Source organism: Lynx rufus, unplaced genomic scaffold (assembly GCF_022079265.1).
Source record: "Lynx rufus isolate CCGP_SWC_20201006 ecotype Redwood Valley unplaced genomic scaffold, mLynRuf1.p SCAF_24, whole genome shotgun sequence".
NCBI classification, from domain to species: Eukaryota; Metazoa; Chordata; class Mammalia; order Carnivora; family Felidae; genus Lynx; species Lynx rufus.
In genome coordinates, this window is record NW_025814839.1 from 18,060,045 (window position 1) to 18,130,369 (window position 70,325).

Genomic DNA, 70,325 nt, shown 5'->3' on the forward strand with positions numbered 1-70,325 from the left:
AGACAAACCAGACCTAAAATGAGGAAACTGCTGATGCACCCTTGGGGAAAAAAGTGTCAGAGAATGAATGCCGTCCCTGGTTTGTAGCCCTCACTAGTATGGGATGTTTGGGTGAATGTGACAGTGGTTAAGAATCCAGGTCATGAAGGCATATCCGCAGTTTCAAATCTTGGCACTACCACGCTTTTGCGTTATCTTGGACCTACGACGAACTCATTCACTCAACTAGTCGGAAGCAGAGCGCGCACTAGTTGGGGGCCGTTGCTTTAGGTTCTGGGCAAAGAGTAAACAGGGCACCTAAGACTCTGCCCTTGCAGCATCAGTTTCCCGGTTTTGGAGGACAGCGTGAGGGTGTTGGTGACCCTTCCTAACAAACACCGGTCTCAAGGCCGCTTGCTTGCGCGCAGTCCAGGAGCTACTTCCGCCGGGAGCCGGCGGCTGGCCGGGGCCTCAGCGCTTCGCTTCCGGCCTCCGCGCCTCGCTTCCGGCAGACCGCTCTTTCCTTCCGTTTCTCTATGGTGCCTGGGAAGCCCTCTCTCCGCCGCCGGAAGTGGCTCACTGGCCGCGACAGGTTCGGGGCTGCACGCGGTGAGGACTGGAGCGGGACAGAGGGGCGGGGCGCTCCGGGACCTAGGTGCGGACTTCCCGGAGGGCGTCCCCAGGCTGGAGTCCGACCCGAGTTCTCCGTGTTCACTCTTCGGGGTCCCCCGCCGCTCGGCGCCGCGCGCTCAGTCTCTTCAGGTGAAAATGTTGGCAGCAGCAGCTTCGGGCCCCACTATGCAGCTCTAGGTGACGACGACGTTGTCGATGTCTATGGTGGTGGTGATAACAACTCACATTTATTGGGTGCTTACGTGTGCCTGGGTCTCTTTACTGTGTAGCCAAGTCAGGATTTCTCACATTTCAGCCTTTCGCGTCCCACCTTTTTGGGTTTTGCCCAATTTACCTTTAAGACTGTTTGCTAAGGTTTTTAATCGAGTCACTTTTTACTTCGCAAAGGTAAATTGGTTTTAGGAGAAAATTTCGATGGTCTCCCATAAACGGAGACTTGGCAGTATGCAGAAAGTAATGATAAAAATTAATATAATTAACATGAAAACAGACTAATTCTGGCTAGATTGCATTGTCTAAAGCTCTGAGACAGAATCCTTTTGCTAAGAAAGGAACATTGATGTTCACAGATGCTAAAGACAAATTAGGAAAATGAGATGTTCTCCTTGAAGCAATCGGAAGTTTCTAAAAAGAATTGAAAAGGGATTGACCTCCTTAGATGTTCAACATTATTTCAGATCATCCATGTGCCATTTACAGTCCCACTGCTAGGTCATCTTCATCACCTTTCCCAGAGGAATGCCTCCTGTGTCAATGTCCACAACAACCCCTGAGGTAGGGACTGTTATTCTCATTTCCTCTGAGGAAACAGGCCCAGAGAACAGTGAAGTGACTTGTCTCAGGACTCCTAGCCGTTAAATAGAGTGGAGACTCCAACTCAGAGCTTCTCTGACTCACTACCATCAGCCATTGGCTCCTTCAGTAAATGCTGGTGGCAGATTTTTGGGGCCAAGGGAGATGGTGCTGCCCACCTCAAGGGGCTGTGGTGACAACCAGGAGAGGTAGCAGAGGGGGAGGATGCTTTGTGACCCTAGAGCCCCACAAAATGTAGATTCTATTCTTTTAAATTTTAGGGTCAACCAAAGAGTTGATGGCATTGCCAGCTGAGATGGTAGCGAGACACATTGGTGTTACAAGAATGTAGTTAAGAGCACTGATGTGGCGTCAGATGGAACCAACTTTAGCAAACTAGCCGTGTAACCTTGGGCAGCTCATTCGGCTTTCCGAGCCTCGGTGTTGTCGTCTATAAAATGGTACTTGTTCTTACCTGAAAAGTTTGTTATAAGGATCAAATGAGTATTTATCTGTAAAGTGCTTAGATCAGGTCCAGCACACGGTGATCAGTCGATAGTATTGGGAACAGGTATATATGCTAAGCTTCGGAGTTTAGTCAGTGATGTGGTTATGGCGCCTTTAATTTTTTTTTTTAACGTTTATTTATTTTTGAGACACAGAGAGACAGAGCATGAATGGGGGAGGGTCAGAGAGAGAGGGAGACACAGAATGTGAAACAGGCTCCAGGCTCCGAGCTGTCAGCACAGAGCCCGACGTGGGGCTCGAACTCACAGACCGTGAGATCGTGACCTGAGCCGAAGTCGGACGTTCAACCGACTGAGCCACCCAGGCACCCCATTTATGGCGCCTTTAAAGGAGGTGAAGATGAATTCATTTTGGATAGGCTGAGGACCGATTCCCCTTTTTACACAGGATTAAACTGAAGCTTTGGAGGGTTGAGTGACCCTTTTTTTTGAGTTACCAAGGTTGTTAGTGGCCAGCACTACTAGTTAGACTTAAGTATTCTGACTCCAGGAAAATCTCCAATTCCAACTCTGGAAAATTGCAAAAGTTTTCTCCTTTTAACAGGTCTCTATCTCCTCTTGACCTTACCAAACAACCATGTCATCAGAATCAAGCAAGAAACGGAAGCCCAAAGTGATCCGAAGTGATGGAGCTCCATCTGAAGGCAAGCGTAACCGTTCTGACACAGAACAGGTGAGATCAGCCAGTGCTGCCATGCTGCTGAGAAATTACAGCTTGTGGCGAATCACCTGGCTGTGGGTTTGCAGCAGCTGAGGGTCACAGTGATGGCCTCCCAGGTGGCCTCTGCTTGACCAGGTGCCTGGAATTCCCCTGGTTCTACAAAACCTGAGTATTCACATTTGGTTTAGCTGCAGCATTCCAAGAACCAACCAGCCTATATCAGACATGAATAGTGCCTGAACAGACAATGCATTCTAGTATGGTGTGTGTCTCCCAAGTTTCCAGAGTCAGAAGAAGCCAGTATCTGCAGCATACCACCAGAAACTGGAGATGTGGCATTCCTGGTCAGCTACTGAGAAAGTACCAGAACAACATCTCCGCAGAATCTCTTCTGTGGCCTAAGAGCTCATGCTGTCAGCAGGTTCTTCCTTTTATTATTTCCCTGTCTTTAAATCTCTCAAGCTAATTTTTCTTAAAGATTATTTATTTATCTTGAGAGAGGGAGAGCACATGCCCACGTGTGTGAGTGGGGGAGAGGCAGAGAGAGAGGGGTAGGAGAGAAAATCCCAAGCAGGCTTTGCACTGTTAGCTCGGGGCTCAATCCCATGAACCAAGAGATCACGACCTGAGCCGAAATCAAGAGTTGGACGCTTAACTGACTGAGCCACCCGGGTGCTCCTGTCAAGCTAATTTGTGACCTAATTGTTTTGATTGGTTGGTTACTTTTTTTTTTTAACTGGATTAGAGAAGCATAGGAGCTTGAATTTAAGTAGAAAACGATCTTTTTCTCAGATTTAGGAAATCTAGAGTAAGAAAAAACCTTATCCATTGTGTAGGCATTAATTCTTCTTTATTGAGATGTAATTGACATATAACATTAATTTAAAGTGTATAATGATTTGAAATCTGTGTATGTTGTAAAATGATCACTACAAAAGTCTACTTAACCGTATGTAGTTACAGTTTTTTTTTTCTTGTGGTAACTTTTAAGACCTATTGTCTTAGCAACTTTCAAATATGCAATATAGTATCATTAGCTAACTCTCTTCAAGAGATGTGTTCCATTTACTCCAAAGGCTGGGTGACCAATTAAGATATTTTAGTCTCTGCTAAAGCTTGATTTGACCATCTAAACACCCATCAGTAGGAATTTGGTTAAATGCATTCTGGTTCATCTAAACAGTGGATTCTCACACAGCCATTTTGATGGATATTTAATTTATTGGGATGAGAAACTGCACTAAATAGCATGGACAGTGTGATTCCATTTTGTTTAAAAATAAAATTTGTGTTTATCCACAGTATTAAAAATAGTTGTTTCAGTTTGGAGGTGAGATTACAGGCAACTTTTCATTTTGTTTTTGATACTGCTCACTATATTCTGAGTCTCTGACACCAAGGATGCATTACTTTATAATTAGAAAAAAAGAGGGATTCTTTTCCATTTTGAGAAGAAGGAAAACATTTGATTTGAGGACCAAATTTTTTTTTCTTAAGATTTTATTTTTAAGTAATCTCCACACCCAACATGGGGGCTCGAACTCACAACTCTGATATCAAGAGTCTCATGCTCTACCAACTGAGCCAGCCAGGCGCACCTTGAGGACCAGATTTTTTTAGAGACATGATTTGGGGTTTCATTGTTACTGATTTCAGCCAAGTGTCCCTGGTCCCAACAGGGAGACTTTTATTCCCCACCCAAGGCATGTATCCGTGCTTCCACAGGAAGGTAAATACTACAGCGAGGAGGCTGAGGTGGACCTGCGGGACCCTGGCAGAGACTATGAGCTGTACAAGTACACGTGCCAGGAGTTGCAGAGGCTCATGGCTGAGATCCAGGACCTGAAGAGCCGAGGAGGCAAGGATGTGGTAAGGAGTAGCAGTGGTTTGGGGCAGACATGAACATGGTGGGTTTGCACGGATGGACTTGTTTTGCACCCACCAGAGCCCTTCCTGATCTTGGTCTTCTGGCCTAACCATGATCAGGTAGTTGGAGTCTGCGGGCTCCAGAGATGGTGCTTATTAATTTATTGAAACATTTCATCGCTCCCCAATCATCAATTAGAGTAACAAAAGTACAGGATAATTAATTTTTCTCCTAAGTGTAATTTGACAGTTCATCCAATTAATACTTATTACATGTCAGGCATTTTGTAGGTGTTGGGAAATGATGATATGTGTAAATTCCTTTGCTGTTGTAAGGATGGATAGGTACAGGTATGTTATAGAGACCAAAAATGAAATTGTTAGTATTAAATGAATGAACCAGACTTTGAGGCAAAGAAACTAAACAGTGTAACTAAAAACAAAACCCATGTATTGCCAAGAATCTCACTTATTTGTGCTTATCCTGGCCCAATATTGTTATGATTATTACATCATATTTTACTGTTGCCAAGCTTTATAGCTATAATTCTGGTATGTTCATTTAAGTTATTCTGTAAGGTTATTCATAGAGATCAAATTGTATGGCGGGATGCTGCTATTGTTAGGATCTCTGTAGACAATATGTAGGAACAGATATTAATTGGTTTTATTTTTTAATGTTTATTAAAGTTTATTTATTTTGAGAGAGAGAGTGGGGGAGGGCAAAGAGTGACAGGGAGAGAGAGAATCCCAAGCAGGCTGTACTCTGTCAGCAAAGAGCCCAACATGGGGCGTGAGATCATGATCTGAGCCAAGATCAAGAGACACTTAACTGACTAAGCCACCCAGGTGCCCTGGGACAGATATTAATTGTGCATTGGCTATACTTGCTCCATTTTCCATCGACAGTTCTCATCATTCTGAGCTCCTTCCAGTATCTGTTTTTGGCCCTGGGTGGGGATGGGTCAGCAGTGAGGGGCTGAAGGAAACTGAGCCATCACCTGTTGTCAAGGTCTTCACCAGTTTTCTTTGCCTGCAGGCAGTTGAGATAGAAGATCGGAGGATCCAGAGCTGTGTGCATTTCATGACTCTAAAGAAGCTTAATCGATTAGCCCATATCAGGTTGAAGAAAGGAAGAGATCAGACCCATGAGGTAGGAATTGAGAGGTTTAATCCTCCTCCTCCCTCTTCCCCATCCACTTCTTAATCCCCTTTACCTCTTCCCTGAGTTTGCTGCTGCTCTGTTTGACCTGACTTTCCCCACTTACCTCTGACCTTGTCCTCCTTTCAGGCCAAGCAGAAAGTAGATGCCTATCACCTGCAGCTCCAGAACCTGTTGTATGAGGTGATGCACCTGCAGAAAGAGATCACCAAATGTCTGGAGTTTAAGTGAGTTTTGGAGAACAAACTTTGTCAAAATTGCCTACTGGTAACTACTTTCTCCTGCATAGCTCAGGGTTAGCTAGTCTCCTTAAAAAGAAATCAGATGAACTTAGAGACTGCAGGATCTGGGACAAAAGTGAATAGATCACTTTGGGAGAATTGGAAAGCAGTGTTTTCAAGCTGCACAAAGAACCTTAGAAGCTTGTCTGACTTTTTCAAGTTTTGAGCTCTGTACCTGGCCAAAACCAGTTGTCCATCTCCAGCAGCGGCCTTTATGTTACCAGTTTGATTCCTGGGCACCTTGCATGGGAGCAACTCCCTTCCAGTCAAATTCTTTTAACCTTTTGGCCCACTTTTCCTCTCTAAAGTTCCAGCCATTCATTTTTGCAACTGGATTTTATTCTTTGGAACCTGAACTTCTTGCCACTTAGTTGCTCTCAGGTAAACAAACTATAGTTTGTCAGTGTCCATTTTAAAATGTAATGCCTCTTGGCAAATCCAAGTTGAGAGATGAGAAGGAGGAAAGAGTAGACAGAGGAAGAAAAGAGAATGTATTCTTGTTTGGTCAGACCTATTTGTGCAAACTGAAAAGAGGCAGGTTTTATTGTAATAAACTTGTGATGAGAGGGGCGCATCAGTCATTGGGTCTGGTGTATTTCTGATAGTTATGCTAATTTTTTAAAGTTATTTTTAAGGAGAGAGAGCTCACAAGCGAGCAGGGGAGAGGCAGAGAGAGGGAGAGACAGAATCCCAAGCAGGCTCTGTGCTGTCAGTGCAGAGCCCAACATGGAGCTCGAACTCACAAACCATGAGATCATGACCTGAGCTGAGACCAAGAGTTGGACACTTAACCTGCTAAGCCACCCAGGCACCCCAATAATTACACTGATTTTTGAGAGACATATTTATTTGCTTTATACATTCATCATGTAATGATAGTTAAATACTAATAGAGGCAAAATTCACATCAGGTTTTTCTCTGAGTTAATAGTATTGAGTCATTGTCAGTTTTGACTATGTACTATGCATAGATCAGATATTATTGGGGGAACCAGGGGAAGGTAAACTCTCAGTACTGTTTTTGAAACTTCTTATGTATCTTAAACTGCTTACAAATAAAAGATACTAAAAACAGAAGAATGGGATGCCCCAAGCTGTAACTGTCACTCAGATGAAAGCTGACAAATTCAGAATACAATAGAACTCTAGTCTCTGGAGAAGCAGGTGACCACCATTGGCCCTGGTCAGATAAGCCTGGGTTCAAATCCCAGCTCTGCCATTCACTAGCTATGTGACTTTAGGTAAGCTGCTCATCTGTAGGAATCTCCATCTCATTTGAAACATGGAGATAGAAATCCCCATTTGATGGAGATGTCCTGAGAATTAGGTGAGGCTGTCATACAGTGGGTGTTTAATACCTGGTAGCTGCCATTATTACCATCATCTGTCCATGACCTGTGCACTATGTTAATGCAGGAAAGAGTATGAGATTTCTTTAGTATATGTGAATCACTAAACATAACAATTGAAGCCTCTAGATCGTTTTCACACCTGGTTATGCCATCCTGAATCTTCCCCATCCCTTGTTTATGTGATTAATGTTTTAAACTTAAGTGCAGACCCTTAGGTTTTTTTCTGTTAAACGTAATTTATTGGTTTCAACCTGTCAATGTAGGCCTAGACTGTAGTGTTTTTATTGACTTTTTCAGCTCTTAGCTGTCTTGCTAAGCTTGGAGATAATCTGTAAATTTGATAAGCATCCCTTCCAAGTCTTTAATTCATGGATAAAAAGGTTGAGCACCATGGATAAGGATCCTGTGGTATGTAATCATCTACTTCTCTTCAAAGTGAGGTATTTACTAACGAGCATTTGCTGAGAAGACTTGATGGATTCCAGGTTCCTGGGTAGTTGTAGACCAGGGCTAAATGGGCATCTATGGAGGGAACTGTGGGCTTGCTTATTCCATGGTTTGGAGTCTTGAGAACAGCAACTTAACATCTAGTATTTGCCTGCAGGTCGAAGCATGAAGAAATTGATCTGGTCAGTTTAGAGGAGTTTTATAAGGAGGCTCCTCCAGATATTAGCAAGGCTGAAGTCACCATGGGAGACCCTCACCAGCAAACCCTGGCACGTCTGGACTGGGAGCTGGAGCAGCGAAAAAGGTTGTGTTTCTCCCTTCCTGACCTTGTTAACCTGTGCAGCACAGACCTTTACCCATGGGGACAACGCTTTGTCATGACCTACAGTCAGACAGTGCAGTTCTGTGGAACCAGCAGAATGATTTCTTAAGACCAAATCTCGTTTTGTGATTCATTCACATCTGATAATTCAGACTTGACCAACTGCATCATAGGTGGGGTTGGAATTAATTAAGGCTGTTAATAGAAAATTGGAGTACCATTTTCTTTGAAATTTTAATACCTGAGACCTAAATATCTTTTGTACTGTTAAGTCCAATTTTGTTTTTTGCTTGTTCCTCCTGCCTCTAAGACTACCCCTATGGTACTTTAAAATTGTGCAAACATTATTTTAGAAGGTTATACAATATCTTGTATGTAGACAAATTATAATTTATATAGTTTTTTCTTTATTGGGTTAGACTTTTATCATTTTTTGCTATCATAAATTATGCTTTCAGGAACCCCTTTCTTTACACATAAAAATTTCCCATACTAATAAAGGTCTTTTACTTATTAAAAAGAACATTTCTACTGTGTAACTTAATCTAGGTATTTTTAAGAATATAGCATTTTTTTTTTCATACTGGATTTTTCGTGGCTGCATCCTTTTCATTATGGTGACTTTCTTCCTCTGTATTTGTACAAGAATTCTAGGGCGTTTGGTTGACACAGCTCTGTTTTCCATTGGAGAAGTAGGTGTTTTATTTCCTTTTTTTTTTTTCTTTTCTGTTATAGAATGTATTCAATTTATGTTAATGAATTTAGTAAGCACTAAGTTTGACTCTTATGGAATCGGTGCCAGATTTTAGCAGATCGGGCTGGCCCATCACTCCTCTGTCCAGTACACTGCTTGCCTTGGGCATAGGTTAAACCATGAGTGTTGTATTCCTGTGGTCCATAATCCATCCCTACCCTGCCCCATTCAGTCCAGTCTGTGGACCTCATTTGGGTCCTATAGTTGCTAGATCCACATGTTTGTGAAAGTTTGGGGTCTAGACCCTAGAGGCAAAAAATGGAGCAGGAAATGACACAGGGATATCCCCTAGTGGTTAATGGGCAGAGCCTCTGGAGCCAGACAGGCATGGATTCAAAGCCCAGCTTTGTACTTACTCTTAGCTGAGTGACCTTGGGTAAATTCCCTACCTCCTTGAGCCTTTGTTTCCTTCTTTGGGGAAAAGAAGAGTCCCTATCTTCCAGGATTTTTATAAGATTAAATGCAATAATGCTTATAGTTCTCCAAGTGCCTGGCACATAGTAAGTACTAGGTAAACATTAGTTAATCATGACTGCTGTCATTAGGTGGCTTGTGACAGTGAGTAGATGTATCGGAAGATCTCTGAGCAGCTTCAAGTGACAGTGGTCTGTCCTCTCCCCATAGGCTGGCAGAGAAGTACCGAGAGTGCCTGTCCAACAAGGAGAAGATCCTCAAGGAGATTGAGGTGAAGAAGGAATACCTGAGCAGCCTCCAGCCTCGTCTCAATAGCATTATGCAGGTGAGGCTCTCCCCCACATACTCCCCTACCTTGGCCTTTTGCTTTGCCTTCAACACCCAGCAAGACCTTGCTGACCTGAGGCCTCCAGCAGCCACATCTCCCTTTGGGTTTTGCCAGGTCTGTTACCCTAACAGATGTCAGAGCCCATTGCAAGGATGGTCTTGTCTCTAGTTTCTACCCAACCAGTGCAGTAAGGTTGTGTCCTGGGTGGAAGAGATGCTGCCAGGTGAGCTCAGGAACATGTACACACATTTATGTGAGATGTTTTCTTTTCACCCAGAGCTTCCTCCAGGTAAAATACTTTTGCAAACTCTAGGTTTAATTTACCCCAGAATAGTTTCCATCAGCCTCACAGTTTCCAGGCATGCTTAGATGTGGATGTCTGTTAGACTCCCTGACTGCACCTTGGGGGTAGATGTTTAGCAGAGGTACTCTCTCTGAAAAGAACTTTACTCCTATTTGAAAGCCATCAGGTACCTTAGGAGGATAAGTCCCCACTTTAGATTGTAATGTAAAATGTAATGTCTGTCTTTTTTTTTTTTTTTTTAATGTTATTTATTTTTGAGAGAGAGCACAGTGGGAGAGGAGCAGAGAGAGAGGGAGACACAGTATCAAAAGCAGGCTCCAGGCTCTGAGCTGTCAGCACAGAGCCCAATGCGGGGCTCGAACTCACGAGCCATGAGATCATGACCTGAGCCGAAGTTGGATGCTTAACTGACTGAGCTGCCCAGACGCCCCTGTTATGTCTTTCTATATAGGTGACCTGATTTTTGTTTGATGTGTGAAGCAGATTGCTCTAAATCCTTATAGTTTTTTTTAACTCTTTTTTTCTTAACTCTTTTTTAAGTAAACTCTGCCCAACGTGGGGCTTGAATTCACAACCCCAAGATTAAGAGTTGCATGCTCTACAACTGAGTCAGTCAGGTGCCCCTGGGAGTTTTTGCTTTATAAACTAAAACACGACTGTTTAAAAAAAAATTTTTGGGGCGCCTGGGTGGCGCAGTCGGTTAAGCGGCTGACTTCAGCCAGGTCACGATCTCGCGGTCCGTGAGTTCGAGCCCCGCGTCAGGCTCTGGGCGGATGGCTCGGAGCCTGGAGCCTGTTTCCGATTCTGTGTCTCCCTCTCTCTCTGCCCCTCCCCCGTTCATGCTCTGTCTCTCTCTGTCCCAAAAATAAATAAACGTTGAAAAAAAAAAAAATTAAAAAAAAAATAAAAAAAATAAAAAAAATAAAAAAAAAATTTTTTTTAATGTTTATTTTTTGAGAGAGCACAAGTAGGGAAGGAGCAGAAAGAGAGGGAGACACAGAATCCAAAGCAGGCTCCAGGCTCTGAGCTGTCAGCTCAGAGTCCAGTGTGGGGCTCAGACCCACTAACTGTGAGATCGTGACCTCAGCTGAAGTCAGATGCTTAACCAACTGAGCCACCCCAGCGCCCCTAAAACGCAACTGTTTAAAACAGCGTACATATATTACATTTAAAAACATAATTTTTACGGGGCGCCTGGGTGGCTCAGTCAGTTAAGCGTCCGACTTCGGCTCAGGTCATGATCTCACAGTTTGTGAGTTTGAGTCCTGCATCGGGCTCTGTGCTGACAGCTCAGAGCCCGGAGCCTGCTTCTGATTTTGTGTCTCCCTCTCTCTCTGCCCCTCCCCTGCTCATGCTCTGTCTCTGTCTCTCAAAAATAAATAAATGTAAAAAAAAAAAATTGTTTTTTAAACACAATTTTTACAAAAGAAAAGCATACAGTTCCTAAGTGTATAGCTCAGTGAATATTCTCTAGTGAACACATCTATGTAACCTGCACGCAAATCAAGAAAAAGAACATTACCAATTTTCCAAAAGATATTTTATTCCCCCTCTCAGTTACTATTTCCTCTCACCCTTCAGTAACTATTATCTTGATACCTAATGTCATAGGTTAGTTTGGCCTGTTTTTGAGTTTATACAAACAGAATTGTATATATACTCTTGTGTCTGACTTCTTTTGCTTAACATTATGTTTGTGAGATTCATCTGTACTGTTGTGAGCACCAGGAGTTCATTTATTTTCATTAATACTTAGTATTTGATTGTGGGTACTTCCAGTTTGGGGCTATTATGAATAATAATGTTATAAGCATTCTTTGTCGTTTGGTGTCTTATGTACATATTTCTGTTGAATATATACCCAGGAATGACATTGCTGGGTCGTAGAGTATGCTAGGCATATATTTAGCTTGGCAGACACTGAAACAGTTTCCTAATGTGATTGCACTGATGTACAAAATTCCCCCCAGCACCATGTGAAAGTTCTAACTGCTCCACATCCTCACCAGTGCTTGGTATTGTCAGCCTTCTTGATTTTAGCCATTCTGAAGGGTATTGCCTTTCTCTGGGGACCAGTGATGTTGAGCACAACCCCTTTTTATACTTCTTTGCTTTTGGATTACCTCATTTGCAAAAGGCTTATTCTAGTCTCCTGTTCATTTTTCTATTGGATTGCTTGGACTTCTTTATATATTCTGGAGATGAGTCTTTTGCATATATTTTTCCCATTTTATGACTCTTTTTCACTCTCATAATGGTATCTTTTAATGAGCAGATGTTCTTAAATTTTATATGATCTAATCAGTGTTTTCCTCTATGGTTAGGATGTCCTGTTTAAAAATCTCTCTCTCTGTCCCAGGGTCATGGAGATATTCTCGCATTTTCTTATAGAAGCTCTATTGTTTATCTTTCACACTTAGAATCTAGGATACCTGGAAGGGAACATTGTACATAGTGTGATATAGGGTCAGTTTCATTTTTTTTTTCATGTGGGTATTCAGCTGGGTCATTTATTGAAAAGGCCATGCTTTCCCCACTGTTCTCCAGTGCCACTTTTGTCATAAATCAAATGTCCATGTAGGTTTGTGTGTCCTCTATTTGTCTTTCCATGCACCAGTATCACACTGGCTTATTTACGGTAGCTTTGTCAGAAGCCTTGATGCCCAGGGGCGCCTGGGTGGCTCAGTCAGTTAAGCAGCCGACTTTGGCTCAGGTCATGATCTCACAATTTGTGGGTTCAAGTCCCTCATCGGGCTTTGTGCTGACAGCTCAGAGCCTGGAGCCTGCTTTGCATTCTGTGTCTCCCTCTCTTTCTCTGCCCCTCCCCCACTCATGCTCTGTCTCTGTCCTTCAAAAATAAATGTTAAAAGAACTTATTAAGAAAAAAAATAGTTTAAGAGAAGTCTGATGCCCAGTAGTGTGTGCTCTAGCTTAATTTTTCAGGATTGTCTTGGTTGTTCTTGGCCCTTTGCATTTAACATGTAAATTTTAGAATCAGCTAGTCTATTTTCACCTGCTGGAATATAGACTGGGGTTGCATTGAATCTGTAGATCAGTTTGGAGTGAACTGATTTCAGGGCAGTGTTGAGTCTTCCAGGCCATTAACGTGGCCTTTCATTTCTCAAGCCTTTGTGTAGAGGCTTACACGCCTTTTACTTACTTATTCTTAGGTAGTTTAAGTCTTCTTGATGCTCTTGGAAATGCTTCTTTTTTTTTTTTTTTTTCATTTTCATACTGTTTGTTGCTTGTGTAAATTGATTTTTTTGTATTGACCTCTTATCTACCTATTCTGTTAACTTATCATGTATTTTTTTTTTAATTTTTTTTTTTTCAACGTTTTTATTTATTTTTGGGACAGAGAGAGACAGAGCATGAACGGGGGAGGGGCAGAGAGAGAGGGAGACACAGAATCGGAAACAGGCTCCAGGCTCTGAGCCATCAGCCCAGAGCCTGACGCGGGGCTCGAACTCACGGACCGCGAGATCGTGACCTGAGCTGAAGTCGGACGCTTAACCGACTGCGCCACCCAGGCGCCCCATCATGTATTTTTAATAGATAAAAAAAAACTATAGTAACTCAGCAGCCACCTCTTCACATGTGGACTGCCTACAAAGGGAAAATAAAAATCCTTCTTTTGTTGCATGCAGGCTTCCCTCCCAGTGCAAGAGTACCTATTCATGCCGTTCGACCAGGCTCACAAGCAGTACGAGACAGCTAGACATCTGCCACCGCCTCTCTATGTCCTCTTTGTCCAGGCCACTGCGTATGGGCAGGCCTGTGGTGAGTATGGGGGCTGGGTGAGGAAGAGGGGCTGTGGGAGCAACAGCCGTGGCCGATTGAGTCATTTGGAAGCCCTGCCTGCTGAGGAAAGCTCCCTGGTCCTGCTCAGAAGTTCCCAGGTGACAGACGCTGCCTCCCCTCTGCACCGCCCAGCATGGCTGCTCTGACCAGCTGGCCTGAGGCTAGACTAACCTGGTGGGCATTTCAGAATGGATGGCTTTGAATCTTCAATGAGCCTGGCTGGTCGGCTAGTGGGTGTAGTGCCCTGGCAGCCTGCCTGCCTGGGCTCCCAGACACTCACCCCATCAAGGCATGCTTGGCAGGTGGATCAGCACTTCTTCTTCCGCTTCAGAGAGAGGACTTGGTGAACACAGGTCCCAGGCAGCTTTCTCAGACTTTCATGACGCCCAAACAGGCTGCATGTCGTTAAAGTGAATTACCAAGTGGGAAGATGTGTCTGCTTTAAGCTTATGGGCAACCCTTTCCTCCATAGAGTTTTGAAAAGGTTTTGGAGACCTTACCTTTTGCCCTACTGCAGCTTTCACCCAGCACCTAAACTTTTCTTCTTCACCCCACCGCATCAAACAGACCTGTACAGCATCAGTGCATGCCTATCCTCCCAGCCATGGGCACCGACACATTACTGTCTCTCTTCTTGTGTCTTCCTGGTCCTCCTGGTCCTCTCCTTCCCTTTTGTTCTCCTTCTTGTTTCCATCATCAGCTCATATGAAATCCTCCCAGCCCCCTAGACAGGGTGAGTAATTTTCTTTTCTTTTGTGTTTAAACCCAACCTGTTTCCTTTCCCATTTTACTATAGAATTTCAGAATTAAGCTACCCAAAAGAACAGTTTGGCATTTGCCAGTGGTTGATGGGGGCATCTAGCTTGTTTGGGTGAGGTATGTTGGTTCATGCAGGGCTGTCAGAGAGCAGTGGCCGATCACCTGGAAGTATTATCTCAGCGGCCTTGCCAGGTAGAGGAAGTTTGTCATTCCTCTTTGGTGCAGTTGGGCAAGCCATTTCAGTCTCCTATGACTGTCTGTGACCCGTATACTGTTTTGGTTTTTTTTTTTAAATGTTTGTTTATTTTTGACAGAGCGCCCATGCGCATGAGTTGGGGAGGGACAGAGAGAGAGGGAGACACAGAATCTGAAACAGGCTCCAGGCTCTGAGCTGTCAGCACAGAGCCCAATGCGGGGCTCGAACTCACGGACAGTGAGATCATAACCTGAGCCAAAGTTGGACACTCAACCAACTGAGCCACCCAGGTGTCCCCCTTATACCGTTTTGAATGGAGCAAGAGAGGTGGTGGCCTGTCTGACCTCCCAGTAGACCTACAAAGTTCCACAAAGGCAGGCCAGGTGTCACCTGGGGAAAGTGTCAGTCCTGGTGCATGGAACAGCCCTCTTATCTTCCTGTTTAAGACACCAAGCTCAAGTTGAATAGACCTAGTCTTGAATCCTAGCTTAGCTACTTCCTGGCTAATGTGTCTAACTTCTCCGAGCCTTGATTTTCTCATCTCGTGGCTATAGTAATAGTATGGTTCTCATAAAGTTGTTGTGAAGGTTAAACATTAATTTGAAAAACATAATGTTATGAGTACAATTACAAGCATCAGCTCATTTGGTCTTTGCCACCCAACCAGGCAGTTACCATTTGTCAAGACAGGATTTCTTTCATAGATGCAGAAAGTGGGGCTCAGAGCAGTGAAATAACTTTCTAGGTGTTTAGGAATTAGTGGGGCAGGGACTCAGATCTGGGACTAAACTGCAGGGTCCAAGCTCCTGTGCACTGTCCTGCCTCCCAGTTAAATGTGACAGTACCAGCCAGCTGCTTGGTGTAGTACAGAATAGAGAGTAAGCAAGCACTGAGATGAGAACCGTTGTTTCTGAGATGTGAACAGTTAGGGCATCTGGATGAGAACCTTTAAGACAGTTGGCAGAGGAGTATCCCGTGGCTTTAGGCGCTAGGGTGGGATTACGCGTTGGTGTAAGCCTGAAAAGGGAAGCGTTCACCATAGTGTCAGGTGGTGCTTGTCTAAAATTTGCACTTTGGATTCTTTGTTTTCAGTAAATGATGGAAAAAAGCTTTAAGTTTCCCACCTTGTTCCTCCTCATGTGGAGAAAGGGCTTTTGCCTTTCCACCCCCAATCAGTTAGGAGTTGTGACAAAGGCAGAAGAAATGCAGCCCCAGAGTTAGCCTGTTGTGTAGCTTAGCTCCTTCCCTCAGCAGCTGTCCTACAAAGTTTTTTCTTGCTCACAGATAAGACGTTGTCTGTGGCGATCGAAGGCAGTGTGGATGAAGCCAAGGCTCTATTTAAGCCTCCTGAAGACTCCCAAGGTAATGTGGTCGGGATCCTTCCCCACGTCTTCCATAGCTGGGTCCAGGGGCACCAGGTCAACACCTCAGGACAGTGCTGGTCCTTTGGAAATTATCTGTACTCGTTCTGAGTAGCAGGGAGCTTGACTTTAATGTCTTAATGCTCAAGGGTAGACGGGGTAAAGCATTGGTTGTGGATTTTGGTCCTGCCACTCACTAGCTCACTGATCCTGGGAGAGTTCTTTAACATTTCTTTCTTTTTTTTTTTTTAATGTTTATTTATTTTTGAGACAGAGACAGAGCACCAGCAGGGGAGGGGCAGAGAGAGGGAGACACACAATCTGAAGCAGGCTCCAGGCTCTGAGCTATCAGCACAGAGCCCGACATGGGGCCCAAACCCATGAACTGTGAGATCATGACCTGAGCCAAAGTCAGACACTTAACCAACTGAGCCACCCAGGAGCCCCCACTTTAGCCTTTCTGAGCCTCAGTTTACTTACTTGTCAAAACAGGATAGTAATACCTCATATAAAATTATTGTGTCGATTAAATGAGGTCATACATGCAAAGTTCTTAGCATCATTCTTGGCACATAGCAACCCCTCAAGTTGTATGAACTGCTACTGCTGTTGCTATTTATATTACTGTTACTACCACCACTACCAACAATGGGGGTGTGGCTTGTGGTCCATAGGATTGCATTAAAAAGCACCTTCAAAAATAGAGGCAGTTGGATTATGAGGCATTCCTCCTTTTTTTCTCGCATCACCATGTTTTCTATACTGAATCAGCAGCAGCAAATTAGTTTATCGTGTATTCTAAAGAAACCCATTTACAAATGACAGAGTCTCAGCCCCTTTAAGCCCCATGGGTTGAGGCACTTTAGGAGCATTGGGAAGCTCCTTACCTCCAGATGCTTTCTCTCTGTGGTTGCAGATGATGAGAGCGACTCCGATGCTGAAGAGGAGCAGACCACGGTGAGAGCCATTTGCCCTCCTGAGTGTGTCAAGCAGCTGCACTGGGGCCTGCTAGTTGGCAGGTGCCATCTTCCCTAGAAGCAGAAGAAAGAGGTGGGAAAGAAAGAGCTGCTGGGGTCTGGCAGCTGGATAGCTGAAGCAGCAGGTTCCAGCCAGCGGGGCTGAGGCCCTGGCCAGTAGGGAGAAGGAAGGGGCAAATTCGTATGACCAGTGCTCATCTGATTTGATCTTTCCTTTGTCCAGAAACGCCGGCGACCCACACTGGGAGTTCAGTTGGATGACAAGCGCAAGGAGATGCTGAAAAGGCACCCGCTATCTGTCATGCTGGACCTGAAGTGCAAAGGTCTGGTTCCCTTTGTTCTGGAGGATCCATAGCATTTGAGGCTTTTGCTAGCTGCAGGTGCACAAGGTTCAGCAAGGCAAAGTCCTGTTTGACCAAGAAAAGATTCTGGTTTCATATTTCTTTGTTTTTCATCATTGTTTTGCATGGAGTTTGATTTTTTTTCTCTAAGTCATAAGCATAACAACAGAGATGAAACTAGACACATAAGGGATGCTTGATAAAATTATACCAATTTCTGAATTGACTAAGATACACAGAACAAGTCACAAGAGTGTGCAGGATTCGAGTACTATGACTAGTGTGCTTAATCTCATACACATAAGTAGAAGTTTGTGTTCTGCAGAGAATGATTTGAAACTGGTTTTGTATGGATAAAGCAATATACACAGTATAAGAGCTAACTGTCACATGTAAGTTTCCCTTTCACCTGAGACTCCAGTCCTCGGTCTTACCTCCAAGGTCTTACCTCTTGGTGACAGATTTCTTACATATTTTCTAGAACTGTTCTATGTATTTAGAAGCTTTTATGCAAGTGTATATTTATCCCCTTCTCCTTTTAGTTTTTACACAAATGGAAACATACTCTACACACTTCACCTTTTTTTTAAAACTTGTTATTTTGAGATAATTTTAGACTCAGAAGAGTTGCCGTAATAATAGACTTCTCATGCTCTTCACTCAACTTCCCATAATGTCAGCGTCTTACTTAAGCATAGTACAGTGATCAAAACCAATGTTAATTTTATTGGTACAATTAACTAAACCACAGAATTTATGCAGATTTCCTTGTTTTTTCCACTAATGTCCTTTGTCCATTTTAGGATCCAGTCCAGGATCTCACATGACATTTAGTTGCCATGCCTCTTAGTCTCCTGCAGCCAGGACAGTCTTCTCCTCCTCAGTCTCGCTTATCTTTCATGATCTTGACATCTTTGAAGACCAGGTTTATTTACTATGTGGAAAAACTCAATTTGGCTTTGTCTGTGTTTTCTCCTTATCAGACTGAGCTTATGGGTTTGAGGGAGGAATACCATAGACATGGGTTCATCATCCCATCATATCAGGGGTACATGGTGTCACTGGTACTCACCTGGATCCACTTGGTGATCACTTGATTGCTCCCTTTCGATATTTTACTTTTTAGAAACAGCTAAGGAGCTAAGCCCACACTCAAGGGGAGGGAAATGAATCTCCCCCTCTTGGAGAGAGGAGTTGCAAAGAATTTGTAGACATTTTTTATTCAATATAAAATTGCCATTGAGTTTCTGTTTTTACAGTAAAAGCTCTTAAAAGCCTCATTTTTACAGTTCCATAATACTGTAGACTCTGCTCTCATGTTCAACTTGTACATGGTCTTCTTTTCATCCTCCCCCTCCAGATGACAGTGTGCTTCACCTGACCTTCTACTACCTCATGAACCTCAACATCATGACGGTAAAGGCCAAAGTGACAACCGCCACGGAGCTGATCACCCCCATCAGTGCAGGGTACTGGGCAGGCGCTGTGGAGAGTGGGGCATGGGGGTGGGTGTGAGGAGAGCCTCTCTGCGGGCTGCTTTTGGTTCCTCGCGCACACTGGCTCTGAGGAGGTGCACTGCTCCGTTGACTTCTGTTGTCATGTCCACGTCTGGAAGTCCTGGCACCTCACTGGTATTTAGAAAGCACTTGCTGACTGAAGTTGGTTCTCTTACTACACAGCAGATGATAAAATGACTACAATGTATGGAAAATTGAGTAGGCAGGGCAGAGCAGCAGCTTGTTCTGACAAGTGGAAAGGTGTGAATGTAGAAATGGAATTTGGCAGACATGATGAGGTTGACAAATTTAGGCCTTCATTTACTCTTTCCCAAGGTGCTGGGACTTTTGCTTCATAGCCCAGCTCAATCCCAGGTTGTCCTTACCTGGCAGCAGGAAGAGGTTTTGAGGAGGGTGAGTGGAGGCACGGTAATGATGGCCACAGGTTCGGCATCCCCAGGAAGCGCCTGGCTGTGGCAGTCTTGTTCCACAGCTAGGAGTGGGAAGAAAGGAAAAGGGCCAAGAGGGCCTGAAATAGCCTCACAGGAGCACTACCCTGGCCTGGTACTCCTGCACACTTGAGTCTTTGGGTTGGCTATACAGAGACCACTGAGGGAGACACACAAGTCTGGTGCCTGGTGGGGTGGGGCTCTTCTCATGGCTGCCTGGTGTCCCTGTGTTCTCTACCCTACACTTACAGTCCATGCCCCCTTCAGGCCACAGCCTTGGTCCCTGGACTCAAGAGTTATTTGATCACACTAGGGCACTCTGGATGAAATTGACCCTATTCTCACCTGACCCCAGCAGAGGGAGCCCAGGGCTTGCTTCTTCAGAGTGCCCGGTTACACTGCCTGGCCAGAGCTCTCAGTCTAGCAGCTTGCGGGCCCTGGCCATGGTGGAGTTCCTTGTCACCAGCATTCTGCCAGCTCACCTCTCAGATGCCAAACCTACTAAGAAGAGGGCTGCCAGCTGGCCTCAGTGCATACTTAACTCCAGCTTCTCCCTAAGCTTTGCACATGCAAGTACTGGGGACAGTACTGCTGAGTGGATACCAGCTGGGCTCAGAGCTCCAGTGTTTCCCGGGTCTGCCACTTATACCTGTGTGTGCACCTTTAGCCAAGTTTCCTGGCTTCTGAGGCTGGTTCCTCACTCTGGTCATGAATTGTAATATACACTTCCAGGGTGTTTATGAAGGATCAGGTCTAGTGCTTAGCATAGGTGAAGCACTTGGTAATGACAGCTGGTAATGTCACACTTGGTAATGTGTTTATCATCATGAATTTGCTTAACTCTTCACAATAACTTTACAAGGGGAGGAAACTACGACTATCATCGATAGATGGTCCGTGGCCCCAAAAGAGGGAGGGGATGCAAAAGGAAGCACCACCCTGAAACCAGGATTGTATCTTTATGGGCCTTCAGGTGTTGTCTAGCTCATCCCCCTATTTTTCAGATGGAGAAACTGAGGTCCAGGAGGCATCTGACCAGTTGTGGAAGCTCTGGGCCTAGAGTTCCAAACTGCCAGCTCAGAGGCCTTTGCTTAAGTACAGGCTGCTTTGGCCCCTGGAGATACCAGGCTGGTGTATGGTTCTATTTATTCATCTACTATAACACAAGGATACTTTTTTTTCTCCCTGATGTAATCACAGTCTCACACTAATTCCTTAATATCATTCAATATCCATTCAGAGTTCAAATTTCACTGATTTTCTCTTAGTGTTTTTTGTTAGTTGTTTTTATAGTTTGGGTTTTGAATCTGGATCTTTATAAGGTCTACATGTTGCAATTGGGTGAAGCTTCTCTCAAGCATCTTTTCATCTGAATGTCCCTGCCATCTGTTTGTCAAAGAGAATGGGTTGTTTGTAGGTTTCCCCAGTCTGGATTTTGATGATTGCATCTTTGCATTAGAATTTAGTGAGTTACTGCCTTCCTGGGTATTTCATGTTAATTATAGTTAGGTTTAGAGGCTTGGTGAGATTCCACTTTGATTTTTTTGCAGGAGGGATGAGGGAGCAGGATGGTATAAATGTTGAGTGCTTCCATCAGGAGGCACAGGCTGTCTCTATTTTTGTGGCGTTAGCAGCACTGATGACTGTTGCCAGGATCTATTAATTCGTTAGGAAATTGATGTTCTTCATACAAACATTTTAACATTTAACCAGCCGTGCTGAATTTTCTTCAAGAAATTATTTTACAGAATTATCTCCATTAGGACATTTTGACTCACTACTAATCAGTTTTTCATTAAGTCATTAAACTATTTTTAATGATTTTCCACTTTTACTTACCAAATTCTTAATCCCTTTTTACCTATTATTATTTTACAACAAAGATTTGACTGAGTAGTTTTTTGTTTTGGTGTTGTGTTTTTATGACTGTATATAATCTCTCCTTTTATGTCCATTATCTTCACCAAATTCGGTTGTCCTGAACCACATATTACAGATGCAAATTTTCAAGATTTGATTCTTTCATTAGGTTTTGTTAATTAGAAACCGTTATTGTGGAGTTTTAGCTGTTCTGTTTATTTTTGTTGACTCCTGATTCATTCTATTTATTAGTAATAGTCACTAAATAATATTGGCCAAACGACTGACAATTCTTATTTCTAGCCAGTTCTCCATGAAAGGCAGTGAGGTGGGGCAGAGAGACTCTGGGAGAGACAGGAAACCAGGAAGAGTCAAAGCTGCCACCGCCCCACTGCTAAATTCTTAAAGTCATGCCTGGGCTCTGAGCAGTAAGATTAGCCCATTCTGCCTGAGTTGCTCCTGATGCCAGACCTGGAAAGATGAAGGAGAACCCCTGCTGGTTGAGAGAAAGACTGAGCCTTGTCCTTTGTGATCAGATTACTCCATTATCCTCTTCCTCTCCCCTCTCCATCCCTTCTCCACTTGTCAGCGTTTAATTACAGGCTGTGCCCTAACCATTCCAGATGGGTGGCGGTGATGCTGTCTCTCTGCTTCTAGCCCTGGGTCACCTTGTGTCCAGCGCATGTGATAATGTCTTTTCCTCGGAACATAAAGGGGACCTTTTCTGTGAGTGGCATGAGATTTGGTCAAAGTGAGATAGACACACCATTAAAGCTGTTTACTTGCTCTTTGGGGGTAGAAAGGAATCTCTTCTGCTGTTAGGAAAATTGTGATTATTTTATCTCCAGTGTCACAGAGCTTTGCTCCCCTGAAGGTAAGGCCTTGGTCACCATATACCTCTCTTAAAGGGATAGGGTTTTCAAAAAATTTAGTGTGTAGGAGTACTACTGTCTTGGATCAGACAGTGCAAATCCCTACTCCAGCACTTATTAGTAGTGTGATCTTAGACAAGCCATATCTTTCAAAGCCTGAATTTCTTCTCTGTAAAATGGAAATGGTCATACCTCATAGAGTGTGAGATCTGGTGACCTCAAGTATAAAGAGTTATGGTCTGTCCTCCCTCCACTGTCCTGGCCCACAGGAAGCATTCAGTAAATGGGTGGCATTACTATCCCCAGATGCCCAAGTCTGCCTCAAGGCAAGGCATTGGCCAGTGTTTTCACTGCGGTCTTATCCCTTTTCCAGTGACTTGCTGTCTCCTGACTCAGTCCTGAGCTGTTTGTATCCAGGGGATCATGGAAAGAAGACTCCGAATCCAGCCAATCAGTATCAGTTTGATAAAGTTGGGTGAGTCAGCAGTGTTTCCTCCTTTCCCAGTCTCTTTGCTTTGGAGTTTCTCTGGCAGCACAAGCCCAGCATTAAAGACCTGTTAGGGTCAGAGGCCTATCAGGGGGCAAGGGAGACCCTGGAGCTTGAGGGAGTGCTATGTCAAAAGAAGGGAACACAAGGGGCAAATGAAGGTCATGGAATAGTGAGGAAGGGTGGAAGGATCAAACTTGGAGGACATGATAAGAACACATGAGAGGATAACATGGTTTAACATTCAATTCTCTGAGGATTAAAAACCTGAAAAATATTTTATAAATTGGTGGACTGGTGAAGAAATCAAAGGCATTGACTTTATATTGAGACTTGAGACTTGCTTATGAGCTGGGCGGGGAGAGAAAAGGGAACATGGGAGAGGTGAAATTCACAGTAGGAAGGTGATGAAGTTTAGAGACTTTGCTGGCAGCCGGACTGTGAGTGTGGCCTAGCCTGTGAGACCATCCATTTCAGGGACATGGGAGGAAGGCTGTGTCCTGGGACCACTGCAGAAAGGACTTATAAAATCATTTTATGCTGTGTTCTTTTCTGCAGCATCCTGACTTTGAGAGACTACGTACTTGACCTAGGTCACCCCTATTTGTGGGTACAGAAGCTAGGTGGCCTCCACTTCCCCAAAGAGCAGCCCCAGGTGTGTACACTGTGGATCCAGTCTCCTTGGCTAAGGATCTCTACTTCCTCACCCCCCAGACAGACTCCAGAAAGGCTTTGGATGGCCTTTGAGGGCTTTGAAGTATCAGAATGCTTTTCCTTGGGGCTATGGTCTGTCCTCCCTCCACTCAGGATACTAAAAATGTCTGAGGCCCACAAATGTGTAGGTACCTTTGGTTCTCCCTGAGCCTGGTAGCCCTCGAGATGAAAGTAACTTGAGTCCTTGCTCTGGGTGCTACATGACTCCAGGCTCCACTGCCCCTCAGTCTGGTGTACAAAGGTGCCAAAAATGAGGCATCACCAGAACCCCAAGGGATCTGGCATCTGGCACCTTAGCAGAAACCTTCCTTTCTCAGGAGCTGGCCAGGCCTCTTGAGATTCCAGCATCCTGTATTCCTACTGGAACTCAGCATCTGGCCTGTCACAGCAGGTGAACCCTGCCATTCCCATAAGGTGCCCACCTCAGGGTGTGTGTGGTCCTGGCTGCCATTGGCAAGGAGGGCCTAGGAGAGGCAATGCCTGGAGACAACAAGGACAGGGGGCACTCAGGGTGCTTCTCGCTGTCGTCTACAGCACACGGTGATTGCTGACCACTCGCTGAGCGCCAGCCACATGGAGACCACCATGAAACTGCTGAAGACCAGGGTTCAATCCCGCCTGGCCCTCCACAAACAGTTTGCATCCCTGGGTAAGCTGATGTGTGGCTGTGGCTTAAGGCCTATTTGGACAACACAGGGACAAAGATGACTTAGTCCTTCACTCAGGTTTCTTAAATCCTGATGACACTGCCTGGCTCTTGCTGAGCAGAGGTGTTGGCAGGACCTCTGGGGAGAGCTACAGGTCCATCCAGGCAGGGATCTTAGCTCCCCTCAGGACTATCAGGGCTGTCCCAGCTCACAAAAGAGACCCAAAGCCTCCTGGGTGGTCCAGGTTAGTGGACTGGTCAGGAACAACTTACTATAGGTTAGCGCATGTCAGATTTGGGTGTACATTCCAACAGATACTTAGTAGAAATCCATTCATGCTTTGTAGAGCTTACATTTAGCTTATTTGATACAGCTATCCAGGGATCCACCCCCTCATACCTCCCTTGAGACCCACTGAGCTAACATCCTCCAGGGTGAGGATGAACCCCAGTGTTATTCATAAGCTCCCAGGTGATTCTGAGCCATTGAGCTAACGAGCCATTGACCAAGGTGGTGGCCATATCGGTGTTCCTTTTCGTTTACTCATTCAGTAAATACTTGTTGAGGACTTACCATGTATAAGGCACTTGAGGGGAAGTGAGGGTTGAGATCTTTCTGACTGAAAAGAATCACTGTCAGGAAAGGCATTAGGTTTCCAGGACCCATCTGGAGTCGTTACCCATCTGGGGCAGTTCTTGTATTCCACATGGACCCTGATCCCTGCAGGGCAGCACTGTTTGTGGGTTTCTTCCCCATCACCATTGCTAAAGTTGTTTTGTCTCAAGGTTGGATGATTGTCATCCTAGACAGCATTTACTGTGTTGGCATATTTGTGGATTGAAACACCAGCAGGAATTTGCCCTGGAGCAGTTCTCTAATTCTTCTCCCTTAGAGAAACTGACACAGAACACTTCAGTCATTTTCTCCATCAAGGTCAGCTGTGAGAAAACAGCCCTCTTGGCTATTTGATCTAATTAACAGTCACTGCTGCAGAGGCACCATCACTGGTTCTGGCTGCCAGGGGGTTTTTGTTTTGCTGGCCATCATTTGCATTAAAGATAAAGCACCATGAATGCTGGTGCTAGGTCCAGCCACAAGCACATAGCAGGGGTGAAGGTCAGGTTGGTGTGCCTGGATTCCTAGCACATGTTGTTGACCAGGGCACCTACTGAATGCTTCATGTATCTGGAGAGCTGGCAGGGCCACCTGAGCCCTCCAGATGATCCTAGTTACCCAGCTGTGGCATCTGATTTCTACCTGTAATACCACCTGACTTGCTCTCTTTTAGAACATGGCATTGTACCAGTTACCAGTGATTGCCAGTACCTCTTTCCTGCAAAGGTTGTCTCCCGCCTGGTCAAGTGGGTGACAATTGCCCATGAGGATTACATGGTAAGTGAAGGAGTGACACGTCACCCTTGCTGTCCCAAAGACCCATATCATCTTTCAGCTCCTGCCCTTCCCCTAGAAGGGCAAGGGATTTGACTGGAGGATCCAGGAATTCCCTCCTCTGTGGTGACTTTTAGGAGCTGCATTTCACCAAGGACATTGTGGAGGCAGGACTGGCTGAGGACACCAATCTTTACTACATGGCACTCGTGGAAAGGGGCACAGGTAATTGCTCTTCTGATCACAGTGGTAGGCCGGGGAGCTAATAAGAATAAAACATTCCTGAAGGTTGCCCAAAGAAAGCAAAAGATCCTAGAATCTTGCTGGGGTGACTTAGCAAATAGTAGTAATGATTGTAAGAGCCACCATTCAGTGAGGACTTATTCTATAACACAGCCACATACATGTTTTATCTCATTTAATCCTCATGACTGGGAGTGGTAATGCAAGTACCCCCTGCTTTCCTAAAATTTGCATTCCACCACTTTGCTTTTGCACAAAACCTACATTAGTGCTGTTTTTGCTAACTGAAAGAAAGGAGGATGTTCACCTTTGCAAGAAAAACCATTACTGTACTAATGTAGGTCTTGTGTAAAAGTAAAGTGGCATTAATGCTCGAAAAGTTAAGTGGGCGATGCTCCTCTCCTTATGCCATTTTGACTTACGGAAGGTTTCATAGGAACACTGTACTTTTGGATAGCAGGGGAAACCCGTATTCCCATTTTTTATTTTTTTTTTCAACGTTTATTTATTTTTTTGGGACAGAGAGAGACAGAGCATGAACGGGGGAGGGGCAGAGAGAGAGGGAGACACAGAATCGGAAACAGGCTCCAGGCTCCGAGCCATCAGCCCAGAGCCCGACGCGGGGCTCGAACTCACGGAGCGCGAGATCGTGACCTGGCTGAAGTCGGACGCTTAACCGACTGCGCCACCCAGGCGCCCCTCGTATTCCCATTTTATAGGTGAGGAAATTGAGGCTTTGTCACAAATGCGATCTGAGCCTGAGCACTTAGCCCTTTGCTTTACTGTTCTCTAAAAGCAGATACCTGTTCTTCCTCCTCTTCACAGAAGGGCCAACAAACCACTCTCAGTTTGTGAAGTGCAGGGTAGTAGGACCTTCCTCCCTGTCTGCTGTTCTGTACTCACTTTGGAGGCATCAAAAGCTGTGATTCCTCACGGCTGTCCTGGAGTCTAATTTGCCACGGCTTTCTGTGGAGCCACCTGGGTGCTGCCTGTGGAGCTGTTTTCTAGCTCCTGCCTCGGCAAACCTGCCGCTGCCCACGGAATCTGACCCCTGGGGCTCAGTGCTGTAGCTGCAGAGCTCAGAGGGTTGGTTGTCTGTGGGTCTAAGTGCGAGAAATACAAGGAAAGGTTGCACTCTGTGATATTAGAGTTTCTCTACCTTGGTTTCTTGCCTTTTGTATGTTTTAAAAATATCCTGAGTAAATTAAGTATTTTAGATACTATTGAGGTCCCCAGGGCACTTCATGCTTTCATTCTCTCCCTCAACAATTGGTGACTCCTATTTGGAATTTGTACATTTGCTTCCCATCCTTTTCACTTTCAAAAATCACTTTTGTCTCATCCCTAAATAACACAGAATACTGTTTTGAAAAAGCACAAATATGTAGTCCAAGAAATTTATAAAGCCCCAAGAGGGGGAAGTCACTAGAAGACATCACTCTGCTTCATGGTTGACCAGATGAAAGCTTATGTAGGTAGTAAGTGTTCTAGATCCATAACAGAGTGAATGTGATAACTAAAATTTTCATAAGATGCATTGCAGAATTTGAAAATTTAAGAGTGAAATTTAAATAAGTGCGCAGCAATTACAGAAAAATATTTTCTCCGTAGGATGACGTTCACTTTTACCACCAATGCGCTGTGTATGTGTGTGTGTGTGTGTGTATGTATACGTATACATATACATACGTATACACATACACACTCACATGTATGCATATACACATATACACACAGAGATACATGAATAATCCTTTATTTTACAACAGATCAGTTTGAAAATTTTACATAGTATGGGTTAAAAGCAAAACTTAACTGAATAGAGATAAATCCAGAAATATATGCCAACTGTTAGGACAGAAGCAATACAGCAGAGAAAGGACTCACTTTTTAATAAATGTGGTCGCAGCTGTCAGGGAAGAATTGTCTTAACCTCCACTCTCTTGTCCTCTGTTATTTGAATTACTGGTGTGTCATAGTTCTTTTTCCCCCCCATAAATAATGAGAAAGGAATGGCATATCTAGCGCATTCGTGGTAAAAGTGAATGTCATCCTATGGAGAAAAGCAAAGGCTGCCGCCAGAGAAAAAATGAATATGTTAAAAAATACAACTGTTTCCTGTAAGGACTATGAACACAGCTTTGATATCAGACAGTTGTAGTTGAACTCAGCACTGCTGCTTTGCAACTGTTTGATCTTAAGGAAGTGTCTATGAGAGCCTCAGTTTCTTTATAGGTAAAATGGAGATGATAATAACGGTACCCATCTCATACAGTCATTGGTAGGTTGAAATAAACCTGAAGTAAAATGTATATAAAGGGCTTAGCACAGTACTTGGAATACAGTAAGTACTCCGTAAATGTTGGGTATTAAAAAGTTTCACATAACAAAATACATAAAAAGAAAAGAAACAATAGAGAAAATATGTTGATGTAACAGCTAATACACAATATTGTTAGAAAAAAACAGTAAGCCTTCATGTGGGAAAATCCTTAACTTGTGGGCAAAGAAAGAAATGCCAGTTAAACTTCTGTCAAAGGAGCAAATATAACACTTGGGCAGACCCAGTGTGGACCAGACCCTGGAGAGTCCACACACCTCTGCATCCTTAGAGGGACCAGAGTCACAGGACTTCACATTCTGCAGCCTGGCAATTCTACTTCAGAGATTATAGAACAAAAACAAAAGACCAGAATGTTCTGTGCAGTACTCGGATTAATGTAAGACAAAGATCCAACGGGGAGGGTCCGTGGCTGGCAAGCTGGGTCTCAGAACTGATTTTTCCTCCTTCCCCCTCCCTTCCCAGCCAAACTCCAAGCTGCTGTGGTGCTGAACCCTGGCTACTCCTCCATCCCACCCATTTTCCAGCTGTGTCTGAACTGGAAAGGAGAGAAAACCAATAGCAACGATGACAACATTCGGGTAAGGCTCTGATGGGGGGTAACGGGAGGAGTGGGGAGAGCCTCCTTGGTGAGATGGGAGGTGGCAGAACCTACTGCAGCTGAAAGCTTGCCCACTGGCGTGATCCTAGGGACAGAGGGACCTGCCAGGATTTGTAGAATTTGCTGGAGTCTGTGTGGTATAGTAGAAGAAAAAGCCTAGACCCATCTTAACAACTTAACCTAGTTTGGGGTCACTCCATTTTAAAATGGAGATAATATAAATACTTGCTTTGAAAAGTAGTTGTCTTGGGCTTCTGTAGAATTGTGAATAAACTCGGGAGCACAGACATGGTGGGATGAGATGGTGTATAAGATCATTGCAGCTATTAATTATTAATTTATTCTGTTGATTTGATGCTGTAGTGGTCTTCTGGCCGTGGATCATGCTTTTAACCCTAATACTTTCTGACTTAGATCTTATCTTGAGATTTCTTCTTTACATGCCTTCATCTTTTTGGCTGTGCACGTATTGGGCGGGAAAAGTTATGGGTCAGAATCAGGAAGACCCTGTTGTCCTGAGGACAAGCCCGTCTTGCCTGAGATGGTGTGACCCAGCTCCTGCAGAGACCCGGCTGTGGTTCTTGTGGAGCTGCCAGACCCACTCAGTCTGAAGGTAGTACTAGGTTCCTGGCTCTCCCACTCCTTAGGCCATGGAGAGCGAGGTCAACGTGTGCTACAAGGAGCTCTGTGGCCCCCGACCCAGCCATCAGCTCTTGACCAACCAGCTGCAGCGCCTATGTGTGCTGCTGGATGTCTACCTGGAGACGGAGAGCCACGACGACAGCGTGGAGGGGCCCAAGGAATTTCCCCAGGAGAAGATGTGTCTGCGGCTTTTCAGGTGAGGGGAGGGGTGGGAGCGCTGGGGCTCTGGGTGCCTTCAGCCCTGCCTCTCTCAGGGATTTGGGGCAGAGATCAAAGCCTGGCATGGAGGGCGTGTGTGTTCCCAGGTGTGCTTGTCTGTGTTCACAGTGGAAATTAAAATTCCATAGCTGGATTTTCTGGAGAGAGCTTGCTCCCTCCTTCCTGAAACTTTCCCTGCAGCCCACTTCTACCATCCTGGCCCAGTTGTTCTTCACGAGCACCCCCTGAAGGTGGGCCACCCACTAAGTGAGCAGCACCAGACCACAGACCAAGAAGATGTAGCTGGACTTCCTGTGCTTTTTCTGGAAAACAACAGGGTTTGCTTTTCTCTGTCCAAATAAGCTTTTTAAACTACATATAGCCCCAGCAGTCCCAGGGTATGCCCTACTCTTCCTGGGGTGCTCACAAGTCTGCCACAACCACAGCTTTAGGCAGTGGGGTATCGTGGAAGGAACCAGCTCTGAAATACCATAAACATAAGTGCAAATCTCTGCTTTGTTCCTCACCAGCTGTGTGACCTTGGCAGAGTCACTTTAGCTCTGGGCCTATTTCCTAAAGGCTGAAGTGGAAGTATACAGTCTGGCTCATGAGGAATTAGAGATAAATTATGTCAGCTATGAGAATGATTCCTGGCACAGACGGGGGCTCACAAAATGCTGTTAGGTCCTGACATCTTGGTGTTTAGCCTGTCTGTGCTCATGGCACTTCTAGCCAATGTTCCATTTCACTTTTGTCAGGTCCTTTCTCTCCCTTCCATCCCCCTAACTCATGTTCTTGTTCTTAAAAGAGTCAGTTTCAAAACTCCAGAGTCCACACTATTCAGGTATCCTCTCCCTTTTGAGCAAGCAGCTGGGGAGAAATGGTGTCTGGGAGAGGGGAAGGGCACATCCCCCCATTCCCTGTCGGTCTAAAAGTGCCTTAACTGCCCGTCACCTTCTCTCAGATAGCCAGTGCCAGCCCCTGGAAGCTGTGCCAGCATCCTCCCGCCTCCATCTGGCACTTCCACCTGGCCTGGTTCTTCATGTTACCTGGTAATAACCAGTTCCAGCCCCCAAGTGGCTGCTGGGAGGCGGAGCAGTGACTAGGTGTTGGTGGCTTCTAGGACTTGCTCTCCCTGGTGGGTCTGTGTGAGAACTCAGTTCTTCCCACCTTCTCAGTCTGCTGTAACACATTTTCAGGGTGGAAGCTCTCACACGGTCGGTGTTTATTTTCTATTATCTAATGGTTCTCAAAGGATCTGTTTCCTGAAGTGCTTTTGTGTCACCCAGGCTGAGCTCCTGTGTCAGGGCACGCTGGGAAGGTACTCCTTTGGCTACTCAGATCCAATTAACTCCGTGATTGGTGAGATGTGAGTTTCTTGGCCTGGAGTCCAGCTGACCACTGGGATCAGGCCAAGGGGCTGGGCTGCAAAGCGCTGGCCTGGCAGCAGGGGCCCGAGGTCTGGTCCTGCCTGTGGCTGGCTACTTTCAGCCTGTGGGTTCTCCATTAGCCACATGCCTAGACTCATCCAGGTGACTCTGTGCCCCTCTGGTGTTGGGAGGTATCTGTCATTGTGGTTATGAGCAAGGGCTTCAGGGCCAGAAAGATGTAGGTTCAAGTAGCAGCTCCTTCCTGTGTGGGGAGGTCTACATGTAACCCCGTGAGCTTCAGGTTCCTCATCGGTAAAACAGCATCTCAGGTATTGATGATACCTGATTGATGATTGAGATACCAACCTCAGGTATTGTTGGGAGGATGAAATTAAACCAGATGTAGCTTGTAAAGTGCCGAATATGATGTACGCAGAGTAAGCCCTCACGTAAATAAGTGGTTGCATTAGTGTTGGAATAAAAATCTTCTTTCTCCTCATCTCTACCATCACATAGACACACACCCCTCCTTCAGACCGGGATCTGGGATCCTTTCTAGTTACCAGTGAATATCAGTCATAGGCAGACAAACAAAAGAGGCCCTGTAGCTGGACATCACTCACTGGAGTTGTGCAGCTTGGGGGCCCTGTGTGTTTGGCCTGGGGGCCCAGGATTATAGCCAAAGCACCTTAGCTTTGTAGCACTGGGGGCTTTGGCCATGGCTGTCAGTCGGCCTCTGGCCAGTAGGCTTTGGTGTCAGACCTGGTTTTGAATTTGGGCTGTGTACTTTCTGACCATAAAATCTCAGGCATTTTACCTTCCCGAGCCTGTTTCTTCATCTGTAAAACCTATAAAATGGTGGAAACAGCACCGGAGAGTATTGAGTATAAAGCACATAGCTCTTTGCAGGCACTTAGTGCAGATTCTTTTCACTCCCAGACTCCTGCCTACATGGGACTCTCCTTGCAAAGGAGGATTTTAAGGTTTTCTCCTTTATTTTTCTTATTACAGAAATAAAATACGTTTCTTGTTAAACATGCAGACAATAACAAGTAGTTCTGTAAAAATACTAAAAAGTGAGGGTACCCAAGCCCTGTGCCTGTTGTCAGTGTGGGTCCTTCCAGGTTTGTGTTCATGCATTTGCAGGCATTTATGTTTTACAGTCTGTGTTTCTCACAGTGTTCCTTTTCCCCCCAACAGCTGCATAGTTTTCCCTTGCGTGGATGAATTATAATTTATTTTTTCAGCCCAGAGGGTATGGTGTTAACTGATCTCCCATCTCCTGTTTCTCTAGGGGTCCCAGCAGGATGAAGCCATTTAAATATAACCACCCTCAAGGATTCTTCAGCCATCGCTGACCTCCCACTCAGCCTGCTGTTTCTCCCTAGGCCCTAAGTGCTGTGCCTCTGCTTTCTGTTCTGGCCCACACGTGGCTCTTGATATTCTCCAAAGACAGATTTTTTTATTTCTAGCCTATTAAAGTGTCACTTGACCAAGTAGACTTTGTCTTGTGGTTCCCTGGGATGGAGGGAGGCAGGTTTGCAGTCTGGAAGGGCAGTTGGGGGCCATGGCATGGTGTGAAAGAGCTTTCACGCCTACGCTTACCCTAGGTGGCCAAGAAAAGCAGAGTGCAGAAGATTCTGGTTCTATCAAAGCATGCTGCCCTCTTGTCCCCACTCACCTTTCTTGTTCCTGCTTTGGCCAATTATCTTGTTTGTTACTCCAGGTCCCTGCTCTTAGGAGGTGGCTGGGGAAGGCCAAGTCAGCATAGCACAAAAAGCAAAAGCTCTTTTCTCCCTCCACTAACTTTGTCAGTGCCTCCAATAGCCATTCTCTCCGTTGCATGTTATAAACATGTGAAAGTATAGCACACATAGAAGACCAATACAAGGAATAATTGTACATGTTGCCAGATTTCCTGAAGTTGATGAAGATGGTGTTGGGGAGCCTCATGCAGAGCTATCATCTAGTGAGGCTCTGGCAGAGTGAGACCGGGTGACATCTGAGGAGAATATTCATGATGCTGACATGATAGGTGCCTCAAGAAATAACAGCTTGACTCTCAAAGAATTAAGAGAAGTCCTAGGGAAATAGGTAAAACCCTCTTAAATGTTTGCAAAGCGATCTCTTATAATTCTGTAAAAATCAAAGTGAAGGATGGCATGAAGTGTTCTTGGATAGTTTTGTCAGGAAAATTATTCCCCATTCCCTCAAAAAAAATCCATATTCAATTCATTATTTAAGAAATAAGATAGAAAGATGGAGCTAAGAATTATCACATACTTGGGGCACCTGGCTGGCTCATTTTGGAAGAGCATGCAGCTCTTGATCTCGTCATGAGTTCAAGCCCCACGTTGGGCATAGAGATTACTAAAGAAATAAACTAAAAAAAAAAAAAAAATTATATACTTGCAAGTATAATCTATAAAGCTTTTCAACTGCAAGATGAGTATCTACTCTTGTAGCAACTTTTAATATACATCAATTTTATTTTTGTGACAGTCCCAGTCATGAGGTTTTTTTCTTGGGTCTCCTGGGTGGCTCAGTCGGTTGAGAGTCCAACTTGATCTCTGCTTGGGTCGTGATCCCAGGGTCATGGGATCAAGCCGTACGTCGGCTCCACACTGAGCTTGGGGCCTGATTGGGCTTCTCTCTCTCTCGCCCTCTCTGCCCCTTTCCCTGCTTGTGCCTTCTCTCTCTCTGTCTCTGTCTCTCTCTCTCTCTCTAAAAAAATAAATTTTTTAAAAAGTGGCTTTTTTCTCCCAGAACGTACTTTGAACTTTGTTCCCTATCATGCATCTATTCACTCGGTGGACTAAATATCCTTGGATAACATGGGTCTCTGGTATAAAAGCTGTTTCCTCCTGTCTTGGCTGATCACAGAGCATCCCAGTAATAAGGATTTCCTGAGAAAGAACCAGGAGACTCCTGGCCTTCCCAGGGCCCTTCATTTTACAGAAGGAGGCCTGAGCCCTTGAAGAAAGGAGAATGTCCTCTCTGGTGGCTAAATCACCACCACCACCTGTGCCTCTCCTTTCCCTCAGCCTGCATCATTCTTTTGAATTCAAAGGTAGATACTCTTCTGCCCAGAGGCCCTCAAACGTAAGTGTGTGTGAGTCCCCCATCCCAAGAGGGCGTTAGAAAAACAGATTCCCATGCCTCCCGCTAATATTCGGACTCTGTTGACCTAAGATGGGCCCAGGAAGTGTATTTTTAACAAACTCCCCAGGTGCACGTTGCCCTAGTCTCTTTTTGGAAGTAGCTGTACTTCCTTCCCGTCCCTCATTTTTCTTGGTGACTCCTCATATAATGTAGGAAGGCCCGATTTTCTGCAATCAGCTCCCCCTCTTCTGTCTTCCGTACCGTGGGCAGCAGAGTGAACCTCCCTCCGTGTGCTGCTTTCTCTCCACATAGTGAGATCTCCTTGTCATTTCCCTGACCTACTTGCCTGGACCCTGTCCCTGCCGGCATCCCCTTGGTCTGGACACCTTCAGGCCCTGCATCTCACCGCCTGTGCTGAATAAGATTGAAATGGGGCCTAAAAATAGTTCCTTTAATGGCCCCTGCATTGCAGCCTCCACTGTTCTTGGCTGGAAGGCAGCCAAACTGACTCAGCACAAAAGCTGGTCTCCAGTAGCTGGGACAAGGTTGCAAAGAATCTGAGCACAGGGGAAAGGCTCTACTTCCCCGGGGCGGATGTCAGAACCTGTCGCCCTCCAGAAGAGATTTTCCCTCTTCAAAGGAGCTGGCTGAACAAAAGAATCCTTTGGCTGTAAGGAGAAGTATTTTAAAGCTAGTGACAAGCTCAGGACAGTCCAGCCCCTTTGAGCTACTTGACAACCATATGTGCTTCCAGTCAGCAGTTAGGGGAAGGGCCTGGCTTGGAAGGACCTCAAATCTTCCCCCTCAACCAGAATTGTCCTTGGCCTTTCCTGGAGCACCTCCCAGACAGCAAGCAGTCCCTCTCTGTCATCCTCCCATACCTGGGACTCAGCCTAGGTTCCTTACCTTTTAATTTATTTTTAGTTTTTTAAAAAGTAATCTTATCTCTGTGCCCAACATGGGGCTCAAATTCACGACTCCAGGATCAAGAGTCACATGCTCTACCGACAGCCAGCCAGGTGCCCCTCCTTGTCTTTTTATTTTTATTTTTTAATTATTTTTAAAGGTTGGTTTATCTTTGAGAGAGAGGGAGACAGAGGATCCAAAGCCGGCTCTGTGCTGACAGCAGCAAGCCCAATGCGGGGCTCAAGCTCACAAACTGTGAGATCATGACCTGAGCTGAAGTTGGACGCTCAATAGACTGAGCCCCTAGGTGCCCCATCTCCTTGCCTCTTTTAAAGCTACCATCCACGTTCTTGATTTCTTTGTATATCTTAATCTCGCCATTATTTTCTTCTCAGCTTGCTCTCTCCTGTTTTCTCTACAAATAAAATCCAAAAGACCCTTTTTATTTTAAGGGTGTTCTTGCTGATCACTGTGGGGAAATGGCTAAAAACCCTATCCATGGGCTGCCAGACTGCCAAAGGAACTTTCTCCCTGTCTCTAGCCCCAACTCTGTCCTTTCCCTGGCGTGCAGCAGTCTGTCTGTTGAGACAGTTGTGCTAGTCACAATTTTACATTCACTGTCCCATTTAATTACAACAGGACACCAAGAATACACATTCTCTTCATTTTTTACAGTTGAGGAAAGTGAGGCTCAGAGCATAAAATGAGGTGTTCAACCCGGAGGCCTTCTTGAGCTGAGCACCCAGGGTGAGATCTCAGCAGGTCTAACTACCGTGAAGGCTTTCCTTTTCTTTTTTGTCTTTTTAAAGTATTTATTTATTTACTTACTTAGGGAGAGAGCGTGAGAGAGAAAGCACACCAGCAGGAGAAGTGGGGGGAGAGAGAGAATCCCAAGTAGGCTCTGCACTGCCAGCATAGACCCCCACACGGGGCTCAAACTCACAAACCGTGAGATCATGACCTGAGCCAAAATTAAGTCAGACGCTTAGCCAACTGAGCTACCCAGGCGCCCCAGAGCTTTCCTTTTCATAAGAGTACCTACAGGCGGGGCGCCTGGGTGGCGCAGTCGGTTAAGCGTCCGACTTCAGCCAGGTCATGATCTCGCGGTCCGTGAGTTCGAGCCCCGCATCAGGCTCTGGGCTTGATGGCTCAGAGCCTGGAGCCTGTTTCCGATTCTGTGTCTCCCTCTCTCTCTGCCCCTCCCCCGTTCATGCTCTGTCTCTCTCTGTCCCAAAAATAAATAAACATTGAAAAAAAAAAATTAAAAAAAAAAAAAAAGAGTACCTACAGGCTCAGCATAGTTTCATGCTGGCACTTTTTGCTGGGCCGTTTGTTCATTTCAGCAACACAAGTACACCAAGAGCACTATGGTGGTCAAGAGTTACAGCTTAGTGTCCGGCTGACCCATCAGGTCCTTGTTCCACCCTTGAGCAACAGTTTGACCTTGGGCAGGTTGCTTGACTCTAAGTTTTGAGGTCCCCATCTGCAACTGGGAGTGGTTGTAGGGATTAAGTATCAACTTCCTCAGCACCGTGCCCAACACCTAGCATTGCTCAGCAAAGGGGAGAGATTCCTGTCCTTGCCTTCCAGATTTCAGCCCCAGAGAAGGGGTCTCTTTCTTTTTTTTTTAATGTTTTTATTTATTTTTGAGAGAGAGATGGAGACAGCGAGCAGGGGAGGGGCAGAAAGATAGGGAGACAGGATCTGAAGCAGGCTCTGCTCTGACAGCAGAGAGCCTGATGCAGGGCCCCAACTCTCAAACTGTGAGATCATGACCGGAGCTTAACCGGAGGTTAAGTCAGATACTTAACAGACTGAGCCACCCAGGCGCCCTGAGAAGGGGCCTCTTGAGTAAGGAAGGCCTCTCCTGCCTGATATGCCATTCCCCTGCAGATGGTTCCCAGGTTCTGGAAGCCCAGCTCTCTCTGGTCCTGTCACTCCTGGCCCCCAGCACTTCCACCTGTGGCAGCTAAACTGGGCTCTGCCCTCAGGTGGAGGAGCCAAGCTCTCATTACCTGTCACTAGGCCAACCACAGCCCATTAGCCTCACATCTGCTCCCTGCTGTCTGTGGGCCTGTGTCCTGGTTCCCACCAGAGGGTCACCTCAACTTCCTGGGCTCTTGCCACACCCTCTCCTCACGTGGCTTTCTCACTACTTCCACAGATGACCTAAACTGGGAAAGGAAACTCCAGCACTACCCAGTGGGGCTGGCGGGGGACCCTCAGAGTACATTTGTGCAATGAGTGAATCGATGGCATCCCAAAATATTTCAAAGGTGGGCCCAGTCTAACAAGTTGAAATGTAAAATCCTACATGAAGGCATAAAAACCAATCAATCGCTCACCCATGTGCTGGGATACAGCAGCTTGAGTGAAAATATGTGGTGGTTTTGGTGAGCAACTGTGCCCAAGGGGTATCTGCCCTGGCAATGCAGGGAACTGGCAGAAACGCTGAAATTGCACTATTCCTTTTCTTATTCCATTGGGTCAAATTCCACAGGACCAGTTACCATATTTATTTCCCACTGTATGTAGACTAATCACTTACTGGCTGGGTGTTTCATATTTTCCAATTTCACATTTATTTGTTTTCTTACTAAAACGAAGCCATAGTATACAAAATTCTTAATTTGATTTTTAGAATAAGTAATTCATTCACAAGAGGGAGAAACCAGAAAGCATAAGAAGTGAAAGTACAGTGAAAAGTTTTACCATCAATCTTATCTCCCACCTGCCAAGTTCCCACCTCTCCCACAAATAAGCAACCAAGTTGCTTACTTTCTCTTATATCCTTTCAAATTCTTTAAACAAACACAAATTGTTTTTCTATCTTTTAAGAAATTTTATTTTTAAGTAGGCTCCACACCCAATGCAGAGCTTGAAACTCATGACTCCAAGATCACGAGTCGCATGCTCTAACAACTGAGCCAGCCAGGCGTCACTATTTTTCCATCTTTGCACAAAATACCATACTGTATACACTGTTTTTGCATCTTGGCTTTTTTCTTTTCTTTCTTTCTTTTTTTTTTTTTTTAGACATCTTTCCATATCAGTGCAGGGATATAAAGAGCTTCCTCATCCTTCTTTACAGCTGCATAGTATTCCATTCAATGGATGTTCCATATTTAATTAGTTTTAATGGATAGTTGGCTGTGCCACCTGGGTGTCTCAGTCCATTGAGCATCTGACTCTTGGTTTGGGCTCAGGTCACGATCTCACAGTTTGTGGGTTTGAGCCCCATGTGGGGCTCCATACTGATAGCATGGGGCCTGCTTGGGATTCCCTTTCTCTCTCTCCCAAAATACATAAATAAACTTTAGTTTTTAATTTTTTTAACGTTTATTTTTGAGAGAGAGAGATTGTGAGCAGGGGAAGGACAGAGAGAGAGGGAGTCAGAGGGTACGAAGAGGGCTCTGCTCGAGAGCCCGATATGGGGCTCAAACTCAGGAACCAGGAGATCATGACCTGAGCCAAAGTTGGATGACTAATCAACTGAATCACTCAGGTGCCCCTGTATCTAGAAACTTTTAAAATATACAAATGTATATTTTTTATTAAATAAACTCTACCCAACGGGGTTTGATCTCACAACCCTGGGATCATGATCCAAAATCAAGAGTCATATGCTCAACCAACTGAACCACCCAGGTACCCCTGAAATCACTAATTTAATCTCTATTTGTGGTAGATATATTCCGATTTTCTATTTTTTCTTGAGTAAGTTTCAGTAGTTTGTGTCTTTTTAGGAATTTCTCCATTTAACCTAAATTATCAGGGATGTAGTTGTTCACAGTATTCCCTTATAATCCTTTTTATTTCTGTAAGTTTGGTATTAATGTCCCCTCTTCCATTCCTGACTTTAGCAATTGAGTGCTCTTTCTTTTCTTCCTCAGTCTAGCTAAAGGTTTGTCAGTTTGGTTGATCTTTCCAAGAACCAATTGTTAGTTTCACTGACTTTTGTCTTAGTTTTTATTCCTATGCCATTAATTTCTACTCTAATTCTGCTTTGAGTTTAGTTGTCTTTTTCTATCATTAATCTTAAGGTAGAAAATTAGGTTATCAATTTGAAAACTTTCTTCCTTTTAAATGTGGATAATTGCGGAGCGCCTGGGTGGTGCAGTCGGTTAAGCGTCCGACTTCAGCCAGGTCACGATCTCGCGGTCCGTGAGTTCGAGCCCCGCGTCAGGCTCTGGGCTGATGGCTCAGAGCCTGGAGCCTGTTTCCGATTCTGTGTCTCCCTCTCTCTCTCTGCCCCTCCCTCGTTCATGCTCTGTCTCTCTCTGTCCCAAAAATAAATAAACGTTGAAAAAAAAATTTTAAATGTGGATAATTGCAACTATAAATTTTCCTCTAAGCATTGCATTAGCCGCATCCCATAAGTTTCCATATGTCTTTATTTGCATTCACCTCAAAGTATTTTCTAATTTCCCCCATAGTTTCTTTCTCTTTAAAAAAAAAAAGTTAATTTATTTTGAGAGAGAGAGCACACACACACGGAGGGGGGCAGAGAGAGGGAGAGAGAGAATCCCAAGCAGGCTCCATGCTGTCAGCACAGAGCCTGACCGGGGGCTCAATCCCATAAACAGTGAGATCATGACCTGAGCCAAAATCAAGAGTCGGACACAACTGACTGAGCCACCCAGGTGCATCCCCCATGGTTTTTTCTTTGATTTTTTTGTTATTTAGAAGCGTGTTGTTTAATTTCCATATATTTGTGAGTTTTACAAATTTGTTTGTTATTTCTAATTTCACTCTATTATGATCAGAGAACAGACTTTGTCCTATTTCAATCCTTTTTAGATTTGTTGAAGCTTGTTTTATGATCTAACGTATGATCTGTCCTGAAGAACATTCCGTATGCTTGCATGGAGTGTTTTAAAGATGTTTGCTATAAACTGATATAAATTACTTGTAACATTAAAAATTAGTTTTCTTTTGGGGTGCCCGGGTGGCTCAGTTGGTTAAATGTCTGACTTCAGCTCAGGTCATGATCTCATGGTTCATAGGTTCAAGCCCCATGTCAGCTTGTGTGCTGACAGCTCAGAGCCTGGAGCCTGCTTCAGATTCTGTCTTCCCCTCTCTCTGCCCCTCCCCCACTTTCACTCTGTCTCTCTCTCTCTCTCAAAAATAAACATTAAAAAAATTTTTTAAATAGTTTTCTTTTTTGCTGCAGAATGTTTACTAATATAAATGTAATTTAATTTATTTAGTCATTCTCCTATTATTGTATATTCAGGGTATTTTTCATTTTTCCAAAATATAAACAAAGCTGAAGTGAACATATTTTGGATTTGAATATTTCTGTACAGACCTGATTATTGATTTAGGATACATTCCCCAAAGTGGCATACTTTGGTTAGAGTATCTCAGCTTTTACGCTTCTGATATATCTCATTAGATTGCCTTCCAAGAAGGTTTTGTCAGTTTCCATTCCAACCATTAGTTCCAAAAAATTCAGGTTTCCCAGTATGCCCACTGACACTGAGTATTATTGCTCCTTTGGATCTTCTACTACATGCACTGTGGACATTTATCATTGTTACCACCAAGCATCTACTCCTTTTTAATAGCAGTATCTCCAATTTCGTTTAGGAACCACACCTTCTAAACTCTCAGTTTCAATTTGAGGGCCTAACATATTTCCCCAGCTCTAAGCATGAGCAAGTGACTACAGCCTACAGTGTACCAGAGAGGAGCATGTGACCTTACCAGCCCAATGAGAACCAACCCGTGGACTTTTCCTGAAATATTGAAGGGTTTACTCATCTGGTGGCATGGAAGCTGGAAGCTGGAAGAGACTACATGGAGAGGTCCTGCCTGAGAATGAAGCCTACACAAAAGAAAACAACTGAGAGATGGGGAAAGAAATGACAGCATCTTAGGGAACATCCTTTGAGAATTCCCCCGATCTAGCTTTATCTGAGGCAAGTCAACCTTCTTAAACTCCTTGGTTCTATAAGGTAATATATTTATTAATTTATCAGTAGCAATGGTATTTTGTTTAAACTAGTTTGGTTCTGTTTTGACCACTTGCAACAGAAATAATGCTGATGAATATGGAAACCTCCAGTGCATCCTCTCAGGAGCTGCTGGTCAGAATTCTCTGGAACATTGCTGTGGAATTATCAGTGCTGTCCTCTAAAAAAGTTTCCCCTCTTCTCCCTTTAGCACTTGAGTAGGACTGCTCTGCCTATCTCCTCTGATATTAGATATAACTGTGTGAATTACTTTGGCCAGTGAAATGTTGCCAGAAGAGACCTGTATCACTTTCAAGTGGAACTTTTAAGAGCCTGTGCATAGTTTGCTGTATTCTCTCTCTCTTGCCTCAGTGAACTTGGAAAGCCTGGGTCTACATGGGTCACCTATGAACTTGGTTCTCGAGTGACCACTATGAACACAGACCCCTGCTGACCCACACTGGATGTGTAGCATGAGTGAGAAAGATGCTACATCGAGATGTAGTTGTTTATTATCACAGACACAACCTAACCTAGTCCTTCTGAAACAATTCCCCTGAGAAAAAATGAAGGATGTTTTTCATCAACCCAGCTATGTTTGCTGAACCGACAGCTAGCCAGCAGGAAGGGCACATCCTAAAGCAATCAGCTTCTTTCCATGTATCATTTGTGTCCCCCAGGCCTTTGACATCTGACAAGCAATTTCTTAGCAAATTGACTCCCTTGGTTTTTCCCAAGCTTTGTTATCCTCTCAGAAGGAGAATTATTTTGTTTGGCAGATGGTTAAAGTTAGTCCTAGTTGGTATCTGGCCTGCTAATCCTACCTACAGCATTGGGAGCATATCCACTTAGGGCAAGAGAAGAGGAATAGCTGGCTCAGATCCTTCTGCCCTGCCTGTGCCACTTGGGGCCACCATGAAAATGATATCACCAAAGAAGGCTACAGCTTTTGGCATTCCAGATACCTACAGCATCTGGTTTGGGGTGGTCATGTCATATGTCAGAAGACAGAATGGCAAAGAAAGGAAGAGCTTGGGCTGTGTGGTCAGACAGGCTCAAATTTAAATCCAGCCTTCACCTCTTCCTGGCTCTGGGATTTGGGGCAAAGTCACTTCTCTGAGCCTCAGTTTTCTTGACTGAGAAAACGCAGGCCCAAGAGTGCTCATTTCATCAGGCTGTTGTTAGACTGTGAATATAAAATGTGTAGCCCAGTGCCCAGTCCTTGGAAAGTGCTCAGTAAGTGGTGACCATGATGGTGCATCCAAGCTGATGACCTGGATTCTAATCTAGACAAGCCCCCTGTTGTCTCCTGTGGACATTGGCCGAGTCAGTGATTTGTAAGAGCCCTTGTATCTCTAACACCAATCATGTCTTCCCTGCAATTTCAAAACTGAGTAAGTATACATTTCCTAAATGAGGGTCACTGAGGGCAATTTTTAAGAAATAGAACTGTAAAAAATTGACAGCCAGGTAATTCATATTTTCTCTCTAGAACAAATAGGAAAGCGAATCTCTGCTACCAACTTGGCCTCAGGCAGGCTCCTGCCCCTCTGGCCTCCTCTTAGAATAAGGAGATGGGGCTAGAAGCTGTTTTGACCCTGTTGGCATTGACTGGTTATGATCTGCTTATAGTGATGCATAGGGGTCTTTGCCTCCTCTCCTGACCCTCATCTGCTTTATCTTCAACTCCATGGCTTAGGTTCTGATGTCTGATATTTTACCTTGTGTTTTTAGCCCTGTGCAACTTCTTGATATATCATTTTTTTAAGCTTTATTTTGAAGTAATTTAAAATGTACTGAAAAGTTGCAAAGACAGCATAGTGAGTTCCTGAATACCCTCAGGAATTGGTTTCTTTTAATAGTCACCTCTGTGTGATCATGGTATGTTTGTCAAAATGAAGATATTAATATTGGTATGTTACTCTTAACTAAATGACAGACTGCATTTGAATTCACTGTTTTTTCCTCTAATGTTCCAGGATCCAATGCAGGCTGCCACACAGCATTAAGTCATCGTGTCTCCTCAGCCTCCTCTAGTCTGATGGCTTCTCAGGCCTTTGATTTATCAGTTTTAAGCAGTTTCTCCAGACTGGCATGAGAGATAAATGTTTTTGATCAATTACACACTCCAGTTTCCCTTTCCCCATCTTTCCCTTATGTTTATCTTACCTTTGGGTGTAATCCACATTCATTGCTTTTGTTATCTTTATGTGAATATTGTTACCTGTTGGATTCACTATGCATATTACACTTCCTCTTATACATAATTTTTTGCCTTATAGTTATTTTATTATTTATTTTCCTTGAATTGACTAAATCTTCCCACACTCTCCAATAGTTCAGTAATAGACTTCCAATTTTATACATGATGGATCATGTCAAGCAATTTATCAGTTTAATTTTTTTCTTGGAAATCCCCCTCCCCCCCCCCCCCCAGACTCATTCCAATCTGGATACGGGCTGCACAGCCATTGTCCTTCAGTTCATCCTCATTTGTCCAGGACTTTCCTAGTTTGAAACACTGAAAGCCCTATATCCTGGGAAACTTCTCCATGCCAGACAAATTAGGACAGTTGTCACCCTACATAGCAGTCCTCTGATGACCAAAATTAAGCCAATGATACACCACAGAAACTTGTTCAGGATTCTGTGGCAGGTTACTACAGAAAACATACAGACTCTGGAGTTCTAGGTTTAAATCCTGGCTTTACCACTTACTAGCCGTATGACTGGGCAACTCACCTCACCAGTTTTCTCAGCATTATACAATAGGCAACAGAACAGCTACCTTGAAAAACTCCCATGTGGATGGGAAAATGTGAAATATGATTACTTCAACAAATGGTAGTTATCATTATAAGCAATTTGGGGAACACAACTAATTGTGACTTTTTTCAGAAAAGACACATGGCGATTTCCTAGGTCCTAGATCCCCCTCAAAATTTAGGTAGTGTAGCTATATGCCAGGGCCTATGGAGGTCTGATTTCCCTAGGAAAGAACTGTTCAGAAAATTAATACTCAGGTTTCACAGAGTCCTTGGTTGTGTTTGATAACTTGAAGGGCCAATCAAAACTGTTTCTAAAATGACATTTAAAGACCCCTTTGTTTAAATGTGACCACCCTATACTGTCTTGATACTCTGTTTTAAAACTTCAGACCTATGGGGCTCCTGGCTGCTCAGTTGGTGCAACTTTTGATCTCGGGGTTGTGAGTTCGAGCCCCATGTTGGGTGTGGAGATCACTTAAAAATAAAATCTTTGGGGCACCTGGGTGACTCAGTCAGTTGAACGTTTGACTTCGGCTCAGGTCATGATCTCAGTTTGTGGGTTTGAGCCCTGCATCAGGCTCTGTGCTGGCCGCTTGCTCAGAGCCTGGAGCCTGCTTCAGATTCTGTGTCTCCTTCTCTCTCTGCCCCTCCCCCGCTCACACTTTGTCTCACTCTGTTTCTCAAAAATAAATAAATGTATAAAAACATTTTTAATAATAAAAAATAAAATCTTTTAAAAAATACATAAATTAAAAAATAAAAATTGAGACCTGTAACAGATGAAAGTGGTTGCCAAAAGTGAGATGTGGGCCTTGGGCTGAGGAGTGGACTTTGGGTACAACTTTGAGGAGTTACTTGCTCATTCCCTGAGAGATCATCATTTGTGTTCTAGCACAGTGACCAGCCCCCTTCAGTCACTACATTATTCAGAACTCTTCTGGTTGCATATGACAGAATCCTAAAGTATCCTAAATGAATTTTGGCAAAACTTTATTGGCTCAAAGAATGGCCAACAAGCCTTGGAAAGGAACATCAGAATCAAGGACTTGAAATCTATAATGACTCTCTAGGTGTCTTGTCCCTATCCATCTATCTCTGTCCATCTATCTCTCCCTTTCTCACAGACTAACTTTTCCTCAAGGCTGGAAAAATGGTAGCCCATAGCTACTGATTCCCATATCTTCCCACCTTCCACAATGAGAAAACTGCCAGCCAATCTGGTCTCAAGTTTGAAATCCCGGGATCTCATTGACTCACCTGGAGTCACGTGGTCATTCTTGGGCCAATCACCAGTGACCAGTGGCATAGAGCAATTAGAAAACATGGTGGCTCTGAGAACCACCTGGTTGGGGCAGGGAAAGAAGCAATTCCCAGGAGAAGTGCTAAAAACAAACACAAGGAGTCATGACAGTGCTAAAATTGGAAACCACACAGGGATTTTACAGTAAAGACCTCACATCAGTCCACCAGAACAACACAACTTTCAAAATCATGTCTGGAGAAGTATCCTGGAGTTCAATTAAGGGACTACTGACAGATTGTTCCCAATGGTGGTGACTGTAGTCTTCACTACAGGTGAATTGGCAACATATGGCCCCTCATTCAGAAGACTCATCCCTCCTTACAAAAGAGGACATAGAGCTCTATAAATAGACTTTAATATTCAAAGGACCTCACCTATTCTCAGGTGTCAGGGTGCATCAGAATCAAGTGGGAGTTGGTAAAGCATGTACTTTCCCAGGCTTACCCCTCAAATTTTGATTCAATGGTCTACAATGGAAACAAGGAATCTCCTTTTTCTTTTTTTAATTTTAGAGACAGTGTGCCTGCGAGTAGGGTGAGAGTGTCAGAGGGAGAGAGAATCTTCTCTCCCTCAGAGGGAGAGCCTGACATGGGGCTTCATCCCATGACCCTGGATCATTACCTGAGCCAAAATCAAAAGGCGGATGCTCAACCGAGACATCCAGAATCTTCATTTTTATATGGCTCCCAGATGATGCTGATATAGGTGATCCATGGACCACCCTGTGAAACCATACACCACTTATCTACAAGATCCTAAAAATAAAGCACATTGCCTGGCACATGATTTATGCCAGGAAATAGCCCAAGGAAGGCCACATTAACTGGTCCCATACCTGCATGAGACCTCTGATGCTTACTCAGTCCTCTGCTGTCTTGAGTGTGACATCTAGACTTCCCCTGGCCCTGTCCCCCAACCTGCCTGGCGAAAGAGAATAAATAACAACAGAAACATTTTCATTTTATAAGCACTTGGTTTTATTGCACAGAAGCAATTGAAAGTGAATTCCAGTGGAAAAGTGCGCCCTGGCATGATTCAGTGGCCAGTGCACAGCCCCACCTGCTCCAGCTCTTCCAGGATAGAGAGCTCTGGGCAAGGGCTCGGCCACTCCTTTGGAAAACAGAAGGCATTCAGGAATAAGTTAAGACATCTCAAGCATTATGTGTTTCTAACTGCTCATTCATTATTGCGGTCATCTGTCAGTTGCACATACAGGAAATAAATGCACTTATTTGGAAAGGAGGGGGTCAGTTTGTATACTCAAGTGTTTACATGTGGCATTCGGCATATATCACATTCGGCTACATAAGCTATCATATAACATAATTGTCCATCACCTGGGAAGGGTTTGGGGTGTGGAGTTGGGGGGTCGGGAATACCCTCTCTTGCTAACATATTGCTAATAGAAATTTCTGTTTGGTGAAGGAGGGCCCCATCGTCTAAGTAGAGTTTCTTATATAAAGAAAAGGGAGAAAAACATGAAAATTTGTTATGTCAACTCTTGAGCTCCCAGACCCTCCTGAGTTTCTTTGGCTGTTCTGGATAGTCCTTTCTCCCTGCCTTACTTCTCCCCCTTGGAGGCCTTGTCTTCTGTGGCCTTCTCTGGAGGCCTGCTGTCTTTCTGGTCTGTGCTAGAGGATTTCTCAGCCTTTTCCGTCTTGGCTTTGCCAGGTGTGGGGGCCTCCTTGCCAGGCTCCTCTTTGGGTTTCTCTTCAGGCTTCTTGGCCTCTGTGGTCTTCTCCTTGGCATCTTTTTTCTCAGGTGCTGCTGGTGTCTCTTCCTTCTTTGGCTTTTCTGGCTCCTTCTCTGCTGCTTTGCTGGGTTCTTTGGCCTTGGCATCATCTGGCTCCTTCTTGGCCACCTCAGCCTTCTCTTTGGGCTTGGCCTCCTCCTTCACCTTGGCAGGAGCCTCCTTCTCTGGGGTCACTGCTTTTTTCTTATCTTCAGCCTCTTTCTTGGCTTCAACCTTGGATTCTTTGGGCTTCTCCACAGCAGGTTCCTTCTTTTCCTGGACCTCAGGCTTTGGAGTCTCCTTCTTGGGCACCTCATCTTTCTTGCTGTCCTTCTTCTCCTCAGGTTTTGGTGTGGCTGGAGCTTTCTCTTCCTCGACCTTCTTTGGGGGCTCTTTGACTTTCACTTCCTGGGGTTTCTCCTCCTCCTTCACGGGGGACTTTGCCTCTTCCTTCTTTGTGACCTCTTTCTCAGAAGCCTTGGTCTCCTCCTTCACAGGAGATTTCACCTTCTCTGGGGACTTGACCTCCTCCTTGACAGGGCTTTTTGCCTTTTCAGGAGATTTGATGTCTGCAGGGGACCTTTCTTCCTCCTTTGCTGGGGTCTTGGCTTCTGGGGACTTCACATCAAGAGTCTTAGCCTTCTCAGGGGACTTGGTCTTCTCAGGGGATTTGGCCTCTTCCTTCACAGGGGACTTGGCCTTCTCAGGGGACTTGGCCTCTTCCTTCACAGGGGACTTGGCCTTCTCTGGGGATTTGGCCTCTTCCTTCACTGGGGACTTGGCCTTCTCAGGGGATTTGGCCTCTTCCTTCACAGGGGACTTGGCCTTCTCTGGGGACTTGGCCTTCTCAGGGGACTTGGCCTCTTCCTTCACAGGGGACTTGGCCTTCTCAGGGGATTTGGCCTCTTCCTTCACAGGGGACTTGGCCTTCTCAGGGGATTTGGCCTCTTCCTTCACAGGGGACTTGGCCTTCTCTGGGGACTTGGCCTTCTCAGGGGATTTGGCCTCTTCCTTCACAGGGGACTTGGCCTTCTCTGGGGACTTGGCCTTCTCAGGGGACTTGGCCTCTTCCTTCACAGGGGACTTGGCCTTCTCTGGGGACTTGGCTTCTTCCTTCACAGGGGACTTGGCCTTCTCAGGGGACTTGGCCTCTTCCTTCACTGGAGACTTGGCCTTCTCTGGGGACTTGGCTTCTTCCTTCACAGGGGACTTGGCCTTCTCTGGGGACTTGGCTTCTTCCTTCACAGGAGACTTGGCCTTCTCTGGGGATTTGGCCTCTTCCTTCACAGGGGACTTGGCCTTCTCTGGGGACTTGGCCTCTTCCTTCACAGGGGACTTGGCCTTCTCTGGGGACTTGGCCTCCACTGGGGACTTTGCTTCTTCCTTCACAGGGGACTTGGTCTTCTCTGGAGACTTCACCTCAGTTGGTGATTTTGCTTCTTCTTTCACAGGGGATTTAGCTTTCTCAGGGGACTTCACCTCAGCTGGAGACTTGGCCTCTTCCTTCACAGGGGACTTGGCCTCAGCTGGTGATTTTGCTTCTTCTTTCATGGGTGACTTAGCCTTTTCTGGTGACTTAGCCTCTTCCTTCACTGGGGACTTGGCCTCGGCTGGGGACTTAGCTTCTTCCTTCACCGGGGACTTGGCTCCAACTGGTGACTTGGCCTCCTCCTTCTCTGGAGATGCAGCCTCTTCTGCTGAGGGAGATTTTGTTTCTTCTTCTCCTCCTTCTGCTTCCTCCTCCTCACCCTTCTCCTCTTTGGCCTCTTTCTCTTCTTCTTCAGTCACTTCTTCAGTCACTTGGATCTCCTCTGTCTGTTCCTCCAAAATCACAGTTTCCTTCTCTGACTTTTCTACCACCTTGATCTTCTCTTCACTTTTGACCTTTATGTGAGTGGCTGCAGAGGGAATTTTGGGGAGTGCTTCTGGAAGGGAGAAAGGACTGGGGCCAAAGCCAATCCGACACTCTTCGCCCTCCAGGAGTTTTCTGCAGAATGGATAATGGAACACATTATTATTATTAACTCAGAACAGATCGATGGATTGGGGGTCTTCTTGAGTTACTCTGAAGGCCCATAGAATCCAATGGTATGGACTTTGGTGGAGGAAGGAATGTGAATAGTGGGCACTTTGAGACCGGAAAAAGTCACTTGGCAAATCATCCCAGGAACTACCCAGAATCTGCACCCCAATGGCACTGGGGTTTTATGCAGCTAAGTATGAAACTTATAAAACAACCTTCCCTAACATGCACAAAAACATGGTCCTCAAGAGAGAGCACCTGCATTAACAAAAATTACATTAATTGTCCCTCAACTAAAACATTTAAGAGGAAGATGGGAGCCTGAGCAAACAATTCCACATTTATAAATTTGTGATTAAGAGGTCTCAGAATATACCCATTGGAATATTAAGGGTCTCTTTTCACCTTATATTCTCATTCTTTGAGTTTTAGGAATAGGGAGGGGGCAGCAGTTTCTACCCTTTCCTACTCAGTAGATATGTGACCTCAGCCAAGCCACTCAAACACTTTAAGCCTCAAGTTTCTTCATTGGCAAAAAGAGGGTCACTAAGAGTCCCTACCTCAGAGGATTGTTTCAGTGAGATAATGAATAAAAAGAACCTGGCAGTACCTGCCTCACAGTAGGTGTAGGGGTTACCCCTAGAGACCAGTGCTTTGCAAATTTAACAGCATACACATCCCCCAGCGATCTAGTTAAAATGCAGATTCTGATTCAGTAAATCTGGGGTGGGACCTGAGAGTCTGACTTTCTAACATGCTTGTGGAAGATGCCAATTGTGCTGGTTCATGGACCACACTCTGAGCACCAAGATTACAAACTAGACCCAAGAGGTGAGAAGTAAAGGGTCACCAGCCAGCAACTGGGACAGGTCTTCAGGGGGTCAGCCTGCTCTTTAGCAAGAGATTGCTAAATTGGGAGGTCTCATGACCTTCTCCTGGCTACCATTTCCTGAGGGCTTGCTCTGTGACAACCCAGCGGTACTGAGATCCGCTCAGGAACTGGATTAGCACCTCCTCCTGACAACCCAACAAGAGTACTGTTATTATCATCCCCATTTTATTTCCCCGGAAAACCAAAGCTCAGGGAGCTAAAAAACACTAAGAGAATTGTAAAGGCCCCTGACAACTGAAGTATCTCCCTTCCCTCCAAAGCAGACCTCTAGTCAGCTGGATTTGGGGAGGGATGAGGAACATTAATCCTCTAAATCACTGTCAGAATGAAAATAAGCCACTCTCAAGACTTATTTCTCTCAGAAATCAGGATGATGGTTGCCAGGGCCAGAGGAAGGGAGGAAAGGGCAGTGGGGAGTTATTCATTATGAAGCACAGAGTTTCAGTTTGGGAAGATGAAAAAAGTTCTAGAGATAGATGGTGGTGACTGTTGCACAACAATGTAAGTGTATTTAATGCCACTGAACTGTACACTTAAAAATGGTTAAATAGCAAATTTTGTGTTATACACATTTTACCACAATAAAAAAAATTCTTTTTGCTCTCTAAGACAGGCAGGCCACCTTGCTGGGAACTTGAAACTCAGTGCTTCGCTTCTCATAAGAACGCAAGGGCTCCCCACCATCCCAAAGGCCCCTGGCCCACCTCACCTGTAAGCAGCGATCTCAATATCCAGAGCCATCTTGACATTGAGCAGGTCCTGGTACTCTCGGAGCTGGGCTGCCATTTCCCACTTGGTGTTCCTCAGCTCGGTGTCCAGCTGCTGGATGGCTTCCTGGGGAGGAGAGGTCACACACACACATGTCACGCACCAGCCAGTGCCTGGCCTTCAGCACCAGAGAAGCTGGGGCAGACTGTGCAAACCCAAAGCAGTTCAATCTAGCCAGTCTCACTGGGGCCATGCTGTCAAAGCTGTGGCAGCCTCATTCATGGACATGGAAACCAGCTGAAGCAAAAATCCTGCCGTGTATGTATATGACCTCAACCTGGGGAGTGGTCTTGAATGAAACACACCAGGAATGATGGGTGATGTTTTACAGATCTTTTAAGCTTAGAAAATGCTCAGCAGGAACACAGCCTTGTCTGCTTTGGCTCCCAATGCTCCCAAGTGCCTGCCAGATAGGGCTGAGGAAGCACCCGCAGCTGATGACTGAAGCAACACACAGAAGCAGGTTAAATACTAGTGGAAGCTTCTCCACTAGTATGAAGGCTCACTTAGCCCTGCTTAAAGTGAAACATTATGGCTGATTTTTATTGCCTCCTTTCTGCTTTCTCCGTTCTCTAATTTATCCACAATCACCACAATCACCATACTTGCATAATATGTTCTTTCAAAGTGTTATTTTCTTTTGCCAGTTGTCTTTAATGCAAGGAATCTGCCAAGTCCTTCCCCAGGCTACGCTCACTCCCAGACACTGGTTATTATTTACCAGATGTGCACTGTGACTAAGACCCTGCTGAGCAGGCTCACACACAGCTCATGAAAAGTTTGCCCATCTCTTTAACCTTTGCAGAGCAAAGTGGGCATTTTTTTTTTCTTCATTCCATTAAAGGAATTCAGACTCAGATAAAGCAGGTAACTTTCCTGGGGCCACTCAGCTAGAAAGACACAGTGGTACCCCTCATATGTCTGACTGACTCCAAGGCCCATGGTCTTCACCACCACAACCCTGCCGAGACAGGGGCAATGACTTGTTCAGGATAACCCAACCAGGTAAGGTAGTCTGGTCTCTGCTCCACCCCTGCCCACCTGGTAGGATGCGATATCGGCCTGATGACGGTCCTCCAGCTCAGAGCGTTGCCTCTCTAATGAGTCCTTGGTGCCTTTGAGCGCCTCCAGCTCTGTGGTCCTGGCCTGTAGCTGGCGCCGATACTCAGTTATCTCCTCCTGTGCTGAGCGCATGGCATCTGTGTTCACCTTGGCTGCCTCTGAGAGTCTGTCCAGCCTCACTGGGGGAGAAGGAGACAGGAAACAGAGTTAGACACACCTGGATTTGGATTCTACTGATCCAAAAGGTGACACACGTGGGTTGAGGACCTACTGGGTGCCTGGTGCCATCTTGGGTTCTTTTTTTTTTTTTTTTTAATTTTTTTTTCAACGTTTATTTTTGGGACAGAGAGAGACAGAGCATGAACGGGGGAGGGGCAGAGAGAGAGGGAGACACAGAATCGGAAACAGGCTCCAGGCTCTGAGCCATCAGCCCAGAGCCTGACACGGGGCTCGAACTCACGGACCGCGAGATCGTGACCTGGCTGAAGTCGGACGCTTAACCGACTGCGCCACCCAGGCGCCCCGCCATCTTGGGTTCTTAATCCACCCTATCCTTTGTGATAGGCAAATTACTAATATCCAAGGCCACCTAGCTAGTAAGCAGTAGAGCTAAGATTCAAATCTAGTGTCTATCTGGTTCCAAAGATTAGATGGTCTCCCCCAATTCAGGATCTGAAAACTCATAAGGCAGAAGAAGCCCCCAGTTCTGGTCCTAATACCCAGTTCAGCTCCCCAGCAAGGGCTGGCGGTGCTAGTGTTTAAATGTGAAACTTGGCGTACAGGGCTTAACTCTGAGCATGTGGCTAAACAAGTTAATGAGCCTGTGACCTTTGGAGGCATAAAGGTGCTATGAGCTACTATGTAGCCATAGCCCCTTTCTTGCAGGTTTTTGGCTCTGTAGAACCCAAGGTCACCGCAGAGCCTGGGGCCCATGCGCCATCTCCTCTGTCCCTTCCCCCACCTGGCTGTGCATTCTCTAGCACAGGAGTCCCTGTGCCAAGGACAGCCACACCCTGGTCCCTGTGAGCAATGGGCTGCTGGTTCCCAGAAGATCTCTCAGGATCAGTGGAGGTCTGGAGACTAATCTACATCTCCTGAAAGTGAATATCCTGCATCCCAAAATAGTAACACCCAGGGCCTGAGTCGGGAGGGTGGGCCAGGGAGAAGGGAAGCCAGTTGGATGGGCCAGAAGTCCTGGGATCGTTTGTCTATGTGAAGGCCAAAGCCCAAGAGAGCAGAGAGGTTTGCTCTGGGAGGTGTCTTGCTGCAGAGATGGGGGAGGGGAAGGTTCTGCCACTGCAAAGGAGAGGAAAAGTAACAGGAAAAACCATGCATCTAAGTTCTAGCTTTCCTGGCTTTCCCTGCTAGTGTTGGCAAAGACTTAGAAACCATCAATGTGGGTGAGGACCCTTACCCATTGTGGATCACAGACCTGTTTGAAAATCGCTGGAGCCTCTGCACCCTCTCCCAAGAAAAATGCAAAAGTTGTATACAGAGTTTCAGGAAGGATCATATAGCTCCCCTGAGTAAGAGGCTCAGCTTGTCAACCGCCTCCCCTTTTAACCCCCAAAGAAATGAAAACCAGAGAAGGCAAGTGTTAGTCAAGGTCACCCTGCAGGTGCTGGGCACAGCTTCAGAGCTGCTGCTGCTGCAATCTAGCTGACTCAGAGCATCATGGAGTTGGGAGGAGGGGGGAACTTAAGAGGCTCCCAGCTTCTCAAGTGGAGAGAGGACATTAAGGGGCCACCTCAGCCTCACACACCCATTCGCTGAGGTGATGATCCCTCACTGGGGAGCAGCCTAATAGGAGTCTGGAGAATGGGGTCCCCTGCAGGGTGCAGGCAAGGGGGATGGGCAGTGTTGGGCAGCGAAGGCATGTTACTTTGAAGGGCAAAGAGTCCTCAGTGCCTGTGACTAGAAGCCGTCACTGCTTTGGAACTGTGTTAGGAACCTGATGGAAAGGGGCCTCAGAGTGGGGTTATCCAATCTTGGGCGGGGGGACAGAGGGGATCCAGAGCTTCAGGACAGCTATAAGGCCCCTGGAGGAGGGCAGCCAAAGGAGAACCCAGAGCTGCAGGGAAGGGAAGGGGGTTATCTCCAGAGACCCAGAGTGAAACTGTCGTTTAACTAAGGGGAATGCACTTTGCAGGGAGAAGCTGAGCAGTACACCCTCCAGCCCTGCCGCCTTCACCCTGGGAGTCCACCCTGCCAGGCCACCAGGGGGCGCCCCCTCCCCCACACCACCGCGCGCCTACAAACCTCGGAACCACTCCTCCGACTGAAGCGTGCTCTGCACCGCGTGGCCTTCGAGTTGCGCGCGGATTTCGCGCAGCGCCGACGTCACGTCGCACTTAAGGGCGTCGCGCGCCTCGGCCTGCGCCTGCGCCTGCGCGGCGCCGCAGCCCTGGATCTGGCCGAGCAGCTCGCCCACCTCCTCCTGGTGGTGACGCCGCAGGTAGCCGCACTCTTCCTGCAGTGCTTGCGCTTTCTTCTGCAGCTCGACGCGTGCCGCCTCAGCCTCCTGCGCAAACCGCGCGAGTGCGCGCGCTGCCGCCTCAGCTTCCTCCCGCTGCCGGGCCTCGTCGTCTAGGCGCTGGCGCACGTGCGCGATGTCTTCCAGCAGGTGCTCCTGCTCCAGGCGCAGCTGGCCGCGCGCCGCGCCTAGGCGCAGCACTGCACCGCGCATCTCGCGTACCTCTCGCTCATACAGCTCGCCCATGGCGGAGCGGCCCGCCTGCTGCTGCCGCAGCGCCGCCGCCTCGCCTTCCAGGCTGCGGTTATGTGCTTCGAGCTGCCGCACCTTGTCGATGTAGCCGGCGAAGCGGTCGTTCAGCGCCTGCAGCTGCTCCTTCTCGCTGCGGGCTGCCGCTGCTGCCACCACGCAGCCCTCCGGTCCGTTGCTCAACGTATCTAGCGAGTCGGTGCTCGAAGTGGCTCCTGCACCGCGGAAGCGGCCCGGCGAGGCCGATACGGAGCTCACGGATGTCCGCGCCCAGGAGTGGAAGCCGCTGGATGAGCCGGCAGCAGAACGCGCTCCGCCCTTGCGGGCCAGCGCGTAGTGCAGGCTGCCGCCTCCATGTAGCGGCGCGAACGGGGCGCCCAGCAGCGCGTCCGCGCCGCTGAAGCTCATCATGGCCGGAGCAGGTGCGGCCGCCGGTGGAGGGGGAAGCCCGAGGCCGAGACGGGGCGGGCGGCACTGCGGCAGCACTGGGATGCCGGCCTTTTTATAGCAGCCCGGTCGGGTCCAGCCCCTAGGCAGTTGGGGGGGGGCGGGGGAGGAGGGCCCCGCCCTCTCTCCCTCCTCCCCCGCGGCCCGGGTCCGGCAGCTCCGCCGCAGTGAGAGGGGCGGGGCAGGGGGACTCTGGATTGAAGGGGAATCAACGCGACGTCAGAGGACCACCCTGAGATCGAGTTAGGGGGTAGAGGACTCCTGGAGTGGAATGGCCGGGACCCCTGGGTGCGAGTCCGAAGACCCTGCTACTGTGTTCGGAAACAGAAAAGGGGCCCGAAATGGGGAGATGACAAGGAGTCCTGGTGGGAATAGGGGCAGGTCGCCTTTGGGATGGAGTGATGGATGACTCTGTAGTCAGTAGGATGAGGGGACCCCTGAATGGGGGGCACAAAATTTTCCTGAAAGTTATCGAGGACCTTCAGATAGGGGGTGTAGCGTGTCTGGAGATGGCCCATAATAGGGGAGGGAGCAAAGTAATCCTAAATGGACTCATGATGGGTGCTACAGAAGGTAGAGATAGAAGACTCCTGAATGGAGGTACACTTTTTCCCTAATAGCTTGGGACCCACCAGGAGAGACCTCAAGAAACTGCAGCCGGCTGCGGAATAGGGGAGGGGGACTTGGAGTTGCGAAGGGGGGCAAGGCTACCCTGAATTGGGGGTATGGGAAACACTTCAGAAGATGGTGAAAGGGGAGCCCAGATGGGAGACACAGTGGTCTCCACAGTATAGGAGGAGGTAGGCTCTGCAGCTGGCCCCAGCAAGGGGGACCCTCAGTGAAAGAGGCAGAGGATGCCATGAATAGGCAGGAGGAACATGGGCTGTGTGAGAGAGAATTCAGACCAGGGTCTGCACACTGAAGTCAGCTCCACAGTTTGCTGGCCAAATGACCTTGGACAAGCTGTGTCCCCCACCCCTGATTTTCCTGTCTGTACCAAGAGGTGGCCCTGCCCTGGGACAGGCTGCAACTAGAAACCCCCTCCCCTCCCACAGCTTTTGCTTTGTGTGTGTGTGGGGGGGGGGGTGTCTCTGGCTGAACTAGGAAAGGGGACCCATATACTGCCCGTGGATATGACAGCTGCTTTCGCACAACTAGGAAGTCCATCTTCCCTCCACTTCGACTTTGTCATCTCTCCCCCACTCCCACAGCAGAGAAGTGGGTGCCGCGATAGGCATCCCTTTTCGCCCCCAGCTAAGTGGTGGAATGCTTTCAGGGTACCAAAATCCCTTACCCCCATAAGCCCTAATAGAGGGTCAGATAGAAAAGGGGTCCCTGGAATTTGGGGTGCCCTGCAGCTGCTGGTGTTCTATGACTTTTTCTTGGGCTTTCATTCTCATGTGAAATTCCTTGGGAGTGGGGGCAGGCTGCGTCTGTCGCTTCAGCACCGAGGACAGGGTCTGTTCTTTCTAGGGGGAAAAAGGGGTTAATCTCTGCCTTTTCCTTGGGGGGAGAGGGGAGGGAGGTATGCGTATGTGTTATGCAGATGAAAACCGAGGAGGGGGCGGTGAATGATCTGGCGGGGTCACTCTGGGAGTCAGGGACACAGCCCCTTGATCTTCCGCAAGGGGTTCCAGTCCCATGTTTTCTATGATGTTCTCCCACTTACACACACCTGGGCTGTCCCACTCCTCCTTTGATAGCTGAAAGGACCCCCACAGTCTTTTTCTGGGAGGGAGCTTTAAGCCTCTCCTCCCAGATCTGAGCGTCCCTGAGGCAGTTATCTCAACCCCCACTACACTTCCACTTTACACTGGCTTTCCTTTGGTGGGATCCCCAGGATGGAGACAGATAGATCCCCCCAGAAAAGACCTCTGCCAGTTTGTTTCTCCTTGCCCTCTGCTTCATTCCCAGACCGCTGGTTCTAAGCAGACCCTCAGAGATGAAGAAGTGATGGTGCTGTCCCTTTAACCATGTTTTACTGGAAGGAGAGTGCGCCAGGGAGGAGCAAGGAGGGGGAAGGGAGTTTCTAGTTTCGAATGGAGAAGCAGAACATGATGAAGCATTTTTCCCCCCCTTTAAAGATCCAGTCATGAGTCTGTTTGCAGGGGGCAGAGGGGCTGGTTTGCAGTCGGTGCTGGGAGGATGGAGGTGAGTGTCTGGTCAAGGCTTCTGAGAATGGCATTTGGGGGGCTTGAGCAGGGCCTCCATGCTCTCAAGTGGCTCCCCATTTACTTGTCATTCTGCTTGGAATTTTGCCAGAAGAGCCAGACTCCTTTGAATCTTTTCAGTCATCTGCATAATGCAGATATATCCTCTGCATGTGTAGGATGTGCAGCTGACAGCAAGGGAGAGTGGTGAGAGGGGCTGGGTAAAAGAGGGGAGGGGGCCAAGATGGATTCTATCAAGGTCAGGGGGTCACAACCATGGGATCACAGCTGCCTGTGGATTCCAAGCAAGAAATCCCAAGCATGATTTGTGTGGTTGGAAAAATAACATGAGAGTGGGAACCCTGAGTTCATTATTCCAAAGGGCCCATTTGACTCACATCTAGGAAGCCATTTCTGGCCTCCTTTACCCCTGCATTTAGTTAATTATCCTCTCTGAGTCTTTAGTGCTAATCTACCACACTGCACTTAACCACTCTATGTTGTCATTGGTTGAATGAATGAATGAATGAATGAATGAATGAATGAATGAATTCCACCAGTTCTCCAGCCAAACTTGTGGTCTAAAAGGAACTAAAATGGTTCTGTCCTAAGTCCTTGGGCTTCACATCTCTTTCACCTTCCTCCCCTCAATTTTTACCATTTGGAAATGAGAACAACATAATCATCCATCCATCCATCCATCCATCCATCCATCCATTATATGTTTACTGAGCACCTACTGTGTGATAGGCACATGCAAAACATGGAGGTTACAGAATCCCATAAACCTCTAAAATTGTCTCCCTGCGACAAGAATCCTCAAGTCCTTCCCAAATCCTAGTCCAGCATTTCCTAAGGCACCTTCTTGAGGATGATAAGTGTTCCTCCAAAAGGAGAGGAAAAGAGGAGTTTCATGGCTAAATGAGTTAAATAGGGCTCCTGGAGCCTGGACTGGCAATGAACACTGAAAATCTCCTGAGGTAGGTGGAGTATGCTGAGTTGCCCAAGCCTGTTTGACCATAGGTCCTTCTTGACCCCAAGTGTCTCCCATGGTAGCCCACACTGAAGGACCCACTCAGAACACCCCTGTGTTCTTCCTGGGCTGCCGTCTGGGCTCCTTTGGATCTTGTCTGTTTTTCTCAGACAAAATCACGAAAAATAAAAGAAGGGCATTCACTTAAAAGGACATAATGAAACATGAAAAATGAATAACAATTTTTAAAGTAAGCTCTACACCCAACGTGGGGCTTGAACTCACAACCCCTAGATCAAGAATCACACATTATCCTGACTGAACCAGCTAGGTGCCACTGAGAAACAAAATTTTAAAAGACTATTGCAAAATACAAAAATATTTGAATGCGTTTTAAATGTGTGTACATTTATGGCAATACTGCAAATAATTGACTATTTTGTGGATTGTACCTAAGCACTTACCTCAAAGTCATTTGTTCATAGTATTACACATTTTTTGCTTGCTGATTCATCTCATTTAGCATCACAGTTTTTCCTTCATTAAGAGAGGTATCCATTTCCAAATACTAGGATGCATATTTGTAACTGAGTTTTGTATTGCATTGTGAAAGCCTTCTACTCTGTTGTTTGTTCTTGGCATATTGCCACATGACCATTGATAGGCATCCCAAAGTTCTATGGGAAATGTGAGTTCAAGACTGCACCACTGGGGGCGCCTGGGTGGCCCAGTCGGTTAAGCGTCCGACTTCGGCTCAGGTCATGATCTCACAGTTTGTGAGTTCGAGCCCCGCATCGGACTCTGTGCTGACAGCTTGGAGCCTGGAGCCTGCTTCAAATTCTATGTCTCCCTCTCTGTCTGCTCCTCCCCCGCTCATGCTCTGTCTCTCCCTCCTTCAAAAATAAATTTTAAAAAACATTAAAAAAATTTAAAAAGACTTCACCACTGTATAGACCATTATAATGGCTGCAGTTTATATTATATACAAACAGGAGCACTATGTCAATGGAGAAATGAAACCAAACTGTCAGCTAGTTGATGAAATCAACAAACTATCAAACCAAACTGCCAGCCAGTTATTTTTTTTTAATCTTTTAAGGAAAAATTGTTTCATGGCCAGTTAGTTATGTGGTGAAAATGCTTGTAGCAAAGATGCTTGGGGCAAAACTATCCAGAACCCCTGTGGACCGTAAGATTAGTGCTCTTCAGGAACAGGGCTTCAATGTGAAGGATAAAGCAGCGCAGTTCTCCATGAACATCAACCAAACATTACTGTCACTCACTTCATTCATTCAGCATCTATGGGGTTAGACCCTGTGTTGAGCACTGGAGACTCTAAAGAATGAGACCTCAGTAAGGGGGAATCCTCCCCTCCCCTGCCATGTATATAGCAAAGAGAACTCAGCCACCACTTTCTCCTTGGTACCTCCTCAACCCTTGTTCACTAGGCAAGGATCATTGTTGCTATTTTATAGATGAGTAAAGTGAGGAAGTCAGTTGCCTGAGTTAACCCACTGATAAAGCAGAAGTGAGCCCAGTGTCTCAAATCATCCAGAACTAAACTGGTGCTGGACACACAGGGTGGAAACTCACTTCTCTGGCACAGTAGGGACCCAGATGGCCTGAGGTTGAAGGAATGAGTATCACCCAGAGAGGGGACAGGCCAGGGTTGGAGTCTGGCCTCTGATGGGTCATTCAATTGAAAGTCCCTGTGACCTGTGACCCAATGTCAGCACATCCTTTATATAAGGGCTCACTCCCAACTTTGGCATCCTGTACCACTGTGTCACCTCTCTGGAGAGCAGCATGTGACCATTGTTTAGGGGTGCATTTGCCAAACTGTTCATTCTCTTCCTCCTTTATTTTTCTCCATAAAATGTGTCCCTTTTCCCACATTAAATATTGTATGAAAATTGTAACTGATTTAGCACTTTGTTAAAAGCGAAATGACAAATCACATACATAGAGCATTCTGTGTGTGTGTGTGTGTGAATGTGTGTGTGTGTGTGGGTGGGTGGGTGGGTGTTGGCATCGGATGTAAAATCCATCACCAGCTATTACTTAATTAGGGTTGCGTTTTATTAAATGACCTTTGTTTGAAAACAATAATTTATAACAATTTATAACAACAACAAAAAAGTGACATAACATGGATAGTTCTACTGTCTTATCTTGTTTTCTTCCATGGGTTGTAAGCTTCATAAGGGCCCAGATTTTTGTCGGTTTTATTCACTGCTGCCTTCCTTGGCACTTGGAACAATAGCTGGCATATGGTAGGTGCTTAACAAGTAGTTGTCCAATGGCTGAGCAGTTCTGTCTGACAGGATAGTAAGAGCCTATACATTTCAGCACCAGGCATCTGGACAGCTCCCAGGCTGCCGGGCTCTTCAGGCCCCAGTAAGGAGGAGAGAAGGGGAAAGGTGGGCTTGAAAACGTGCCCTGTACACCGCCCTCACTCTCCCCACCCGCCCTCGCCCCCACCCTCAAGCTTGGAGCCTCGTGAGCCCAGCTGTGTGCTCAGTTTTGCTGGGGCTACAGCCTTGTCTATTCCGCTGCAGTCTCCCTCAGTTTTCCTTTTTGACTTCAGCAATTATTTGCACGTATCTGTGAAGATCGCTTCTCAGGTTTTTGACTAAGATCAAGTATATAGACTTATTTTAAAAACTAAGCATTTCTCTTTCTCCTTGTCTCTCATCCCCTTCATCGTGCCCCCACATTCTCCTCTTTCCCTGTCCTTTATCCACTTTTCCCCTTTCCTTTTCCCTGTTATCACATCCCTCTTCCTTTCCCCCAATTTCTCTGTCCTATTTATCTCTGCCCTCTTCCTCCCCCATCCTTAGAGATGTCCCATTTTTTGCAGGGCTTGATTTATAGTAAAGGGAGGCAGCCTCCCTTCCCCTACTCCTTTTATGAAGGAAACAAAAAACGGAACTACATGCAGTTTTGCCATAAGCCTCCTCCTCCTAGTGTCCACCCACAGGTTAACCACCAGGGAACCTGCCTGCAGCTGATGAAAGCCTGCAGCAGGCCTGCCTGCCCACTTGTCTGCACCCTGGGGTGGCACCAAGTGGGAAGCAGAATTCTGCTGCAAAGGTCATGAGCTGGTGGGTGGATTTACTGATCTGCCCCATGTCCCCTGCTCCAGTTCCCTTTGTGGGTAGTCATAGATGAATGATTTGGGGCTGTGGTTCCTAGACTAGGAGTGAGGTGATTCATTGGGCTTTCTAAGGGACCAGTTCTAGCAGCTGGGTGAGGTTTGCTGTGTTACACATGCTGTCATATTCTTGTAACGTAGAGCAAGAGGCTAAGCAACAATAGGAATGAAGGCTCTTAGCTAAAGAGGGGAGGAGGTGCGTCTGAGTTTACCTCTGGCCTTGCTCATCCCTGTAACCCTATGATGTAGATAGATACTGTTACTATCTCCACTTCATGGTCTGGGAATTGGAGGCCCAGAGAGGTTGGGTGACTTGCCCCAGGATATACAGCTAGAAAGTGGTGGAGCTGGGATTTGAACTCAAGTCTAACGGATTCAATTGCAGCAGGTATAATGAACTACAGGATTGTGCTACCACCTCTCACGTCCATGGGAAGGCCCAACTAGGTTCCCATAGGACCACTGTTGTAGAAATGGACCCAACACTCCCAGTTCCATCACAGCTGGCTGGGGCTTTGCTCTGGGCACTCCTTCTGTAACCTTGGGGGAAGCAAGGGGCATTGAGAACTGGCACTGTCTCTGGGGGAGGAGGCTTTCCAGAGAGTATAGTCAGGAAGTTAAGATGACAGCCAACTCAGCTTTCTGGATGACCTGACCAGAGGAGAGACTGATAAATAGAAAGTGGTCATGGAACCATAATTGATGTTCACAGTGTAGATCTGGAGTCATCAAGAAAACAATTTTGGCAGCCTCCATGTGGTGAGCACCTGCCTGCTGTGTGCTAGCCGCCTACATATGTGGTGTCTGCAACAACTTCGCTAGATCTGCAGGGTATCCTCTAATACAAAGTAGAAGATCTAGGTCAGAGAAAGTAAGTGACCTGCCAAGGTCACAGAGCAAAGTAGTGGAGGGACTGTGGCTCACACCTAAGCCTCCTGTACTTTCCAGTTTCCACAATGGGTCTCAGAGGAAAAAAAAAAAGGTTTCAGTGATGTTTCATCTCTTTATTCCAGAAGAGAAGGCAGCACATAGTAAATTTTAGAAAGATTATATGCCAATGAGTTTAAATTGAGGCTCTGGGGACTTGAGGGGAGAACTACCAGTTGATAAAAGGTCATTCCTTATGGTCAGTGTTAGCAGGTAAATGAGGCATTACTGGGCTTTAAAAAGGCCCCTGCAAGTGGGCACAGCCCCGGGCTTGGTGGACATGAAGCTTGCTTTACTTGGGGGCAGCTGCCTCCTGGCCTGTCCCTCTGCAGTCAAACTGCGTGAAGACACAGGGGGCCACCCAAAAGCACCAAATGCCAGCATGGAGGAGACATGCCAGGAAGGTTTCTGAAACCTCTTCCTCTGCCCTGAGCCAGGCGCCTAGGGAGGACCTGGACTGGGGACTCAGTTACACATAAAAAGCTCTGCTGGGTGCCTGACTGCTTCCTGGCTTCTGGGGAGATTAGTGGTGGAGGAAGGAGGAGACAGAGCTGAACTTGAGGTCTTTGCTCTTAGGGGGAATTAGTGGAGATAATGTGCTTTTTATTAAAATTTTAAAACTAGTTCTGCCCCAGTGCTGGTCACCAATGCATATTCCCAGGCCCACCCTGATCTTCTTGAGTCAGAATCTTTGCTGAAGGTCCTGGGGATGTGCATTCTATGCCAGTGTCCCTAGAGCAGAACTGCCTCTAGATCTGTTCTCAACCAACCTACCAAGTTCACTGATTCAGCTCCTGCTCTTGCCTTTTACATACATTCTCTCATTATGGTGTCACATCCACTCTAAGAAGCTTTGGTAACAAAAGTGAGGCCTGGAGAGGCTAATCCACTTGCCAGGCACAAAACTTCACAGTCTGGCTCTAGATAGCCACCCTGTCCTATCTTCCTGTCTGTTCACAACTAGATCTTTCCCAGGAATGCCTTCTTGCTTCATCACTCCACTCTAAGCCTTCCTCCATCTCCATGTGCCTTATGCCCTACTCATTACCTAAGTGTATGTCCTGGGTCCTAGATGATGACATGTGCTGGAGTCCCTGGCACCTGTGTCTTCTGGCCTGTGGATGCAGGGAGTGGTCCTTGCACCTGGGGCTCAGGATGTGTGCAGTGGGTGAAGCAGCTGTGGGGACATAAGTACTTGAGGCAGAGATGGAAGGACACAAGCATGTTCCCTCGTGGTGTCTTTGGAGGGGGCAGGACTGGATGGAATGGACAGAGAGAACTGGTATGCCCTCCCCTGCCCACATCCCTCTCTGTCCAAATCTCTTCTGCCTTCCAGGGCTGCCTCCATGGAATTCTGGATTCTGCCACATTCTCTTTCACCATGAGCTTCTTGTCTGAAATCCTTTCCTTCACTCCAGTAGTCACTCTTTACCCTTCCTTCACATAACTCCTTTCCATCTTTCAGCTACTTCTTGTTATCCACTCCTTCAGCAGCTTTCCCTAACTGCCAAAGTTTTGATAGCTGCTTCCTTTGGGCTTCCACAGTTCCTCTCCCTGTCCCTCATTCTAGCCCAACACTATCCTAGAGGGCTGTTTATATGCTCCTAACTGAACTGTGAGCTCCCCAAGGGCAAGAGAGAGCCATCTCTACTCAATATTGCTTCCCTAGGATCTGGTATTAGAGTATTAGCTCAGTGAAGTTTTTTGTATGAATAAATGCCAATTGGTGGTGACTTTAGAGTCTGTAGACACTGCAAAGTCTCTACTCCATTTTATGAATCTAATTATAATACATCTTGGACTGCTTTTCACAAGCCAGAATCCAAGGAAGCCAGGCTAGAGAAAGGAGGAAGAAACTGAGGTCCAAGTGGTCAGTGACAGGTCTGATTCCGAGCCAGTGCTTTCACTGCAGCTCCCAGCTGCTTTGTTTCTGGTTCTACGACTGGAGCTCCTTGAGGACAGGAACCAAGTCTTGGACATTATTTCCTGGCTTGGCAGGACACTTTGCCTATTACCACAAATATTGCCATTTACTGGGTGCTTACAAGGTGCCAAGCCCTTGATATGCATTTTTCCCACAGTTTGCAACTCTCACAATATACACAGGGCAGGAAGGTACAATTATCCCCATTTACAGATGAACAAACCGAGGAAGGTTAAGTAACTGCATATTTATCAATGTTTCTTCTAGTTCCTTTCATAAATGTATCCAGGTCCCACTGCGGCCTCACCAGACTTGTCATCAAACCCACTTTCCAGAGCAAGAAACCGAGGTTCTAGGACTACAGCTGATTCCTGTGCCTCCTGGATGCTTGGCCCACAATCTGACTTGAACGAATCGCGCAACAAGCGCCCTCTGCAGGCAGCGACGGTGACGTCTGCGTCACGTTCAGCCCCGCCCATCGGCGCCGGAAACGCCCGAACGCTCCCTCCGGCCACGGAAGATTATGGAGCGCTCCTCCCAAGGCCCGGGCTCGGAGAAGCCGGGAACGCGACGTTCAGCCCGCACCCGACTTCCCGGCAGCCTTAGTCGCCGCGGCATCGGGTCAGAGGCATCCCCAGGGACCAAGGGAAGGTGGAGGCGGCCTTGGCTGCCGTGGTCTCCTTCGTTGTGAGTAATGTCCCCCCTACGGACGCCGCGGGGCGTCGGGGAGGGCCAGACGCCCACCCCCAAGCAGAGGAGGCGGGGCTCTGGGAGGGGTTCCTGCTGCAGAGGCTCGTCCCTGGGGGACGGTGCCACAAACGAGGGCACCCGTGCATCCAGCCCTGGGCACGTGTCCGTGCATCTGTGAGCAGCACCCTCCCCCTCCTCAGACCTCAGTTTCTGTACCTGTAAAATGGGGGCTCAGGACACTTCCGTGACTGCAAAAAACGGGATTTCGTCCAGTATTTTCAGAATTCCTGTCACCAGGCAGGCACCGAGAAATCAGAGCTGGGTCAGGCTATCCCGTGTGGCCGCGCAGAGCCCTGGGATCTCCTTCCCTTGCTGCATTAGCAGTCCTGAGACAGAAGAGTCTTAGAGGTTGGGGACTAGCCCCTTCCTGGTGGACCAGACACCCTGCAGCCTGGGATGGGGCAGACATGAGACATGGCCATGCAAGTAACAAGTAATGGTGTTAGCTCAGATTTACTGAGCACTTATTGCGTGCCTGGCTTTACACGAAGCCCATCACATGTGCTACTTCCACCTCACCACAACCCTGCCTGGGAGGTACTGTCCTTGCCATCCTGTTGAATGGAGGAGATATTTGAGGCCCAGAATCACAGAACAGTAACCAGTCCAAGGTTACCCAGCTAACAGGTGGCTGGAGCAGCAGTCCACAGTCTTACCCACTACACTGTTCTGAGAAATGTTTGATCTGGAAGGCAGGATCGCAGACGGGGAAAATGACAAGGGCCTGCCAGTATTAAGTATGTGTCGGGTGCCGGCCTAAGGGCCAGCATCCTTTATACTGCTGACAGTGACCCTACACTATAAGTTTCGTTATTTCTACTTCACAGATTAGACTCAGAGAGGTCACCTCACGTGTCTCAGGTCACACTATTAAACTGGGACTTTCGAGTTCATTGATGGTGCACTCTGCCTGCCTGTATATCGCTCCTACCCCACTCTCCTCTGAGCCTCAGTTTCCCCTTCTGTGAAATGGGAGGTTTGGGCCAGGAGACCCTGGACATTGATTGTTTCCTGAGCTCACATTCTTTGACTTTTAGGTAGCATTGACATGATGTCTAGAGTCCTGGGTTTGTTCCCAGTTATCTGCAACTTGGGAATGACTTGGCCAAGTCCCCTGCATCGCTGAGCCTCAGTTTCCCCTTCATAAGATGTAGAGACTAGACAATCCTAATTGCAATGGCACCTTCTGGCTTTAATATTTTATGACCGTAGATGAAGAGACAAGTTGAGGTTCAGCAAAACATGCGTCCCCTGAGAATTTCTAATGAATGCAAATCTGCCACTTCACTCAGAACGTCCCGGTGCTAGACTTCCAAGGGCAGATACTGTACATGGGTGAAGGGGAGCAGACACCTCCAATCAGGAGTAACTTCTGGGGGAGGCTTACTCCTCCAATGGTACAGAGCCCACTGCTGAGGTCAGACCAACCCAAGGCTGAGTGCTAGCATTCCCACTTCCCCTCAGAGCACCTCGAGCGAGTGACCTCTCCTTTCCATGCCTCAGTTTCTGAATCTGTAAAATGGGGTGCTAATAATACCAGCTTCATTTGAGATTTGGTGGAAAACATAAGCAAAAAGACAACCGCTTCTGGCCTAGAAAACCCTCAAAAAACATCTGTCTGCTGCGCCATCCTGGGGCTGGGAAAGTTCCTGAGTTTTGGACCCTGCCACCCTCTGCCCCCTGAGACCAAGGTGGTGTTAGGGGTGAGGGAGGAGATGCAGGGTCCTGCTGAGTCAGCAGGGGACCCAGATAAGAGATATAGGCGGCCCCACCCCTAATACTGCTGGTGTAGGCTGCCAGGTCTGATGGTGGCTGAAGTAGCACTAACGGGCATTCCTGCACGTCCCTGGCTGGTGGCAGCCCCCGGGGTGGGGCAGAGGCCGTCTGAGGACAGAAGAGGCAGAGGAATGGTGTCAGGACTGCTGCATTGTGTGCCAGGGGCTGCAGCGAGGTGTGGGCTCGCGGTTGAAGATGACACAGCTGACGTGCGTGCTATGCTTCAGGCTTTTATGAAGTGCATTCATATCTCGTGTCCCCAGGACAGGGCTGTGTGACAGGACAGGATTCTCCACCTGCAGTATAGAGATGCTACTCCTGGCCTGTGAGTGAGCTACAGGGGGCCAGGAGCCCTCAGAACTGTGTGTAGGATTGTGTGAGTGGTTGTCCAAGAGGTGCAGGACCCCAAAATGCCAGAAGTTCTCGATTTAGGAGTCAGAAGAACTGATGTTAGTAAATGGCATAGTGTGACTCTGGGCAGGCGGCTGAACCCCCCACCTCCACGCCTCAAACCTTATTCCTTCCTTCCTCTCTTCCATCATCTGTTCAACAAACATTTCTTGAGACCTGTTCCAGGCCCATGCCTGTACTGGAAATACAGCCACAAAGACAGGAATCCCACCTCCTCTTACCACGAACAAATAAGGAACCGGTTTTATAAGGGCTGATAGAAGGGCAAGTCCAGGGGCTATGGGAGTCACAAATTGCTGCTGACCCAGCATGTGGGGGGGGGGGGCAAGTTGGGGAATCAGGAGGTGAAGCCTGGTTCCGTGTCTATAGCCTCGGGCAGGTCACTAGACTTTCTGAGCGTCAGTTTCCTCCTCTTTCGCATAGGCTCAATGGCACCACTTTGGGGGTGGGGTGAGGGGAGGAGTGAGGGGGTGGGAGGTTAAGGGTTCCCCTTTGGAATAGGCCAGTGGGGAGAGAATTGGTGTGGGACTCGAGGATCTGGCCTCAGTCCCCTTTCTACTTGGTCTCACTAGGTCACCCCAAACACCTCCTCAGGGCCTCAGTTTCCTTCCCACAGAGAGAGGGAGCCTGGCTGCCCAGTCTTCCACGGGCAAATGCACATGGGCAGTGGGAGCTCCAAGAAAGGTGAGCAATCAGGGAGAAGGTCCCAAAGGAGGTGGCATCGCTGAGGCCTGGAGGGTAGCAGAGGTTGTGGGAGAACCACAGGGGTCCCTGGCAGAACCCCCGGTGTGATGGAGGAATTTAGGGGTGGGGCCTTGGGTTCAGGTAGAAGGGAGGGGAGGAGCAGGGTGGTCCTTGAGCTCTAGCATTCACTGACTGGTGGAGTTAATGACGAAGAGCAGGGCCTCTGAGTCAGGTGAGCCTGAGTTTCAAGCCTACCCATCATTGCTTCATGAAATGCCCTTGGTGGGACACCTGTGTGGCTCGGTCGGTTAAGCATCTGATTTTGGCTCAGGTCATGATCCCATAGTTGGTGAGTTCAAGCCCCTGCTCCGGCTCTGTGTTGACAGTGCAGAGCCTGCTTTCGATCCTCTGTTTCCCTCTCTCTGTGCTCCTTCCCAGCTCTCTCTCTCTTTCTCAAAAAAATAAATAAGCACTAAAAATTGTTTATAAAGGCCCTCAGTAAGGTTTTCACCTGTCTAAGCCTCAGTTACTGCCATCTGGGAAATGGGGATAAGATAACCCATTCATAAAGTTGTTGGATATTATATGACTCCATTTATGTGAAATGTCCAGAATAGGCAGATGTATAAAGAAGAAAGTAGGTTAATGGTTTCCTTTAGCTGGAGGGTTGAGGGAATCGAAGGATGATTGTTCAGGAGCATTGGGTTTCTTTTTGTGGGGATGAAAATGTCCTAAAATCGACTGTGGTGGTGGTTGCACGACAATGTACTAAAAAGCATTGACTTGTACACTTTAAGTGGCTGAATTGGATGGATGGTGTGTGAATTATATCTCAGTAGACTGTCACAAAAAAACAAAAGGTTGTTGGGAAGATCCGATGAGATGCTACATGCCAACACATTGTAGGTGCTGTCTGAATGTTAGCTATCACTGGCACTGTTTATTCCCAGTAGCAAGTCCAGCCCTCCCTCAGAGAGGGCTGATAGACTCCAGGAGGAGGGGAAGGAGCCTGACCCACCACCGGCTGGCTAGGGGCCCAAAGCAAGGTGCATAACCTCTCTGAGCCTCAATTTTCTCATCTGTGAAATGGGGTGATTTTCCATATTTTGGCCACCTCTTGAGACACTGTGAGGTTCAGATCAGACTGAGTTTTTGCCAGATACAGACACAAGGTTGGATGCATCCCCACTTAGGCAGAGAAGGGCAGGGAGATTGCATGTTCCCTCTCTCTGCCCGAGGTGGGACTGGCTTCACCCATCCATTCGTCTTGAGTACTGAGTGCAGATTGCATTTAAGGCACTGGGCAAAGGATAGAGCAGGGCTGGCAACAACCAGAGCCCTGGACCTCAGAGGAGCCCGGGTGGAGGGACACGCAAGGGTCTCCCAGGCTAGGATTGATCAAGCCGTCATGTTATCATTCTGGGCCTCAGTTATTTCATCTGTGAAAAGGGGAAAAATAGTGTCTCCCGGGTGAAGCTGAACTGACGCTGACAGTGACTGGCCCAGTGACTACACTTAATACGTGGGAACCATTATTATTAATTGCTATCATTAATATCATGATCAAGTGCCTTTTGTCACCCCATTTCAGCTATCTTGTTACACGGTGAATTGTGTCAGGTCTCCATCTCTCCTGTCCCTGTCCTAGATGATCAAGTCCCCCAGGTCAGGGCCTAGATGCCCCTTCCTGGTACTGTCCTTTTCAGATCCAGCCCTGGGGCTTGAAGAAGCTTCTCCTCTGTGCAGCCCCAAGCCCCCTTCTTGCCCCCTTCCTCTAAGACCCTTTTCTCTGGACCTGCAGGTCTGGCCAAGCAGGGAACTGAACCCCTCTCCTTCCACCCAGCTGCAGGGTAAGGTCACCAGGCCGCCCCCTGGGAGGCCTTTCTGGGCATTTTGTTCTCACTGCGGCTGGAGCTGAGCTAGAGCAAGCTGAGCCTGGCTCAGCGTCTCCTCCCACATCCCTCCCTCTGCAGAGCTGTAAACCAGGCTGGCTGGCGACTCAGCCAGGGCCGCAGCAGCATCTGCAGCATCCCTGTTGCTGTGGTGGATGGAGGGCAGGGATAGAGGGGTGTGCTTTCCCTTGCTGGGTGCTACTCTCCACTCTGGACCTGCACTGCCTGCTTTGCAGCTCCCTCAGAGTGCTCTCCCCCAAAACTGCCTGCTGACAACTCCTTCCCCCTTTTTTCCTGGTTCCCATCTGCAGACAGCATGGTTGTCTCAGGCTACAGCCTGCCAGGCACCTGGGATAATGAGACACATTGTGTATTGAGAGTAAGGTCAAGGTCCCACCACAGCGCTACCATGAATGGGCTGGGCACCTCAGAGTGGTACATGGAATTTCTCTGGGTCTGTTTCCCCATTTGTACAGTGTGAATGATCCTGAAAGTGTCGGCACTGACATCCATCCTTCTGATTTCTTTTTAACTCCCCCCGACCCTGAACCTTTTACCTTGAAACTAGGTCTCCTGTGTGACCTCAGCAACCAGGCCAGGCAAACAGGAGAGAGCTAAGATAGGGTGGGTGATGGGGGTGGTGGAGAAGCCAAGCTTTGGAGCCTGCAACCTTGGGCTGGACTCATCTCCACCACTCCCCACCACCCTCCCCCGCCCCGGCCAGTCCTCACCTTCCCAAACCTTGTTCTCTTCATCTGTAAAATCACAAGAGTCAGACCTGAGTTATTGGAGGTGGACCCCTCTGCCAGACACACCGCTAGCAGGTGACAATAAACATGGGTCTCCTTCCCCTTCAAAGTGCAGCTTAGCTCCCCAAATCTGGGCCTCGCCTGTAGAGGTCCCTGCAGATAGTGTCAGGGATGGGGAATGAACTAGCGATGGACATTTTGTGGCTGAGGTGGTTCCCAGGTGGCGCGGGGGACAGGAGCATCAGTGTGTCTCCAGGTGATCTGTGTGATCCCAGCACAAAGTGTGTATGGTGAGCACAAAGCGGGGAGGCCAGAGCAGACTCCACCCCCGGGGGTCAGCAGAGGGGTCATGGGACTTGGCACCCTGTTTGCTCATTTGTTCATCCACTCAGCAAATTATTTAGTCTCCTTGAAGGCCACTGCGTGCCTGGGCCTGTGGAGGACAGAGCAGTACGGGGCTGTGTGCCAGCCCCTGGTTCTAAGCACCTTACGTGAATTAACTTACTTTTACCCTCACAACAACAGAATGGGGTAAGCACTGTTTGCCTCGTTTGGCACAGAGAAGTTAAGTACCTTGGCCAAGGTTACATAGCAGATAACTCGTAGACCTGGTGTCTGAAACCAGACAGTCCTCTGAGGTCGGTGACAAAAACGTCTCCTCATCTTCCCATTGCCCTCAGTGGGCCT

The 70,325-nt window shown here is 46.8% G+C and overlaps 2 protein-coding genes across 5 annotated transcripts; one reads left to right on the plus strand and one right to left on the minus strand.

Moving 5' to 3' along the window:
• The first annotated feature begins 548 nt into the window (after positions 1–548).
• THOC5 (THO complex subunit 5) lies at positions 549–32,065 on the plus strand. 4 transcript variants are annotated; one of them, XM_047088299.1, is made up of 20 exons: positions 549–588; positions 2,476–2,604; positions 4,318–4,461; positions 5,498–5,611; positions 5,750–5,847; positions 7,858–8,004; positions 9,401–9,515; positions 13,470–13,602; positions 15,863–15,940; positions 16,856–16,896; positions 17,140–17,239; positions 18,618–18,726; positions 22,308–22,409; positions 22,980–23,076; positions 23,670–23,784; positions 25,071–25,174; positions 25,309–25,396; positions 28,221–28,336; positions 29,004–29,194; positions 31,861–32,065. In XM_047088299.1, the coding sequence occupies exons 2-20, from the start codon at positions 2,509–2,511 to the stop codon at positions 31,922–31,924; spliced, it is 2,052 nt and encodes a 683-aa protein (XP_046944255.1). In that variant the 5' UTR covers positions 549–588; positions 2,476–2,508; the 3' UTR covers positions 31,925–32,065. The 4 variants fall into 4 exon arrangements, with proteins under 4 accessions (XP_046944255.1, XP_046944253.1, XP_046944252.1 ...); XM_047088297.1 differs by lacking the exon at positions 549–588 and adding an exon at positions 595–789; XM_047088296.1 differs by lacking the exon at positions 549–588 and adding an exon at positions 595–741.
• Positions 32,066–46,163: 14,098 nt separating this feature from the next.
• Positions 46,164–54,212, minus strand: NEFH (neurofilament heavy chain). Its single transcript, XM_047087949.1, has 5 exons — positions 53,339–54,212; positions 51,059–51,258; positions 49,959–50,083; positions 47,322–48,321; positions 46,164–47,279 (listed from the first exon to the last, which is right to left on the minus strand). Exons 1-5 carry the CDS (start codon positions 54,210–54,212, stop codon positions 46,164–46,166), a joined length of 3,315 nt encoding a protein of 1,104 aa, XP_046943905.1.
• Positions 54,213–70,325: the final 16,113 nt, after the last annotated feature.

What these genes read in the sequence shown, in the direction of transcription:
- NEFH (XM_047087949.1), bottom strand. Translation starts at nt 54,212, where the DNA reads ATGATGAGCTTCAGCGGCGCGGACGCGCTGCTGGGCGCCCCGTTCGCG. An exon ending in CCGATATCGCATCCTACCAG is followed by an intron (nt 50,084 to 51,058) that starts GTGGGCAGGGGT and finishes TCTCCTCCCCAG; the next exon opens with GAAGCCATCCAGCAGCTGGA. An exon ending in ATTGAGATCGCTGCTTACAG is followed by an intron (nt 48,322 to 49,958) that starts GTGAGGTGGGCC and finishes TCCATTCTGCAG; the next exon opens with AAAACTCCTGGAGGGCGAAG.
- THOC5 (XM_047088299.1), top strand. Translation starts at nt 2,509, where the DNA reads ATGTCATCAGAATCAAGCAAGAAACGGAAGCCCAAAGTGATCCGAAGT. An exon ending in CTGAAGAGGAGCAGACCACG is followed by an intron (nt 16,897 to 17,139) that starts GTGAGAGCCATT and finishes TCCTTTGTCCAG; the next exon opens with AAACGCCGGCGACCCACACT. An exon ending in TTGCCCATGAGGATTACATG is followed by an intron (nt 25,175 to 25,308) that starts GTAAGTGAAGGA and finishes GGTGACTTTTAG; the next exon opens with GAGCTGCATTTCACCAAGGA.